General features: G+C 35.3%; 1 long non-coding RNA gene and 1 pseudogene across 2 annotated transcripts; one reads left to right on the top strand and one right to left on the bottom strand.

The window, feature by feature from the left end:
- Window positions 1–30,764: 30,764 nt before the first annotated feature.
- LOC102009829 lies at window positions 30,765–58,525 on the bottom strand. Of its 2 annotated transcripts, XR_260260.2 has the most exons (5): window positions 58,477–58,525; window positions 57,149–57,217; window positions 35,626–35,706; window positions 31,694–31,823; window positions 30,765–31,243 (listed from the first exon to the last, which is right to left on the bottom strand). It is a non-coding gene; the product is annotated as an uncharacterized LOC102009829 (long non-coding RNA). The 2 variants fall into 2 exon arrangements; XR_260261.2 differs by lacking the exon at window positions 57,149–57,217 and having other exon boundaries at window positions 58,477–58,519.
- A 6,038-nt stretch (window positions 58,526–64,563) lies between these two features.
- On the top strand, window positions 64,564–65,456 carry LOC102009492 (annotated as a pseudogene).
- The last annotated feature ends 5,412 nt before the right edge of the window (window positions 65,457–70,868 follow it).

The raw sequence follows: 70,868 nt of genomic DNA, 5'->3' as shown, positions 1-70,868 counted from the left end.
TGAACTTCTTGCATCATAATTCTGTGGTATTCTATAAGTGTCATTTTTGATTTTACAATCTTTCTTATATTTGGGAAATTTTCTTGTACAATCTGTAAGCATGTTAGTGAATCCATCTGTACAATCTTCCAGATTTTCTCTGACTCCAGTTACCTTTGGATTGATCTTCTTTTTGTCATCTAGTCACTGCTGGATAGTCTTCTCTTGTTCTTATTTTCTTTTTAGCTCCTTTGTGCTCTTTACCATGGCTTACTATTTTGTTCTTCATATCAGACACGCTATTTCACATTGGTCATTCCTGCAATGTATGACTTTTATACTGTTTTTTATTTCAGATATTTCTGTCTGACATCTTTTCAAAGATTTCATATCCTTGGTAAATCTTTCATTCAAATTTTGAACTCTTTTGGTTAGCTCATCCAGGGTTATATCTATTTCCCTGAAATTCACTGTGCACATACTGAGTGTGATTGCTATAAACTTTTGATTCATTTTCTGTTTGAACACATCTATTTTCTTCATCCCTTCTAGGAACTTTTCATAGGTTTCTACTGTATGGTATTTGTTTTCTTGTCCCTTTGTGGCCCCTTGCTCTACCTTGGGGGAGTTGAAAGGGTTTGGAGAATATATGTTTTTTAGAGTTACATGTGGCTCCCTCTTCTTTCCCCTCTTTTAAAAAAAAATTATATGTGGTCCCCCCTTTTTTGTTCTCCTTCCATGTTGGAGGGTATTACTGTAGTTTTGGGGCTAGAGAAGTGAGAAGAGTTTGTGGTTTACATGGAGTTTTTGTAGAATGTTGCCTCCCTGTGAATAATTTTCAGCTTTCTATGTCAAGTGTTAGTGTTTCTCCTTCTGTTTTTTAAGTGATTTTGACTCTGTCCTTATGTTTTGCCAAAAGAATCAGTTCTATTTATATCAGCATCAACAGATTCAATCTTACAACACCTGCATATGACAGTCCTTGCAGTTACTCTTCCTCTTTTTGTCCATTCTCTATGCACACTACCACTTGATTATTTGTGGTTGTTCTGCAGTGAGGTAGGTGATGTGGGGTGGGAAGAATGGGAGGTGGTTGGGTGAGTAGTGTTAGGCTCTAAGGGGGAGGTTTGAATAGGAGACTAGCAGTAGATGAGAAGAAAAGTTTGATGTGGGTTCTGATTTCATTGGAGTACTTTTAGTTGAGTTGAAGGTTTAGTATCAAGAGTTTTCAGAGGATATTTTGTGAGGGCAAGTGTGAGACATTGTGACTGAGGAGAGCTATGTGGTTGTAAGCACTTCCCTGTAGGCAGGGAAATAAGCTAGGTAAGGCGTGGAGGAGCCAAAGGCTTAGGATGGGGAGGATTACAGAATTATACCAGTGAAGATAGGAGTGACCATGAGGGTCTAAGTATAACAAGTGTAATAAATTTTAAAACTTTGGAGGTGAAGTTTATGTGTTTGGAAAAAGCATAAAGATATATGTTAATAATATTGTCTTGGAGGTTTGTGCTGGATAAACTGGATAAAGAGCTGGAATGAAGGAGAGAATCTGGACACCTATTAAATCAGAGCCAATGAAAGAAGAAATATACAAGAGTAACAACTTAGTAATATACACATGAAACCATGAAAGACCATAACTTCATGTTACTAAATAACTCAAAAACACACAAAATGTAAACCATTAAGATGTTGGATGGAAACACAGTGTAGCTATTACAAGGAGACTTTGCATATTTGATTCCCAACTAGCTTCTTGCCAGAGAGTCTGCGTCCTCAACCCCAATAAATCCTCTGAGTCTTCTGCTACAGTACTGAAGTTAAGCCAGACCTTGGCCTCTTTCTGCCAGGTTGCAGGCGTTTTTGCAGTTTGATCCAGTCCAAGTTAATTTGTTAGGAGCTTTTGCTGTCCCTCTCCCTGGGTGTGATGGTGGATTTGGCAGACAAGTTCACTGGCACTGAATTGTCTGTGGAGTCAGGATTCGTCCTATGCAATCAATTCAGCTACAGCAGTAACAGGCTGATCCATTACAGTGATGTCTATCAGGGCTAATTGAGAAATAACAAACCAGAAGACCCTGTTTTGCGTCTCCCTCTAACAAGGGGAACACAGCACCAATGTGAGCCTCCAATCCTGTGTGACAGGCTGAAACTGGTGTCTGAGCTCAGGAACCAAGTCTGTGATCACCAGCTCTGCCATTCAATTTGTCTCTCAGGCCAAAATTCTTAGCACAATCTTTATTTCTTTTTAAAAATTCCCTTTTATTCATCTCTAAAACCAGATCCATCAGTATCCCCTGTTGCCACATCTTTTAAAATATATTCAGAACCCAACCTCTTCTCAGCACCTTGACTCTTTACCAACCCTAGCACATTATACCTCTATTATGGGATACTGCAATGGCCTCCTCTCTCCTTTCTCTGCTTCCTTTATCATTTATTCTCTCCCAAGAGTAGCCAGAGATCCTTTGTAATGACAAGTCAGATCACCTTAACCTTGCATGAAGCCCTCTGTTGGCTTTCAGCCTAAGGCCAACAGCATTCTATGTGATCTGACCCAACTACCTCTCTAAATTCAGGCCAGCACTTACCCTTTCTTTATTATATTCTGCTCACAACCAGTTTGACTCCCTGGATGCCTCTTGAACTACCTAATGATTTAGGGCCTTTATTCTTGTTCTTTCTGCTTAGACTCTCTCTCCCTGATCTTTGCATGGCTTGCTTCCTCATCTACTCCAGGCCTTTGTACAAATTTTGCCTTTTCAGAGGGTTCACCTTGCCTGTTTTGTACAAAATGGCACCCACCCCAGCACTCTTTCCCCTTCCTACTCAGTAGTTCTTATCCTGGACCTATCACATGAATAGAAAACATTTTTCTGCCTTCTTGCTAGAAGGGAAGCACAAGAGGGAGTCATTATTCTCTCCTGTTTATTGTTTTATCCAAAGTGCTGACTCAATGCAGTACTTGGCACATGTAAGCTTATAATAAGTATAAGTGAAATAAATTATTGAAAAAGTCTTACCTAATTGTTATCAGTGAGGACCAAAATCAGCAAGTATGACCATTGCAATGCATGCATTAACTCTGATATCAATGAAATAATTGACCTGTCATCAATTAGTCATCTTCTTTTTAATTTTTATTCTCTTAATATCTAATTGCTGAGTTTATTCAGAACTATGGGTTGTACCTGTATCATTCTGATAGTCTCTTTAATTACAATGACATTCTTGGATAATAAAGTTTTTAATATTGCTTTGCAAATATGCACATTATCTTTGTTTTTGTCTTTTGAGTTTCTAAATAATAGTCTCTTTTCTGCTATAAAATCAATCTTGAGGGGCTGGGGGTTTAGCTCAGTGGCAAAAGCGCCTGCCTGGCAAGCGCAACGTCGTGAGTTCGGTTCCCGGTACCGGAGAAAAACAAAAAAAAAAAAAAAATAAAATCAATCTTGAAGTAGTGTTTACCTTCCCGCATCTGTAAAGTATTAATCTGTCATCATAATTTTAAAAAGTAAAGCACTATATTTTTTTAATTTTACAGAAATCAGGAAATGTTAAAGCAGTTCAATAAGTCTCCATGTGCTTTTTTAAAAGTTTCTAAATCTGGGAAGAAGCTAAAGATTTTCTTATAAGGTTACATTTTTAGAAAGATTCTAGTTTTAACTCATTTCCTTATTGAAGTGTGTGTGTGTGTGTGTGTGTGTGTGTGTGTGTGTGTGTGTGTGTGTGTGTGAATTCTGGAGAAACAAAGAATGAGCAATGGAGGGGATATTAGATTTTGTTAAATTAATTTAATGTCTTAGATCTCAAGCAGCGGATGTAACTCACAGATCAATGCTTTACCTTATCAACAGGTGCATATGTTTAACTCCCAATGTTTGATGTTTACATTTCCATCTACAGAACTATTGACTTATGATAATAATTGTAAATATTGATTGGGATTGACTGAACATGGATTAGAATGCTATAAAAAGGTCTTTGGATTTGGTCATTCTGGATTTTTATTGCATACTCTACCTTAGTGTCTTTGTAATAAATGACAAATTGTTAATTTTTGAGCTATAATTTCAACGTCTATAAAATATGAGTAACAACTGATATTTCACACAGTTATTGTGACAGTCAAAAAAAAGTATGTTTGTTAAGCACTTGGTTAGCAAGGAATATGACGGATATTTATTGAGTGAAAAGTGAAATGAATGGTAGCATTTCCTGCTTATTAACATGGCACAATAGGGCAGTGCTCATGCCTGATATAGAACCCTTGGAACCAACGCTTGAGATCACAGTCCCACCCAGTGTTCCAGCCCTCTCAAATGCATAATAGTTTTGACTGCATGAGGAGTCCAGGAAAGTATACTGCAATAGTATGTCTTTGGGAGACATGAACTTTCCTTAAAATATGTTTGATTCTTTTCATCTCGATTTCATTTACAATATAAAGAAGTCTTCTAAATTTCCCTGTAGACAGTTACTTGTGGTCCAGGGCCAGACTCAGTGGTAAATACAGCTAGTCATGTGCTAAGCTTCCTTTCCAATTTTGATCTATGGTAATGTTCTAACTTGATACACACCACTTTATTTTTACATTATATTGTAGCACTGCTATACAATGGTCCATTTTTCAGATGACTTAGTAACTTTCTTCAATTTATGAAACAATGTTCAAGTCTGGATAATATACAAGTGAATGTTTTTGCAATATTTTGAGATTTGAATGGTAGAGTTCTTCTCTGGAGATGCTAAGCATTTCTGCTTATGTCAACAACTTCCTTTATGAATAGACTATTCATGCACATATTTGGTCAGTCATCTACCATGTAGATCTACCATCTACATGTAGTGTAAGCTATGTGCATTGTTCTAGATGTGCATTGTTCTTACACCTTAACCTCCATCAGAATATTTTCTCTAAACTCAAATGTGATTATTTAATTCATAACTTAAATTTTTTCCCTATAAATTCACTGTTACCATCATGAAAAATTTCAAATACATTTAATACAAATATGTATTTGCCAGAATTCTATGTGTTAGTCTTCACTAGTTCCAGCATGAAACACATCCCTTCACCTATATCTGTGTAAACATTGCTTTTGCCTAGAAAATTTCTTCCCTTTTCTAATTTTTCTTAAGACAAATCTCACATCTCATCTCCTCTATCTCCTGTGCAGGAAATAATCTCCTTGTTCACAACGTTTTGAGGCATCATGGTCATGTTTCTATTGGAGGTCTTTGCAAGCTGTATTGCAGTTTATTTTAAAGTGCTAAAAGTAAAATTCGGAAATGGAAGAAGGAAAGGGAGACTAAAATAGTCAGATAGAGTGCAGTGGAGAAGAAAGAAATAGTGGGATGGAAAAGAAAATAAGGGGATAATGAATAATGACTTCATGTGAATTTTGATGTCCAAAAGGATTATAGTTCTGAATTGTCCATCTCAAAGTAGGTTACACATAGGGAGGATTACGTTGATGTTTGTAGGGAAATTGCGAATCCACAGGATTGTTTTCTTACTACTTCCTGGGAGATCAAATTTCTCTAAAAATTAGATTTAAAATATTATACATAAACATCCCACTATCTATCAGTCAGATGCCTATTAAATATAAAGGAATGTTTATGATAGCCAAGTTTGTTTTGTCCTTACTTAGGATTTTTCAGGCTAAGTTCACCTGTCCTATGTATTTAATTATTTCCAAACCCTGCCCTATGTGTTTAAAAATAATGTTAAAAAATAAAATTTTTTTAAATTTTATTTTTAGAGACAAAAGAACCAAAACATATTAACAAGCACACAGACATAAATGAAACAACATAAAAACAATAAAAATGATACAGAATTTCAGACAAGTGAAAAGAAATTAACAATACTCATAAGTGAAATAAATAAGACTCATATATTATAAAGTAGTACAACGATACAATGCGTCAGAGGAAAAGAAACAGGCATCACGAGATAATTAATTGGAGAATCTCTAAGGAATTGGATTTGAATTTGATCTTGCAGGATAAGTAGAAATGGCTAAGTGGAGGTGGGAAGTTTATGTCATTTGGCTCCTCTGAGACAGAAATCAATGTGGGATTACTCATACCAGAAATTTTTATTAGGGAGGAATTATGATGAATAAACTTGGAAGGTGCAGAAATAGGGGATGTCTCAGGGCACGGTGCAGGATTTTCTGTTTTCCAAGGAAAGAGGCAAGAAAGAGTCCCGAATTATACCATTGTCTGAAAAAGTCACAGGCAGGGTGATGGGGGTTCCTTGAATCAAAGTTGCCTGTTTGAGAAGTACCACATAAGGGAGGAGTGAGCCAAGATACTAAAACTCTACAGCACTCAGTCACTAGCTGGGAGTAGCCTGGGGAAAATGTGGTCACAGGAGTCACAGAGCTGGCTGCGACAAGCTGTCAGTTGTCTCTGCTTTTGGTAGTGGGTTATCTTAAAAAGATGTGGATAGTATGCACTCATGGATGCCCTAGGGAGTAAAGTCAACCAGGCACAGAGGGAGAGAAATTGCAAGAAAATTATGACAAATGACAGCATCAGATTGTGTGAGGTATGTATAATAAAATGGGAAGTTCAGACTGAACAATCCTTCCCTATAACAGTTTCTCACAAATTAACTTTTTAAGCAGAAGGGTTCTGCTTTAAGATTATTTTATAGAATAATATTACAGAAATCCACAACACTGCTTTTAGGTAGGAGGGAGACTGCCATTCTAGCTTTATGCATAGATATCAGGGACTGGTGGGGATATTTACTGATTACAAAGTGAGTTCAAGTTGTAAAACTTCAGGACACTGCTTTGAGTGAGCTCAGTGACAAGGAAATGGCCAAAGAAGTACCATTGGAGCACATGAGTTTAATTACAAGAAATCATATTATGAGCTGAGGAATCTTATTTCTTATTCTATTTATAAAGATTGTTATTGAATTATTTTTTAAATCAATAAGACATTTTCCTTGTGACTATATAAGGTAAATTTTTTTTTGTTTTTGAATTTTTCCTAAAGTGAGACACATAGGGAAAATGATATTTAGCATAGTTTAAAATAATAAAATGACAATTATGCAAATACATTTTTTCTATTTTGTTCCTACTCTTGAAGATGATAATGCCATTATGAACCCCACTGAAAAGACCATTCAGGACAACTTTACAGTGAAAGTGAAAGATAGTAAAATGGTATATACATATATCTTTAGTCAAGTAAATCATGAATTATTGCCATTCCATAAGTGCACACCAAGTATATACAATACTAAAAGAGTACTCATAAGGTATATAGAATACTAAAATATTTACACACTCAGTACATGGATGTATTTCCTCTACCTCTCTAAATATAATCTTTTCTTTATGCCTTCCTTTGTTTATTAATTTTAAACTAATCCTGATTTTACAGTCATTGAGTAATTCACTTCTACAAAGATATACATTTTTTCCTTCCATCTAAAGCTGTCACTGAGGCATATTTTTAGGACAAATTCATGTTGGGGAGTCTTATTTTTATCTAATAAATACACAAGTTCTTCACTGACTTTACCTGACATTACCAAATGTAGCAGGTAAATCAAATAGTCAAAAGAGTTGTGGTCTACCGTGAGGTCTGTGAGCTTGAGAACTGGATGATGAAAGCTGGATTGGCCAAGCTCCAGATGAACAGTTGAGGTCTAAAGTAAATAATCCTCATCTGGCACTAGAATGCACTTTCACCAGCTGAAAGGAATATTGAGGCACCATGTGAAGCTATAGCAGCCTTATTTGTTGCTAAAGGGTTGAGCTACTTAGAAAAATCCATGTTGCCTCCAAAGGAAATCAAATATAGTGCTTTCACCTGCAGAGAGAAAGGGTTTCAGGAATATTTGAAGTGAGTTCTTAGTTTGTATAACAGGAACCTGATCTTTACTTCCCCACCCTACGTGAAGTGAGCAGCACAAACCTATTCAGTAGATCCACAGCCACAAAACATGAAACTGCTGACCCTGGAAGCATTGTTACATTGAGACGATTGCTGAGATGGTTTTAAAAATATTCTTCAGCCAGAATGTTAAAAAGTTCTTTGCTCTTGGTCCAACTGAGCTGTGCAATTTAGATGACGTTCTCCAAGTCCCGGCACAGAATAATTTCATATTACAGGTCTGAGAACAGCATCCTGCTGCTTCAGGCTTTCATTCAGTTGTCCATGTTCCCTGTTATGTGATGTGTTTACTACAGGTGAGCTGCCAGTTTACTGTAACGATGAGGGCCAAAAGACAATCACATGCCTTGTTTTTCCCTTGCTTTAGGAATTTTAGTACTGTGAATGATTAGAAACAGTGCATTTTTCTCCACTCAGGCACTTTTTGAAAATGAAGACCTGTAAAAAGGAGGATGAAAACTTGATTAGGCAATGTACTCAGCCAAAGAAAAACAAGAAGTGAAACACATTAAAGATTACTAAGATTTTTCACTTTGGCAAATTACTTTAGCCAGAAGTGTAGAAGAGAAATCAGATGGACTAATGAAAAAGTATTAGTAGATTCCATTGTGCAGAGGTCTCTTCCTATGCAAACAGAACGCAGTGAAGTTATTGAATAAGAACAGAAGGAAATCAGTAGAAATCTTGTTGGAAAACCTATTTGGAAATACAGTGTTTCATGGGAAGTGAAAACAATGTGATATGTACAAGTTACTTATATCTTCAATTCTGTGATAATTGTCCTCTGAGTTTAGACTGTTGCTGTTTCTTATACACAGACTGAGAGAAGCAGATGGATCATTCTTGAACTCTTGTTTTCCTTCCCACCTCATACTCAATCTATCACCAGGTACTATTTTCTTTACTTTCAAACAGATTCTGAATCTGCACTTCTCCCCACCCCATCATTAACACTAAGGAGTCCAGCCTGGATATCCGCAGTGGCTTCTTGCCCCCTCACCTGTACTCTGCAGTTTTGTCTTTACACAGAAGCCTTATGCAAAACTAATCAAATTTCAGTTCTGCCTGAAGCTCTTCAGTAACACATCTAGGGTGAAGCTCATATCTCTACCGTATCTCCAAGTCCCCACACCTGGACCTCGCTCATCACCCACCATTGCTCATCTCTCACTATCTACCACTGAGCTGCCTTCGAGCTGCCCTAGGTGAGTTGACTAGTCCAGAGCATTCAATTTCACTTGTTTTTCTGCCAGACCATGAGAAGTCTTACTCCTCATCCTTTCGATTTTCACTTGATGCCCCTTTCTCAGAGCTTTCCCTAGAGCAATTCCTTCTCTATAGCTTTATCCTGCTTTAATTTTCTTTCTGATAGTTATCTGTATTTTACACTATCTTGCCTATCTTATTTCTTTGCTATCTGTCTCTGCCAGTAGAATGTAAACTCCATTTAAAAGGGACCTTGCTCTTAGCTGTACTGATACCTACTGCAAGATCAGAAAGAGTGGATATCCAATATGTAGCAATTCAATGAAAGAGAGAATGAATAAAGAAGGACAAACTGCTTTTAATTTTTCTGTCTTTCCAACCAGTGAAATGTCATTTGTCTGTATGAATTTTCAGAATCCATATTTTTAAGTCAGCACAAGAATAATGGTAATGTAGTAAGAGGTATAATCTGTAACATGAAATATAGGAATATCAGTATGATATATAAGGATTATAGGAAAATAAAATAACAGAATTGTATTAATGGAGATAATTTCTTAACCTATGTCATCTTGCTTACTGTGGCCTTAAAAATCGGATTCTGATATATTGTCCAGCAGTCTAGGCAGTTTTTTTTTCTTTTCTCCTTTTTCTGTGATGTTACTAAGTATTTATGATGTGCAGTTTTATTTCTGATGTGTTGATGTTTTTATTAAAGATATTTCACAGATTAAAAATTAATGCAAAGGAAACTTTTAAAAACTTTTAAACATTGATAAATCTCTTCATTATTTCTACAAAGGTAGTGTAATATAGTGATAGAAGTATACACTCTTTCAAGACAGACTGCCAGATTTGACTCCTCATTCAAATTATTTGCCAAGGGAAGATTTTATGATTTCACTTGCAAACATGAATAGTGATAATAATATATACTTACATATGCCTCTCATGTTATAGGTTAATAAATATAAAGTACTTACAACAATTGTTGGTGCAATATAAACATCCAAAATTAATTGCTAATTTTATATTTCTTGTTGTATAAACTTCCCAACATAGAAAATACTAACATGTTCCATGAGAAGAAAAAGACTTATTATTAGTGCTTACATCAGAGAGTTTACGTTTGCAAAACTTGGGCTTGCTGTCTATAAGGGGTGATAATAATCAGTCCCAATTTCTGCAAATTTCAGGAAGGCTGCCCAATTGTCACACCTTCAAAGCATACTCAGTGTTGTCGTCACAGTTTGCAAGGGAATATATTTAGTACAGTAAACATAATTTATAATATTATTATTAAAATTATGTAATATTATAATATTATTTTGTAACATTCACCCAAAGAGTCAAATGCAGAAGAGATCTGTCCACGCACTACAGATGTGCAGAATCCAGCTGAGGGTCTGGTTCCCATGCCAATGTCCTACACGAGTGCAGCTGAAGACCCAGAGTCATTGGCAATGTCCTCCATGAGTCCAGCAGGAGGCTTAGAGCCCACGACAATGTCTCATGCAAGCTTATATCAAGATTCTGCACTGGGAAGGCCCAAACACCAGTGGTGGAAGCTAGAAAGTCTGTGTCACTGGGATGAAGGACCTGTACCAGCAGGCTGAGGGATCTGCACCACAGCCAGGAAGCAGTGCTCAAGGTAAGGACCAGAGCTGCCCTGAAAAGAACCACAGCCATACTCAGAGACAGACAGCACCTGAGCACCTCTATTGGTGAGAACAGCTGAGTTCACATCAGGAAAATCAGCATGATAAGCTTCTCCAGAAGAATAAACCACACACCATCTTTCCCTCCAGTGTTCCTTTTATGCTATTGGCAACACTCCTCAGGTGGGCCAGCCACACCCAGCACTACCCTGATTCAGGTCAGCTGGATGTTACAAGTTGATCATTAGTTAATCCACCACACTCAGACTTTCCAGACTTTCCAGCGAGGGCGTATCTCTGGGCTGAAGTGATAATGCTTTCATTTTATGGCATTTTGGTGTAGGAGTCAATGATTTCTAGAAAGCCTCAACACGGTAGCTGAATAATCAGTTTTCCTGAGGTGATCTGAAGTTTCAGTCCAACAACTTCTCATTCGGTAAAAATTATAGCAAACTAATTATGTGCACAGTTAGGACCCCTACCACCTCTCCCTTTGTTTCTTTTGTCCTGTACACATCGATCTTGTGATAATCAAAGTAAACTTCAGGGACATCTGAAGAAATGAGTGAGATGGGCAAAAGAAAGGGTGGAGGTAAACAAGAAGAGAAAGGTAGGAATCATTTTTCGTTGTGATGAACTTGTATCTCTAGAAAATCTAAGTGACTTTTAATATTCTTCTAGTATTTGTAATGTCGTTCAATAATGCAGCTGAATTTAATGCAAATTTATAAAAGTTAATAATTTTTTATATTTAATAACTATTACCCTACACATACTAATGAGAAAAATCAATTCACAAGCCTGGCTTAAAATATAAGAAAATTTGGAAAACATTAAATGTTCTTGTATCATTAAACGTAAGGTGTCAGATCTCTCTAAAGAAAATTATACATTATAAATGATTTAGACAAGGATACATATCATGTTCACCACAAGAAAGAAATGAGGGTGGTTTTCCAGTCTGAAGACTCAATTCTCTGGGTTTCAGACATTTTTCTCTGACTCCTGCTGTTTTCTCTGATCTACTTTTCATTTGCAGAGCTATACACTCGCAATAGGATTTTTAGGTAAACATTTGTATCATATCAAACAGAAAGACTTGAGATGTCCAGCAGACAGTGCTGAAACAGTTGAATAGATAGGACACTAAAAAATAAAAGCTATCATTATATGCAACTAGGCTATGTTGCTCTCCGGGGGAGGGTCACAGTTTGACCTTACAAAATGTTTCAAAACATTCTTCCTGTGTTTAAAAATATCATTCCAGACATTAAATCATGTTCTTGTCTATACCAGCACATAAGGAATGAGAAAAAACAAATTCAAGTTGGAAATACTTGGTTCATGTGCACACTGTATTGACAAGATAAAATCTTCAAAACAGAAGCAAAATTAAATAGATATTATTTGGCTATTTGTTATAAATAATGATTCAGAGTCAAAAATCAGAATACTTATTTGCTATGCAGATTCAGGGCCAACTCTATGTCCTAAGTATAGACAAATGTTTGAAGTGTCTTATATGACCATTTGTTTTACATAATTAGTAATGTTGCTAAATCTATATATGTCATTTTTTTTCATCTATAAACTGTGTCTAGTAATAAAATACCTGTCATACTTGTGGTGAGAGTGTGCCCAGTGTTAGATGGAACTGCAGAATGTAGAGGTGGGCTGTGTGGGTTGGATTTCATGTTCTTTCCCCCAGGAACTATATAAACATAGACATTCATCTTAATTGTCTTATACATGAATATTCTCATTTGGAAGTTACAGATAATGGTTCAATCTCATACAGTTAGCGTATGGATTAAATAAGTTGAAATAAGTGAAGCATTTGATGGTGCTCCCTGATACCACATGCATGTTAGTTATTGTGTGACTATTTTATGAAAATTTACACCAAGCACTAATGAAAGGGACACAGCCGATGTACAAAAAGTTTATATTCTCCTGTAGATGGGGACAAGAACAGAGCAATGGCAATTATCTTTGCACCTTTCAAAGCCCTCCTTAGTGATAGTTTTCACTCCTCTTCAGCTTTGTTATGCTCAGTACAAAGATGGTGAACATCTGCTTATACCGTGCCACCAGTCTTGCACTGGGTGTCCCACTGGGAGCCATACCCATTCTGGTAATGCGTCTATGCCTCTCTCTCCTGTTTTTTCATATGCTGTCATCTATTTCCTTCTTTTCTGTGAGGATAAAAAACAGAGATAGATGGGGTATCTATCTATCTATCTATCTATCTATCTATCTATCTATCTATCTATCTATCTATCATCTATCTATCTATCATCTATCTATCTATCATCTATCTATCTATATCCTACAGATAACTCAAATTCATCCTTCACAAAAACATTCTTCGACACACTTTTGGTACTTCCTACTTAAGAAAGCAAAGTAGAAATCACAACCAGCTACCAAATTACTAATGTTGGGTACAAGTCTCTGCTAACATTTCTGTGTCTCAAATTCAGTCTGTTTGTACCTTTCACAGCTACTGTCTTAGCACCACTTTCTCATTAAAACTCATTAGCATTTAGCAGTGCTACCCATGTGGACAGCTAGTTAACTACCCAGAGTTGCATTCTCTCTCTGTTATAGCAGTGAGCCTCTGCACTGTTGAGTGTAGCAGTGTATAACAGTTTCTCTTCCATTTTGGGGCAGTCAGTACAACCTCAAGTGTTGCCTAGAGGTAAACTTGAGGATTGTAGTCGTGAACTTAAAAAAGACAGAGAAAGATTCCAGATCCCTGATGATGATGTGGGAGCCTCCGTATGGTCTCATTTCTGCTACCTTTTTACTTAGCCACTGCTATTTTGTCATTAAGGCAAACTTAATTAAGCTGATAGAATTTCATCTTCAATTCAATTTCCATTCTTGGAAGGATACTCTAAGTGTACAGTACATATGAACTGTGTCTACTTCATGGTTAAAATACCTTGCTGAATCCCTGTTGTTTCAGGACAAAATAGATATTCTTTACTCACTCTTCTCCATGGTGGTCTGCTTTTGAGACAGGGTCTCGCTATGCAGTTTAGGCTGGCCTTGAGTTCACTCTGTAGCCCAGGCTGGCCTGGAACATGCAATGATCCTCCTACCTCAGCCTCCTGAGTGTTGGGATTACAGGTGTGAGCCACCACTCCTGGCTTCTTCTTCATTATGTAGTCCCTTCTTAGATCTTCATCTTCATCTCTAGTTTCTCTTCTCAGGATCCTTTCCCAGTTACATCAAACAAATGTATGAGATGGGTATTAAGGTAAGAGCTGTGAAAGTGCACCAAAGAGGGTGAATTCCAGAGATCTCTGAAAAGCCATGTGTGGTCCTCCAAGTACCACTAGAGGTACTCTCTTGGCTTTTTTAGGAGGTTGTGGGTTCTTTTATTTGCAGATTCATGTAATTTATTTAGAATGTTTTGTTTATTATTTGCTTTGATTCCAACCACAAAGAGATGATAGTGTCTCATTTTTATATCCCCAGTTCTCTGTACAGTAGCAAACATTCCATAAATATGTTTCATTATTGATTAAAATTTATGTTGGCTAAATTCTCAAGGAAAGAATTTATTTGATGGGTTTCTTTATTCTATCCATCAATATATCCTCAGACAGATCCGATGAATCCTTCCCAATATGATATCTCATTCTATGCCCAGTGAAATAAATAATTTATGGAAGACTTTGTGTCCAAAATTGTACCAAATAATTTCCACAATTTTTTTCATACAACTTTAAAACAATACATTGAGATAGTTAATATTACTATTCTACTAGTTTTGCATTTGGAAAATCTCTGGAGTTAGAGCAACACATGAATTGCTAAAAATTACACAGATAATAATCCATGAAGCTGAGTTTTAGTCGTAGGCAGAGAGACTTCCAAGCTCCATGCATAGTGTGCTTCCCTGGCATAGTTGCTAATTGCTGGGCACTGGAACCTACTGAAATCTGGATGCAGATTTTGTCTCTACCATTTATTACCCGTGTGATCTCAGGGAGGTGCCTGAGATTCTTCACATCAATTTCCTTGGAAATAAAGTGAAAATAGTTATTACCTATCTCAGTGATTTGTGGTGAGCATTAAATAAATTCTTGCTTAAATTGTTTTAAGTAATCTCTTAGAATATGGAACTCCTTTGCTTTCTTGTATTTTAAGGTGTTCATTTATACAAAGTTGAGATAATACATAACATATTTTTTAAATGAAAATATTAATTTTATGTGAGTTCAACCCTAAAGGATTAAAAAAAATTAGGAGGTCAAATGACATTCTCAATTTTTTTTTGTGTCTCAGTAGTAGGAACTTGGAGTTAACCACAATGAATCATTCCATCTGCTCCAGTTCTTAAGGGGATTAATCAAATCTCCTCATAATTAAATGGGTCAGTTAATTATGCATGTTGAATGAGATGATGGAAACACTCACGCATTCAAGGATTTGACTTTAGTTCGTTCTGACTGGTGAACACACATTTCATATTTTGTCAGAGGTGGTTAACAAAAATAGGTTTATTCTTTCATCTGAAATTTTAAATTTGCACAAACCCTTTGAGAAATATTGAGAACAATTTTTGAGAAAAATATTTAAATTTTTTCTCTGAGTCAAAGTGAGTTGAGGAAGGAAAATGGAACACCCAAGACTAAGAATATTGATTCCTAGTAATAGCCGGAATGCTCAAGAGTGCTAGTACCTTTCTATGAATATGGGTGTGGTCAAGAAAGGACACATATACAGATCTCAAATGAATAACCTACCATTACACCTTAAGGACCTGGGGAAAGGAGAAACAAAACAAGCCCAAATTTGGCAGAAGGAAGAAGATGGTAAAAAGTAAAGATAGAGTAGAAATAAATAAAGTAAGGACTAGAAAAATGATGGAAAATGTGAACTAAACTAATATCCATACATGATTACATATTTTGAAACATCATATTGTATGTAATAAATACATGCAATTTTACTTGTCAATTAAAATAAAATTTCAAAAATAGAATTCAGCTTTGCACATATGACACTTGCCATGAACACAAAGCATTTTAGAAATGTTGAAGCATCTACTTTAAGAGATGCCCTTAAGATTAATGGGATGTAGTAGCGCTGAAATCCAGCAGCCTTCAAAACAGTATCACAATGCACTGTCCAAGTTTTCTAAAGGAAAGCTACAGGAATTTTTTTGTTGTAGTCCTAAGGTGGGGTATTGTTTAGGAATATAAGTGGCACTTGTATACAGTAATTTGTGGCAATTATTACAAATTTTCAACTCTCAGAATTTTCAGCTGTAATCCTTTTTTAGTTTCTATGCCTAAAACTGAGTGACTGAATCTCAAAACTCCAAAACACAAATAATTTACTTGCAGGAGTCCCTGTGTAATTATGCCATGACTCCTTTAGTAGAGGAACCAAGAAATTAACCATGATTAGTCTCTACAGGGAGGAACATTTGTTAAAATACAAAAAACTGTCTGCTCACTTTTTATCTTCTGTTCTCATTACCTAGAATAACAGTTTTAGAAAATAATGCCTTAATTGCTATTGTTCCAGACACGTGCTCGTGGGCCCCAGCCATGCAGGACTTTCAGAATTGTTTTGTCACTTACATTCCTTAATTGCTATTGTTCCAGACACGTGCTCGTGGGCCCCAGCCATGCAGGACTTTCAGAATTGTTTTGTCACTTACATTTGTTTTGTCACTTACATTTGTTTTGTCTTATAACATAGCATCATTTCCGTTACTTCATTTTACAACCACCCAACTCAGCAGTGCCCCCCACTTCAGGCTTCTAGCCTCTGCTAAGTTTGTAAGATAAGGAAATGGTTAAATATCAGTGTTCCAGAATTATCTGTGAATCCATCATACACACATTCACTACTGCTATTTTCTAGACTTCCTCTTTTTAGCATCAATTGAAAGATGTGATTTTATTTGTCCATTGGCTAAGTACTTCTAATAGATATTTCAAAATAGTCTCCTATAATTTTAAAATACTTATTAAGTAAAAAAAGCCTTTTCTGGTTGATCAAAAATGCAAAACATTTATATTTCATTTTTCCAAAATAGTTCTCTTTTAAAGTAAATCTCATATGTGGAGCTATGTGATACATTTACTAAGTCTACAGTATTAAATCATAGCATGACAGCTTTAGAGACTGAACATTGCTCAGTATTTCTGGAAGATTAATATTATCTGTCTTTAAATTTTTTTCCCATTTTCTGCTGTAGACTGATGAGATAGATGAATTGAGATTATAATAATATATTGCTACACTATAGACAAACACACTGTATAAATGGCTACAGAAAGTAATTTTGATGAAAAGAAAATGCTATCAAATCTTATTTCTACTAAGATATTTTTCTCATTATGGAAGAATTCAAATATACTTAAGACAGCCGTATAAGGAAATACAATCAATTCAAGAAATGTTACTTAGCACCTACTTTGTGTGAGATTGTTTTAGGTACTGAATGTTGCTGTGAGATGGGCCAAGTCCCTAATTCTGCTCTCATGGGGAACATATACAGGACACAAAAACGTATGAGTAAATATAGTTTAAAATATGATTAAATCATATGAAAAAATGCATACGAAGCAAGCTAAGTGTGTAGATAGGGGGCAATCACTGGTGCCTATTAATGCAATCAGAGAATGTATCTTGGAGGAGGTGATGGAGCAGAAGCTGAAAGGAATCCGTGAACTAAAAACTCTTTAGGGGAGTCTCATAGGCAGAAAAAGAAGTAACAACAAAGATCATAGAAAGATCATTTGTCGCTCATTTAGGGGAACAGGTATTGAGCTGTTCAAAGTGGTTAGAGGCTGGGTCATGGTGACCTGGTAAACTCTAGGAGGAAATGAAGACATCGAAAGTCACTGTACAGCAATGGAGTTTCCAGGACCTTGACACTACTCAGGCTTTTGACAGTTCTGGGAGAGTTTACAGTCATGTTTCTCTTCCTGATGCTTGAAACTGCAAGATTACACACTTTTGAATTAAAGTCTGGAGTACCAAATTCTTCTTTTAAAATGTATTCTATGCATATTTCCATGTGTCTGCAGCAGAATGAGGATCCATCTCCACCGGCTTAGTCTGCTTTGTATGTAAAAGCAGCATGTTTTATTGCATTTACATTGAATTTTGCATTTACCTAAGTCTTTATCTCTTATTACACTCTCAGATATTTTTCTATCTCCATGTTCTTTCTTTCTTTTTTTTTTTGCCATGTTCTTTCTTATTATTAAATTTGCTGTACGTTTGTGGTATATTTCACTTTCAGGAGTAAGCCTCCTGTTTTCATACCCTGGATCAAACTGGAAAACAGCTCTTGGAGGATCATATTTCTTAAACCTGTCTTGGAAGTGTTATGAGTTGGACAGTTTATGAATGGTTGGTATTTTCAGACCTAAATCAAAACATTTGGCAAGATTATGTGTTGGAACTGTGGCCAAATTTTGAAGCAAAGAAAAATTTAGCACTTAAACTTCTGAGTGACTTGCTATTCAGAGGAGTAACCCTAAGTATTTATTAACTTTTATAAATTAAAGTTGAATTTATTCTATTTCCTTGGTGAGTCCTTAAGTCTAGCAATGCTAAACTTATATGCCTGTACTAATTTCACTGCTCCTCTTCTCTAGTGCCTCAACCCTGGGTTGCTGAGTGCTGATTATAGGTCTTATGTATCCAGAATTGACCAACTGTCATAGAGGTTACAGAATGTGTGCCCCCAGCATCCAGGCTTCGTTCCATTGGGAAAAGATGTCACACTTGTGGCAGAACTGCGACATAAGATCTGGGGCTTTCATGAGGAGGGAGAAAAGAAGAAAATGATATTTTCTTGACTTGGTTAATAATGAAAAGGAATCTCCAAAAGCCGTATGTGAGGAGAAAGTAGTGCAAGGGAGTTACTGTTGTTAGATTTCTACTTTTTTTTTTATTTTAAAAATAAAAGGAGGAAAACATTGACAGACAGACAACCTTTTACAAAATAGCAAAAGAACAGTATAGACAATACAGAGTTACAAACAAAGTGGTAGGAAATTAACAATGCTTCTTGTATTACATATTGATATCTTCAAAGTGGTTTCTCATGAAAACAGATAGAGAAATGCAATATTGATCAATCAAGGACTCATTGACAGTTTCTTTCAGCAAAGTAATAGAAGACAATAGAACAACCATGTTAACTATCCTGTATATACACATACAAAATTTCTCCTTCTTTAACCAATAACTATTAAACACAAGGAAGTGGCTCAAAGCCCCGGATATCCACTTTCCTGAGTATTCCCTCTGTTGATTTCAATTTTTCAATTCAGTGTAAATGGAAAAAAAATCACTTAAATGTTTTGGTTAAATAGTAACTTTCTGGTGCCCATTCTGTGGTACTTCACCTTGAATTTTGCACTTTCAAAGGCATTTTCTCGGTGCCAAAAATGCTTCTAGTTTTTTGTTAACCAAGTCCAAGCAAATCTGTGAAAAATACACTGCAGGTTTCTACGGTTCTCTAAGGAGTGTTTCAAGGCCAAAGAAGAGAGAAGATTGATATGGCATTCCTGTGCAACATCCAAGAGTGACTCAGAGCCAGGACTTAACGCCTTCATAAGCACTCAGGATGAGTGATGCTGTCCATGAAGAAATTTTACTGAAATAATTAATTGGGTACATAGAGCAGTTCCTCTCCCATACAGCGTCACTCTGTGATTTCTGAAGGAAAAACACAGCAAGAATCAGACAAGCAGATAATTTGCTAAAACAAAATAAATAGACATGACTAATTTCCAGAAAAATAGTGTACAGGTAGTTATTTCAGGAGTAAAATAAGTACATAATAAACAGTCTAACAAATTGACTTCTTTACTTGTTTTTTCCATTTATGCCCTCAATTATGTTGTGTTTCTGTTAGAGTTTATGTTAACCTTCAGGACTATCATCAAAGTTTTGGCCTAACCAAAAGCACAAAAATAAACGGAAAGTATAAATCAAGGGTACTACTTCTTCTCAGATGGTGAGAGAAAAAGTAGTATAAGTAATTTGCCCTTTTCTTGTAATTCTTACTACTGTCTGATTGGGGAAAACAAGTAAGAAGTACTCGTGAATGGCACATGAGTGTTTGATCTGTAATAATCTCTCATGACCTATCAGGAGTATACTCACTTGTAAATTTCCACCAAGAACTGAGCTAAACAAATGTTTGTCGCACAAACATGGTATAGCCTCTGCCATGAAACTAGTTTCCTAAGTGATGACAGCAAAACTCTCTCTGTGGGGGAGGATAAATAAAGCAGATTCTAAATTCAGACCCTTCAAAATTAAGAAAAAGGGACCAGTTAATTAGATGATGCTATATCGTGGAGTACCACGATAATTACGGCATATGTAAAATCTAATGCACATAAAGGAATATATCAACAATTCCAATATGAGGTATGTAATGATTTGCTTATAACTTATTTCAGTGGCAGTTATAGAGACTACTATATGTTCAATGTATTCCTAGAGAAAATGCCCCTCAGGAAATGTTAGAAAATTGCCTGATAATATGTCATATAACATGAATATTCAATATTCCATCATGTATTAGGTATAATGTTGATATTATGTTTCTACAATGATTTTTTTTGTCTGAACTACTTTTTCATCCATTTTATCTTAGGATCTATGTGTAATTGAGTGCTGTACACAACCAAGAGTTCAAAATAAGATCTGAGAGAAAATTGAAAGGACATCACTATTAACTTTTATCCATATCCTGACCTTCTAGACCAGAATGTGTGGGCAAAGCTCTGGAAGGGATGAACGGCATCAGGAAGGGCAGGACTGAATCTCACAAGCCTCACATGGAGGAGGGAACGGGACACTCGTAAATAGAAGAGGTTGAGTGTGGAAAACTGTCTAGGGTGAAATTCTAAAGGAAGCAAAAATTATCTCCTAAAATCAGCTCCCTCTCAAAGGCACAAACTCTGAGGTCTCTGCCCATCCTCTCAACATTTCTCTAAAATTCATTCTGAGTACTTGTTTTGGTCTTTTTTTGTGACAGATCTTGCTATGCAGTTCAGACTGGCCTTGAACTGACTTTGTAGCCCAGGCTGGTACGAAGAACTTGCAGTAATCCTCCTGCCTCAGCCTCTCCTGTGCTAGGAGTACAGGTGTGGTGCCATCATGCCAGGTGTATTCTAAATAGTTTTCTGGGCACAATAATGCCCCTCTCCCAGAAGCTGTCCACATACTAATCTTTAGGCCCTGTGCCTCTGTTAGGCAGTGTGACAAAAGGGGTTTTGCAGATCAGACTGAGGTTATAAGCTGTGAGCTAGGGAGATGAAGGTGGGTGCCCTGGGCTGCCAATGTAATCACACATGCCCTTAAAAATTAACAGTGTTTCCCAGTGGTGATCAGAGAGAAGACAGGAGAAGGACCAGAGAGATGTAGTGTTGCTATTTTTGAAGATGAAGACGAGGACTTGAGCTAAAGAATGGGTGTGCTCTCCAGAATCTCGAGAGGAGGACAGTACCTCCCCCTATGAAGTCCTCCAGGAGGGAATGCTGCCCTTAGTTCAGTAAGACCTGTGTCAGACCTCCAGCCTGCAGAACTATCTGGTAATAAATTTATACTGTTTTAAACCACTAAGTTTGTAGTAAATTTTTATGGCAGCAAAACAAACTTATACAAATGCTAAAATGTGTTTGTAAAAAAAGAAAGATTTATAACTGCAAACATTTGAATTGATTTTACTTTATAACATTACTTAAAACTGTCTCATTGTTTATAAATGTGTTTTATGCTGTCCTGTGAAGGAAAGAGTGGCCTCACTCAAATAAACTTATTTTATAGAAATAATCAACATTTCAGAGTTTAGTAAGTGGATGAATAAAATTTCATCAAATACTGATAAAAGAACTTAAGAGGCCAATTGATTTACATAAACTTATTGTCACAAACTTTTTTCCTTTAAAATGGGAGGAAATTAACAAAATCTTTTTTAAGAATCCTATTTCTTCTTTTTTTTATTTTAAAGAGAAAAGAACAAAAACAACAAAAACAAAAAGAGCCCTATTTCTTTTCCACCTCAGAACTCTGCAATAAAGATTGAGAGGAAGTATAAAAAGTGCTGAGATTGTAGGTCTGTTATTTGATTTCTTCTCTTATTCACTCTTCCATTCATCCCATTAACATTTGTGGACCTCTTCCTCTTTGCCAAGTATTATGTAAAAAGTAAAAGCACAAATGAAACATGTCATAATAGTTCTTTTGCAGAACCTAAATTTAATTTATCGAGAGGTTTCCCCAGGTGAGGAAAAAATAGGCTGAAGCACCCAACTAGGGTCTTTGTTAAAGCCGAGTTTGGAGAAAAGCAGTTAATACCAGGTGACGAATAATGAACTTGGTTGAAATAACTGATGGCTAAAGTTCCTTCTACCTCTGAAGGGTGCAGTGAGAGTGCACATACTTAGGCTTGGCATCCAAATTTTGTAAAAGAAGTCAAATCTTTCTGCTAGGCAGGAATTTACATGAGCACTGCAGTTAGCAGTTGAATATAAGGGAGAAGCGAGTCTCACTAACTGGTCTTAGGTAGTCATTCCTTTAAATCTTTTTAATTATTGCATTTATTTGTTTATACTTTATAAGTGCATTGTGGGTTCAGACATGGAATGTGCCAATGTAATAAAATACTGCCTAGGAAGATCTTATACTTCTTTGAGGTTCTTACCTCGAAATAGCAGCTCCACAAGTCTTATCTATTACTAAGATACCAGAGCTGGAAGGGGCTGGGGGTTCAGCTCAGCAGCACAGCGCCTGCCTGGCTAGCTCAAGATCCTGAGTTTGATCCCTGGTACTGGAAAAAACAAAACAAAACAAAACAAAAACAGAGCTGCAGGCACCAAATCTCTGAGGGGGTGATTGAGTCCAGGGGCTTCCTGAGGCAGTGCTGGGGACGAGTCAAAACAACAGGGTCCAGAAGAAGCAAGTGTATAATCTTCAAACAGGAGGTCATCGATCCTAATTAATTTTGCAGCTGAGATTGAAAAAAAATAACAATTTCTGATTCTTCTGAGTCATAAAAAAACACTATTTACTTCTTTGGAATTTAAAATAATACAGTTATGTTTTGAGATAATAGATGGAGAGAATATGCACTTATGTCCATATCTAGGGAATCAAAGTTGGGCAAAAAAAAAATGTAAAATGGAATGTTCCTAAGAAGTTACCCTGCTTTTCAAAATGCTTTTTTGTTTTTCTGAGAAAGATTAATTTTCTACACCTATATTTTTCATTTTATTCTAACATAAACTAAGTAAATCTATTGGGTTCTATGTGTCTTCTTCCATTTTTGCTTTTTCCTTTATCTTTTTATGCCAGTAAGAGTAAATAAGAAATGGTATGTAACATTTTTAATACTCAAAATTTACATTTTATTTTATAAAAACAATATCTAACTACATATACATTAAAATAGCAAGAGATTTTATGTGTTTGTTTCCTCTGTGTATCTGTCCCATTCTTTCACATAGAAAACTTTTTTCTTATTTTTCTAATTGACCAAGTTATTTCCCTTCTTGGTATCTTCCCAAAAGAGTTTAAAGCATTGTACGACAGTGATATCTGCACACCCATGTTTATAACAGCACAGTTTGTAGTAGCTAAATCTTGGAAACAGTCCTTATTCAAATCTTGTGTGTCCCTTAAATGTAAGGAAATTATGATTCCAAACCATTGTTATGTAATTTCTCTTGTTTATTTTCAAACTCACAAATAATTAACAAGTTTTATTTGATTTTATTAACTTTGTAATCCATTTACTTTTAAATTGCAAAAAAGTAACATTATTGCACACATTTTTTCTCTGTCCTCCATTTGTGAGCTTTGTGTTTTAATTTAATTTCTATTAATCATGTTTTCTTGAACATGAACATTTTTTAGATAATTTGGCCAGGAAGCCTGCTCTATACTTCCATACTCAAAATGTTTCTGATGTACTTGACAGATAAATTATATCTTAGCTGGATCCAGTATTCTTAAAATTGCAATCTTTCAATCTCTGTAGATGATTATCAGTATTTGGCTTCCATTGCAGCAGATGCAAATCTGTAGCTTAAATGGATTTTTAAAGGTTTTTTTTGGCCTGAATGAATATAAAATTTCCTTTTTATTCCTAAAATTGAGACAGTTAGCCTGTATCTAAGAGCACGCTGCTTCCTTTTCCTCCCTTCTCCCACTTCCCCCTGCTGTTGCTGTTCTTACTCCGCTCTCCACCTACCTCCTCCTCCTCATCCTGTGTATCACTGGCAAGCCAGTAAGTCCCTTCATGCCATGTCTGTCTTTCTAAATGTGACCCCCCCTTTGCTATTTCTTCTCATTCTTTATTCTCTAGAGCTATCTTCCATGCTGCTTTACCCCCCAGTAGTGGGGATAGAACTGAACCCTGGGCTTTTAGTTAATTACATTAGCAGTCCCTTTTAATTGTTTATTTTGAGACAGTGTCCAACTAACTCAGTAAATTGCCTACACTGGGCTTGAACTTGGGATCCTGAAATGTAAAAGGGGCAATTCAGTTGTTCCTTGCATGTGTATTAGGAAGAAGATAATACAGTAGTACTAGAAAAGCAGTAGTACTAGAAAAAGTTGTTACACCTTTAACACCAAGTACACCCTTACATTACTTTTCTAAGTACGTTTTAACCTTGGTAGTTGGCCAGACAATGGTTGCTTTATACTCCGAGACATTAACCCCAATGTAAAGTAAGTGACATATCCTATTTTAAAAACAGCAAAAAGATAAAATGACATCATAAGATAGGCCTAGAAATTTCCATTTTTATGAGCTAAATCATCTATAGAAAACTAAAGGAGGAAAGGTGCCCTATTTATGACTCCAGGACAGTTCCAAATTAAATGGAAATGGTGCATTGTAGGAATTGACCTCTTCTGCTGCAGTTTTATCCTGTGTTTAGGAAAACTTGATTTAATCAGAAGTGAAACTCTGTCTCTCTCTCTCTCTTTCTCCCTCCCTCCCTCTCTCCTTCCCTCCATTTCTCCGATACTAACTACTCCTTCACATTTCGGCATGGCCTGGCTTTGCTTCTCAGTGATATTTTCCCCCACCATTCTACTTCAGATGGAACTGTTTCATTTGCTGGTTCTCCCCCCAGCACGCCCTCTCCACATTCCAAGCCCTGTTTTTCTCCTTAGCACTCACCATCTCTGACATCACGTTTATTGTCTGTTTTCCTCCCAAGAATGAGAAAGCTCACGAGAGCAGGAACCGTCTCTATTTTGTTCACCTGTAACACTGCTTTCCTACAACACTGCCTGGCATATAAAAGTATCAAATAGAATAAGGACATTCACACATATTTTAAATATTCTTTTAAATTTAAATTTATTTTACATTTTTCTATGACATAGAATTTATTTGGCCCTTTACATTTCAAAATATAAGGAAGAAAATATCATTTTGCTATTAATTTCCATCTTCATTTATAATAACGAGTGTTTATACGAGTGTTTATACTACTCCAAAATGATTTGTCACTCTACTTAAGGACTAATATTTAGTAAATTTTGTCCACATCTGTTTGAAACAATCTTTATTTTTGTTATTTAGTTCATAGTTTTATACACCAATTTAGGTAGACTTTTTCAGATCTTCTGTATACTTCCTGACTATTGTGTTTACTTCATTTATTAGTTGCCAAGAGCAATGTGCTTAAAATTTCCCTGCAAGTATCTAATGATGGGTTTTTCCATTTCCTCTTATAGTTATGTCAGTGGTTTTATTTATGTCTTGATGGATTTTGCCTCATCATGTATTCTGTTGAACTACATCTTTAAAATGTTATCATGATACTTAATTTCTAGTTACTAATTTTTGTTTTACAACCAGCTCTGATCATAATAGCTGAGATATCAAAACAACGTACATATCCACCAATGGATGAATGGATAAAGGAAATGTAGCATTTATATACAAAATAAAATGCAACTCAGCAAAGAAGAAAATGTGTCATTTGTGACAGTGTTAATGACTCTCTACGACTTTATGCTAAGTGAAATAAGACAAAGAAAATACTTACCTGTAATCTCATAGTTTGAAAAGTTGCACACAAATGAACAGAACAGTAGTTATCAGGGACAAGGAGAGGGAGAAAATAGAGAAAAAAAACTCAAAGTACACAAACGTGCAGTTAGGGAGAACAAATAGGTCTAGAGCTTTAATGTACAGCATGATGACTATGGTTAATATTACATTGTGCAATACATCCCCCTGAGGTTGTGGTTCACAGTTTGCGGATTTTTCCTCAGAATCTAATAACTGTTTGCAGAAATCCCTGCAATTTTATGGAGACTTCAAATAGCCTCTTTTTTTTTTGCAGGAGGTTTGTAGGTAGCCAATCTAAGAGAGCTATTCAGTCTTCCTTGCTGCGGATTGGTTGCTGCCGTGCAAGTCATCTCTGGCAGATGCACCAGCATTCCTGCACCATGACAGATCACTGCACTGGGTGTAGTGCTCTCCAGTGTTATCGGTTTTCTTTTTAAAGCCCTAAGACCCCGAAGATGCCTCCAAAATGCCCGGCAACGTTTAAGATTTCTGGCAATGAGCCTGAGCACCAGAGGAAGCTTGGAACACCTCAAAAGGTTGAACTACTGTATACTGTGTTTAATGATTACAGTACTGTATACAGTATTTTATTAAGTTAAATCACATGACTGTGGGAGATATAGCATATTTAGGATTTAAACTGTAAAACTAGGCATTTATAGGCAAATTTCTGACTATGTCTGAAATGTTTGCTTTTTCAGAATTTTCTGGTACTCTAGGGGTGTAACCCCCACGAATTTTGGGAGTCTATTGTATTATTAAAATTTTGCTTGCTAAGACAGTAGATTTTAGGTGTTTTTATAACACACAAAAATAGTAACTATAGAAGGTGATGAATACGTTTTTGTAGTAGTCACTTCACTATGTATATATAAAAGAAAATATCATGCTGTACAACTTATATATACAATAATCTTATTGATAATAAAAGTTAAAGGCAAGCTTTCCTTGTTTTTACTTATGTCATTTTAAAATATATATATTTTGGTTATATTAGTGTAGGAGACCGTGACTGACCTCCATTGTATATTAGTAGCCATCTTACGTGCCTTTCCCTGTAAGTCAGGACTGCCTACCTACCGTTGCCTAGCTACTCCCGCCTCAAAAACTAGGACTACCCACCCTTACCTAGTTACTCCCACCTTTGTCGGGTTATTTGGTTATTCCCGCCTTAGAACTTCCGCGTTTCTCCGTGCCGTATATAAGCACGGCACTTCCCGCTAATAAACGAGACTTGATCAGAGCACTGTCTTCTCTCCATTCTTCGTGTCTCTTGTCCCTTTATAATCTCCACTCCCCCTCTAGGGTCCTAGTTGGCTGTACCCGCGGGCCCGGACATATTAGCATTATTTTTCTTGTATGCCATACTGAGTGCCAGATTTCATGGCAGGTACAGATGAATAAGTATTTGCAAAAATGAATGCATCTGATTCTTACAACTTTGCAGCGCAGTTAAAATGTTATCTCTGCATTACAGGTGGGGAACCATGAACTCGGATAATTTTTAAATAATGTCTCAGACTTAGGTAGTAGAAGAACTAGAATCAATATCTTTCATTTTCAGGTTTGGTTTGTTTCATTTCATGAAAGGACTCTCGGTCTTTACTTGTCAAATAAGAACTAAGGGACATGGAAGATAGATGTGGAGAACTTATTCAGAACATCAAGTTCTTAGGTGCAATCTTCATCTCAGACCTACCCAGACTGAAATCATCTTTAAATGCATTTTCACAGGAGACAATGTAAATGATTAAACCAAGTCATATCAATAAAGGAAAGGAAGAGAGAATAACAATGTAGAAAAAAGCATGTTTGCCCTGATAAGACTGAATCTATTCTTGGTTGATAATTTTTATGCAATCTTCCACGAATCTATGCACAGATATCACTTAAGTAACCAAAATGAAATGTTAGATTGCTGAAAGAAATCAGTTTTACTATGAAAATAATTGTTTTTATTCCTAGCATGTACACTCTATTTTTATTTTATAAGCTGTAGGTATTTAAATATTATCTCTTCTCAAAGAGTAGAAACAGTTCTATTAAGTAAGCTTAACTTATGCTCCAAAGTACAAAAATAGCCTTGGAGAGCTGGGTATTTAGAGTAATCATTTGCATGTCTAGTTAAGGAAGTACGCCATAATCATTAAACACATGAATGGTAACAAGCCATTTCCTTAATGAATCCTCATTAAGGTATATTAAAGCCAGCTTTATAAATAGCCTTTAAAAATCATTTGGATTTACAAAATTTATGTAGCCTGCCAGATTAGCAGAGTTCTCAACTAGATTCTAGCTTTCTCAGTGTTCTGAGAAAATCACTCTCCTCATTAGCACTTTCTTTTCCATTGCTGCATCTGATAACCCCTTTCTTGAGAGCTTGTTTGGATTTTCTAGCAGGGGAGCACAGCTACTCCCATACCCTTGACCAAGGAAGGGCTGTCTATGCGGGTGTGGTCATCCTCTTTGACTGAGCATGCACCTTCAGGAGGGACGCACATGAAGCATTGAGGGATGAAGGGGACACCCGCCTAGCCCGCCAGATCTGCCGAATCAACCCTGACCATCAGTGGGGTGACAGATGCCGCAGCCAGATCGCCCTCACATCCCCGATAACCCCTTTCTAAAATCCTCAGTTTTCTTCTCAAGTTCTGTTCATTATTCATTTCCTCTCTGTCCACTATTGAGATGGGACAATGATGAGTGTGCTTTTCTTAATAATACTTGTGTTTAGGGAATATTATCTTGGATTATAAGTGTGTAATTGTATCAAAAAAACTATGGACTAGCTAGATTGACACAATTCCAGCACCCTCATTTATTAATACAGGCATTCCCGTAATCATAACTTTTGGTCCTTGAGGCTCTTGATTTTCACTCTGAACTTTCCTTGGACAGCTTTTTAGCCACATCTAGGTGCTGCTTTGTCTCTGGCAGCTCAGCATGCTGAGGTTGTGGAGGTAGAGAGGGAAGGCATGAGATCAATAGATATTATATTTATTGAGACTCTAACACAATGCTTAGGGTTTATTTGCTGTATGTGAGTAACTGGAAATTCTGAATGAAATTAGTGATGTAAGAAATAATTTAGTTAAAAAATCATGCATATGTTATATTTGAACAGAACAGCGGTGGGAAACCTATGGTGCACATGCCGCAGTGGACATGTAGAACCCTCTCTGTCAACAGGTGAGCCAAGTTGCCCTAGCACCCAAGCATCACATAATAGTTGTTTTCCTAAAGTAAAACCTCAGTATTCAGATCTGGGTGCAGTGTTGCCACACTATATTAAATAAGTAGGTTTTGGGTTAAGTCTGGGCACTCAGTCTCTAAAAGTTTTACCATCACTGGAATAGAATCTTCAAGACATCTAAGGGAAACCTAGGAAATTGAAAGAATAAAAGTAGATTTCGAGATTACTAGTGTCTAAAACCTTAATTCAACTGTACAGCAGTGATAGTAAAGATGCTAGAAGTCTATATGATATTTAAAAGAAAAATATATAAATAATAAAACTGTAGCTGAACTAGTTGAACATATACCGCCAGATGAAGAAGTTATAATGTAAGAGATTAAGAATAGACCCATGATAAATGTATCTGCTTGGGTACAGTAGATCCTGGGCCTTATTAGTGTTTTTGGAAAGAGAACTAGGGTCTGGAGACATATCATCTCTTTGAACTTTCTCTGAAAGCAAATCAAATCTGTGAAGCTGCATTGTGTCTGTTATGTCTCACCACACGGGAAACAAGGCCCACAGAATTAGAGGACTTTTACCAAGACACTGGAAATTTATGGAAGAGCTTGAATGATATTCTCTGTGTCCTATTTTTCAATATCTATGTTTTCTAATTAAGTTTACTCACTTTGAGACCAAGAGGAAGATGGAGGACGCTGGTCCTCACAAAATAAGGATTAGGGACAAGGATAATTGGTTTATCAAAAACAGTTGTGGGAAGTCAGAGCATCTTGGATGGTTGGGGCTAAAGCCTCACTTATTCGGTAAAATGAGTTATCAGATTGTGTTCAATGTCCATTGAAAGTGCATTTTTCCAGGCCAATCTCTTGTATAAATTACATGTTAAAAACAGATCAAAATCTAAAGTTTTAAAATAATTTTGGCATATTAAACTGTTTTTAAATGTCACTCCTTGTGAAATATGCGTTGAGGCAGCCTGAAACAATATTAAGAGAAAAGAAAATGTTTATTGCATATATTCATATTTTTTGAGAAATACAAAAGCAATTTAGATAATATGGCTGCAGAAGGGTTTTCTTAAAGCTTTATTGTGGCATAATTTACATACAAAGAGCTACATATAAAGAGAGAATATAAATTGAAAAATTGTGTTATGTGCATAAACCTGTGACTCCACCACCACAAACAGGGTAATGAACATACTACTTTTTAGAATTTTCTGTACCTCTTTGACATCCTCTTACTCTTTTATCCACGTCTAAGCACTGATTTCCTCTCTGTCACTGCTCATTAAATTGGATTCCCTAGAATTTAATTAAAAGGAAACGTATAATATGTCTTTTTATAGACATATCCTTTCATTTTAATGGACACATTCTTCCAAACAGTTTTCCAAACTGGTTGGACCATTTTAAATTCCTATAATCATTATAAAAATTACATTTAGGTGACAAACTTTATACATGGAAAGAATTTGCACTGAACAAATATTATAAAATCATATAATAGATTAGTCACAAAGTTTTATTTTACTGAAGCTACCTTTATTTTGAATGAATGTTAAAGTACAATGCGCTTAATATGAAATTATATATGACTTGAGCACCACTGATTGCTGATAACTTCGAGTTTTGAAAAATATCTCAACATCTTTGCTCTGTTACATGGAATGTCCATGTATGAAAAGATCGTGCATATAACTTGTCACCAGGGAGATGGTAATTAAACAATGAGATACCACAAAATGACCATTAAAAAGGGAGAGCAGTGACCACGCCAAATCCTGCCAATGAAGGAATCTTATTCATTGCTGGTGGGAATGCAAAATGATAGAGCCACCTTGGAAGATAGCTTATTAGTCAATCACAACACTAAATATACTCTTAGCATATTATCCAGCAGTTGCTCTCATGGTAGTAATACAAAGGACATGAACACCTATTATCAACATATCTTAGTTACTTCCCTTGTGGTTGAGACACAGTACCTGACACACACATATTGAAGGAGAAAAGTCCCATTTTCTGTTCTGTAGTTGTGAGTGATGGGTGGTCTTTGGAGTTGGAGGAGCTGTGTTTGGAGGATTGTGCAGAAGACCTTCTTCTCAAATCATTTTCATGCTGAGTGAATTTACTTGTTTAGGCTAAAGATCCCCAGTCCCAGGATTTCAGGTCCCTACATTCAGAAATTTAACAGCCTATTAACCCATAAGAGTAGTCAGTTACTGGTGTAGCTGGCAATTGTCAGAAGGTGATGGTGATTTGAGGTTCTTTTATAGCTAGCTTATTACCATGGCACTGTTTTATATATTTTCTGGTTATACTTTCTGCTGGATGTTCAAAACCAAGTTAAAATAAGACCTGTATTAATTAAAATTATTTCTTGCTATCTTTCAAGGGCAGTTAATTCTCTTCAGGATTGACCCTGGAACCACGTATAGCACCTCTCAGTTCTCCTGTCAGTGTCAGCTATTTGGATGAGTCACAGCCATTGCTTGACTGAGGTGCATTCTGTGAAAGCTTGGGAGATTTTTCTTTCCTCGTGACTCTCCTTAGGCACACTATACATTGTTGACCATTCCTCTATGGTTCAACAATTTACTTGGTCAGAAGATCCGGAACTCACCAAGTTATGGGATGTCACAGCAGAGGTTCTCTGATGTCCTGGGTCCTCATAGACCTCAGAGGGCTGGGGCTAAAATATTGGATGCACTCCTAGCCCATCTATATTTCCAGTTTTGGTCTCAAAACCTCAGCTGTTGAACATTCAGAAGAGAAGGTTTATGACATTACATTGTAATGGGAGAAGTGAGCCTAATGTTACAATTTTATCTAAATACCAGGCACCTTGAAGTACAAAGTAGAACCAACCATGGATGTTCTAGTAGTTGAATCCCTGCAGAATGTTAACAGACAACAGTTATATAGTTTTACACAGAAAATTAGAGATCAAATGCCGTACATAATATTGTGTGATAATCATGATGACACTTTGTAAAACACTTACATTTTCCATCTTTGTATAGTCAATATTTCTATCTAACACATAGGAAGCTTTTACCTAACTTGCTGACTTTTAATGGCATATCACTGAAGGAATCTGTGACATTGTCTGGACTGCTTAATGTATAGTGGCATATACATCACAGAAGTTTTGTTATTATTATTAACTGTTGAGCTCATGTTAGTTTGATTCAAACCTCCTATTACAAGTAGCTGGAGCACAAAAGACATGCAAGTGTCTGAATCTGAAAGAAAAAGTCTATCACTATAAACAATCCCTGTTTTACATTTTGGAAGACCTGAACATCTGAAGGCATGACTACATTTAATGCAACAAGAGATTAATAACAATTGTCATAGCCCTATGAAAACTTTGGTTTTCAATTTAATTTTATACCATTTCCAGGTCAGAAAACTTTATTGTCTCCTTTCTAGGAAATATAACCTCTTGATGATTACCACTGTAATCATATCACTGTAGTATATTTTTAATAAAATGTATTGGGATGTCTTCCACAAAGCTGGGGAGATCATTTATGATCTCCCTGTCATTAATGAACAAGGGCTTGGATATAATTTTTCCCAAGCAACTGCTTCTTTATTTACCAAAGGGAGCCCTGACCAATAATTCTCCAAGCTTGAAGGATCCCCATTTAGTTACTTTAACAAATTTCTGATGACTTATGAGAAAACCAATTTTGACCAGCTGGCAACCCAGATGGAAGATGCTTTTTAAAACTGCAAGCCAAATTAAGTTATAAACAAAATGATCCAAAAATGCAAAAGAAAAAGGAAAGAAAAAAATTGTTGAGTGCATATAAAAACAGTTGTGAACAGATTGGACAAACAGATAAACAAATACATACACAATCTTACAAAATTAGAGTGCACTCAAATTTTTTTTTGCCAAATTCAATTATAATAATTCTTTTATAATTTTAGAGATTTGTAATTATAAGTAGCCTAATAAGAACATTTTGTAGGTGAATTAGCAGAGATCTCTTATAAGAAGAATTTTATGAATTTTGTAGGGATGAATTTCCCTTTTTGTTTTTGTAGTTGAACTTTTGAGTGTACAGTCAGCACTTTCAACAATTCCTTGACCTTGAGGGTTATAAGGAATTCCCATAGTAAGGGAAAGTGAAAAGTAACAGTGACAGTCACCAGCAATTTGTCTATTGCAGCATTTCCCTTAGTGAGAGGTCCCAGAAATTGGGAGTGGGAACCCAAATGACAGATAAAACAGAGGACATGGCATGACCAAATGGCAAATTGGAGAGTCTGAAATAAGTGAAAAAGATCACCTATGTTTATAACAGCACAATTTGTAATAGCTAAATCTTGGGAACAACCTAAATGTCCATCAACAAAGGAATAGATAGAAAAGATGTGGTATTTTTATACAATGGAGTACTACTTAGCTATAAAGAAAGATAAACTTGAGGCTTTTATGGGTAAATGGATGCAACTAGAGACAGTACTCATAAGTGAAATAAGTCAGAATCACATGTGCAAACATTGTGTTGTCTAATTAATGTAAGAAACTGAAAGAGTAAATAAGATCCAAAAGGTAAAATAGATATAGTGAAAGGGAAAGAAACTGTTCAAAAGGAAAGAGCAACTGGGATGGAGAAAAGAAAGAAGGAAAAAAAGATGGGTATATACATAAGATAGCTAACATAATTGTACTACTACATTGAAAGGCACTATTAGTGCTTATATTGTTTGATCAATTTTGCATGCCTGTACCTGGTAATCTGAGCAATTACTTTGAAGATAACAATATGCAATATAATAACCTTTGTTAGTTTCCTATCATCTTGTTTTGAAATTCTGTATTGTTTTAAAGTGAGATGGCTGCAGCGTAGCAGGAGTCCTAATGTTCTTTGGGAAAAAAGTACATATACTCCAGTAGGAAGAGCTTGGAGTCCAATTTCAGGAATTCATGCAAATCAAGCCAAAGGAAGGACTGTGATCTAAGCCTTTGTTGTCTTTTCTGGTCTCTTTTTCTGTGTCTTTAAAATAAAAATTTTTTAAAAAAGATCTTTCTAGCCAGTGTGTATGGCCAATGGCAGTTTCAGTGTGGCACATCACACCACAAACATAAGAGCTATCTGAAAAGAGGTTATTGGGAATGGATGAATGATCTTGCAAAGCCTACATAGCAACGTGTAAGTCAGTCTTTTGTGTAGAAGGAAAATGTGTAAGTCAGTCTTTTGTGTATTCTGTATTCAGAAAGAGGAGGCCATTATAAAACTGCCCCTGCCTAAAGATGACCCATCTGTAAAATAGAGACACCTCCTGCTATAGGAACCAAGCTTATTTTTGAAGGGAAGACAAAGGGCATGAGGAAAGCAAACTGAATTAATTTGTCCGGTAGATAATGACAATCAATAACATCAGGGAAGTTAGCCAATGCAGATTGTCAAGAGAACAAAAATTGCTATGCTCACTGTTGTTGAGCATGTTGAACCATAATTTTGATCTCCCCTGTATAATCAGCATCAATGACACCAGCCAAAACATGGAGACCTTTCAAAGAGAGATGGCTCCAGCCTCATAGAAGTTCTACTGTTCCTTGGGGCAAAAGTCCATAACCTCCACTAGGAATAGATAGGGGTTCCATTTCGGGAGTTAGTGCAAATCAAGAGGAGAGACTGTGGTCTAAGCCTTTGCTATCTTTTGTAATGGCCATGTTGTGAATGGCCTCATGAGCAGCCTGCTCCATGCACAATGCAAAAAACTTTCTCTTTCACAGTAAACAATTCCCCATTCTTAAACATGCTCCAGCTATTCCCTTCTAATCATTTGGGGCTATAACCTGTTGTTCTGTGAGCTCTACAAAACTCAAGGCAAAAGAGACCACTAGGCCATAGGTAGTGCTCACTTGTTTTAAGTCTTCCAAGGTACTAAATGGTACAGCTTCATGAAGATACACAACCTGTCCTAGATTATTGGGGTCTTGGAGATCAGCAAAGGGTACACATGGTGAAAACTCTCCAGGATTCTCCCACCCGCTGCTTTTCCTCAGCACCAATTGCAAGGAAGAAAGAAAGGACAACTCTATTTTATGAAAGGTGGAAATAGCCCCTTGTGGTGCAGTTAAGGTTACCAGTTTTACTTTGGGTGGCTGTGAGATGGAAGTCACAGAGAAGCATTCCCCTAGTGGAGAAGGGTCTTCTTTGCACCTCCCCCAGCTCTTTCCATATCTGACTGAGGAAGAATACAGGGTTCAAGCTCTATTAGGATTGCTGTTGCTCCACTGTCCTTTTTCTGCTTGGGACTTAGTTTTAAGAGAGTCATCTGAGCCAAATCCTCTGTGATTGTCTCAGTAGGCATGCAATCATCGAGACACCCACTCATCCAGGTCCACACACAAAGAAAAGTAAATATGGGAATCAATAATATAACAAGCATTTGTATATACATCTGTTGTTCGTGAGAACCTGTTTGCCCCATGTTTTACACCTGATGAAATGCTCCTCATGAGCCAGTTTTGCTTCTTTGCTCTTTTGCTCTCTTTGTTTGTGTGTGCACTTGGGGGTGTCCTCTCACCTGCTGTATGACAAGTTTCCTCATGCTCCAGGTACTTGTTCTGGTGCTAAAATGCCACATCCAGCACAGCTCTTGAAATTCCTGGGAAAGGATAAAGGAATGAAGACAAAAGTCAGAATGCAGAAAGCTGAGGTCAGGTGGAGCCTCCTCTCCTGCTGGGAGAAAATCAGCTGCCCAATAACTGCAGCACATTTACTTATACACTTGGGACATTGATGAGAGGTGAAACCCCTCTGCCTAACAATTTGTTTGCCGGGCTCTCCTTGGACACCTCATGTTCTCTGAGCCAGCTTGGAAACGTAGCTCACCTCAGGCACTCTGTGTTCTCAGAGCTAGCCTTGCTCCAGCCCCACACATGTAATCAATCTCCAGCTTCAGTTGCTCCTCACAAGAAAGGTTTATTTTGACTCACAGATTGTAGAGTTTTCACTCCAAGGTGGAGCTGCGTGGCAGAACAGAAACAGCTCATGGCATGGAGGTAGGAAGCAGAGAGAGACCAAGGGAAGAGGGAGAGAGCTATATCCTTGCAGGCCATGCCTCCAGTAACCTGCCTCCTCTTACCAGACCTCACCTCCCAACATCACATTTAGCTATAAAGTCATCACTAAACCCACAGATGAGTATTATGCCCCCATGTCTGGATATAAACTATAACATTACACAGAGATATGGACAAAGATGTCTAAAGCAGCTTTAAAAGAAATGCTTACCACAATGTGAAGCAACAAGTTTTCCTTTAGTAGATGAATAGATAATTCCACTATGATATATTCAGAGAATAGAATATCATTTGGTGCTAAACACAAATGAGATATCAAGTCATGAAAAACCATGAAGGAAACCTAAATTCATGTTATTAAGCTGAAAAGGTATATACTATATAATTTCAATTATATAATCCTTTTAAAAAGGAAAAAGTATGGATACAGTAGAGATATCAGTGTTTGCCAAGGGTTAGGGAGGGGCAGATGAATAGGTGGAGGATAGAGAATTTTTAGAGAGAGTGCAATATCATATATGTTCTATAATGATTGATGCATATTTTTATACATTTGCAAAACCCATGTAATGAATATACAAACCAATACTAGTCCCTAATTTAAACTATCAACCTTGGATGATAATGATGTGGCAACATAGATCCAGCAGGTATAAAAATGTTCCACTCAGGTTGATAAAGGGAATGTGTGGGATTGGAATTTATATGGGATATCAATATGTCTTTCTCTCAATTTTATTGTGAACCTGAAATTTTTTAAAGGAGTAAAGTCTAAACAGTGTAGTGCAGATGAGTGGCAGAAGATGATCAATAATCATAATTTATAAAATATTTTGTATTTTCTGTCTTCTTGTAATATCTGCCTGGTCAACTTTTTAAAATATATAGTATATTTTGGGTCCTCATTCAAAATAAATATATTCATTTTTATAAAAGAAAAATACATATCTAAAGGATATAGAACAGGGAGAATAACCTTTATATTAGAAATAACTGCAATCACCCCTTTGAAATTTCCTATTTTTTTCTAATGTGTATAAAATATTCTCAGATTTGCTCTAGGGTTCCAGTTTACATACATATTTCTACAGACTGGACAGGACTTCTAAGGGTGTTGGAGATATTCCATTTCCTTAAGAGAATGATGATTTTCATGATTGTATTCACAGTATGAAAATTCACTTGACTGCACTTAAAATTTATGTACTCTTTTGCATGTATATTTTACATTGACAAAATAATTATTTAGACTAGAAATTAAATTTATATGCAATTTTAATTTGGACCCATGCTTTCCAAGAAGTTTTCTGGTTTGAAAAAAACACAGGAACTCAAGCAATAAACATGACTGTATGAAAATGAAAATTGTTTGGAAAATAATTTTCAGAATACTAACTCCAATTTGAACAGTGAAAGCATAGCAAATTAAATTCATTGTGTGTTTTAAAGTAAAAGAAAGTATGCTGATCCCTAATGATGTATACAAATATTAAAATAATATGCAAACCTACAGGGAGATATATGGAAAGAAATCAGGAATTATTCAGTGAAAAAGTAATTGGCAAGAAGGTATATATAATATGATGTATTTTTGAAATTAAATTTTAGTTTTCAGAACTTAGTTCTTGTCTGTTTTGAACTTTATATTTATGGAATTATAAAGTACTCCATTTTCAATACTATGGATCTAATTGAAGGCATTGTGCCTACTGAGGCAATTCTGCAGCCCAAAGCACGCATTCTTGAAATGTTACCAGATACATATAAGAGTAAGTCAAATGAAGTATTCCCAAATCTACCATCAGGATTTATAGCAATTAGGGATAATAGCAGATTTTCAATCAGTATATATAAATGATTTCAAATTTTCTTAAAATATCTGCACATTGATTTGGTGATCAAAAGAAATCTGTCTTAGTTGCTTTTCTCTCATTGCTGAGACAAAAATACCTGACACCCAAAGTTAAAGGGGAGAAGGTTTATTTAGCTCACAGTTTATAGAGGTTTCAGTCCATAGTTGGCTGGTTCCAAGGCACAGTGGCTTAGCAGAGGGACAAGGCAGAAGAGAACCAGCCCATGCAAGTAGAAGATAGCAAAAGCAAACAAACAAGGGAAAAAGGCAAGCCTCTTACTGTTGCTTACATATCCGGGTACCGGGATTAGGGCTGTGCCAAATCAATCAGTGGACTGAGTTAGTAATCACTCATTCCTAATCCTAGGACCCTTAATCTTAGCATTGCACCATGAATCAATCACACACTCTGTAGCCAACCATCTCTGAAATAGTCCCATCTATGACTGCATGAGGCTTTGCGGGGATATCTAGACACAAGCCTTAACAACAAGCATCTCTTTGTTACTAACTGTTTGGTCTTTTATTCTAGCCCTAGATCCATGACTTTTATTTCTTTTTTGACCTGACCATGGAGATATATGTTTTACAATATTTTAAGCACCTCTTCTACATGTTTTTATGGTAAGATGGCCTGCACTAACATAGTAAATCATTTTTTTAGATAGAAAATGTTCTATCAATTTTCTATACTTGTAGTCTATAATACTCAAATTCTCTATGATTACTCTTTTTTTTTTTCTAGTGAAATTACAGATTTGTGGTCTTTTTCTCATCCTCTAAAAGAACCTGTACTGGGGAAAAATAAAATATGCACTGAGTTTATTACTTTGATCTGATGTTATAATATTTATCCTATTCATTGATTCTGTTCCCAATCTTATGTTGAGCTTTGGGGGAATATGATTGATTAACTTACGCAATTATAAGGATGAAGAAAAGAAAAGCATAAAAACTACATTCCTTGATCATATTTATTACAGAAGATACTAAGAAATGACAGAGTATTTTTCTAATATCACGTTGGGAGTATCTAAGTCATTTAAAAATGGCAATTAACAATACTTGCTGATAATATGGAGCTAATGCAAGGATCTAGACTCTCCTGGTGAATGTTTTAGAGATGAGGGCCCAAATTGCAACCCTAAACCCACTTACATATTGCAAAATGCCAGCACTACAGTTGAACCCGATACTGAGATTTTAGTTTAGAAAAAAATGACTCATAAACTAACATTTTTGCCTTAAAAGAAAAACAAGTAACATGCATGCCATAGGTTTGCAACCACTGATCTAGAGGAACTAGAGGACTGGTCAAACAGAAAACACTGATAGTAGTCCACAGATCCCACAGCAATGAGTAACAAACGTGTGTACAGAGGAATATGTAAGACCTGTCAGAGAAAATTTTGGTGTCAGAATCTTTAAGCATGGTTATTTTTAATAATTGGCTACAATTTTTCAAATGTACATTTTAAAATAACCTATAAGGCTCATATGACACATTGGACAGGTTATTTTTAAGTAGTTATTCTTTCAATAAATTTTAAAACTGAACTTTGCTCATGCATTTATTTTCTACCATGTAATAAACAACAGCAAAAAAGCTCATCCGATTAAAAAATGAGTTCTATAAAAATGACAGAAAATTTGGCAGAAAGTATCAGTAGCCCAGAGGATTGTTATACTTTGTGATTGTAATTTCCATTATTATTGAAAACTATTCATACTTGCAATTCAGTTTCATGCCTGACCTGATGTTTTCATGTTTTGAGTCTGCAGGGCTATGCTAATTTATGAATTGTGAAGAATTTACTGAAAATTAATTTCCACTTATTGTAAGTGGCCACCTTGGGTGCCTTTGAATTTCTTCTGCCTAGAACTGGTACCAATAATTGATAATGATGAACAGTTGCCAAATCTCCATGGACTAGTTATGAACGTATTGTCTGGGATTTTTAATCCATTTAAGGAAGAATAAACTTTAGACTTTCTCTTTTGTCATTTTCTTATGTATTAGTTAAGATAATCAATTGTTTGATATTAACCATTTCCTTTTTTCCTCAGATTAATGTTACCTAAACATGATGTTTGTTAAGCTATACGTCAAACATCAGCCACGACATACATGCAACATGTGTTACAATGTCAAGAATAACTAATAAAACTGATAAAATCTACATTTTGCCTTACTTCAGCTGAATATTAATCTTGAGTTGGGAAGGTTATTATTCTTGGCTCATCTCTATGAACCAACTCTACTGCTTTGGACAAGATGTAACTTTCTGCAATTCATTATCAATATTTATAGAATCATTCAGTAGCATAACTCTACTGTGATTCTTATTTAATAACCTAAGAATTGTTTGATAAATATTATGTATTTTCTCTGTGTATAATATAGTTTGAATCATTTTGAAAATTGGAAACAATTTGTACTTATATTTGCCCCAGAAGAATTTGTGCAAAAGGATATGATGCAATCTAATAAAGAAAAAGTTGTTTCAATATATTATTTCACAAATAAAAACATAGTATCAATTATTTTTTAAGATAATAGAGCTGAAAACATCATGGAAAGGCAAGGAAGTATTTTAACAGAAAAACTTCAATTGGATGATTCATTTATACACTTACGCATCAATTAATTAAATATTTTCTAAGCCTATGGCAGGTGCTAGAGACACAGGACTTAATTGGCCTTAATCTCTATCCTCAAGAATCTTAGAATTTAATAGGAATAAAGAAATGTGGAAAAAATAAAATTTAACTTTTAAGTAAATATTATAATGCATTTGTATAGGAACTGCCATCATAGAGAAAAATGATAGTTCATTATATTTGGAATATGGTGTAGGTTGGATTATTTCATTGTGAATAGTGGGAATCAAACTTAACTAGGATTTCTTCCACTGAAGAGGCAGCTTGGATGATAGAAGAAATGGGAGCTAAAAGTTAAAAAGACAGTATCAGGACATTTTCTAGTGGTACCTGTTTCTGGCTATACATTTAAAAAACTAGTAATAAAAAGAAGAAATAGTGAAGACTAACTATTAGCGGGATAATATTGGAAAGACAGAGTGAGTTTAGATTCAGTCTTCACATCTCTCATTTGTGGAGTTATTTGCATTTTGTTCTTGTGTACCTAGAGATTATAGGATTGGACAAGTCTAAGTGAAAATGCAATCAGTTCATTTTGGAATTTATTTGAACCTAAAGTCAATGTGCAGCTTCTGGGTAAAGACGGTCTAGGAAGAGGTGGCAATGCTCATAAGTCAATTTATTGCGCTCAGCACTTCAGAGGTTATGCTGTGATACTTTTCAGAAATGGAAATGTGAACACTATATACAAGTATAGAGATAGGAATGACTACAGCACACTTCTAGGGCCCCGGTTAAAGGTTTCTGTATAATAATGAAATGAGAAACCAGTATGAGGTGATTTAAACAATGATTTGTAGGTTTATCATGTATACAAAGTTTATGTATTGTACATGAATTTTAACTTCTCAGCCAGACTACAAAGAGCAAACACATTTTATTATATGACACAGGGCTAAGACTGATGTAAAGGCTCAGTAAATATTTCTTGAATATGTGAATGAAATAACATTTCAAGGCGGGGAATATGAGAAATGTTGCACTTGCAACAAAGTTGTTTTGCTCCTGTGGCTTTGTCTCATTTATCATTTTAATAGCTAATAAAACTGGTAAGAGACATGGCATTATATATAATATTGCTGATGGTGGTAGAAAAATGGGGCCTGTAATACTTCAGAGAAAGCTTGATGTGATCAGACAGCAGATTATGCAATCATGGTGTCGTTTATAAGTAAACATTTTGAGCTGCACTAATGTCTTTAACATTTAAAATTAGTATGGGCAAAAGTACTGTGTTAATGCAGGTCTGAAACTCTCTAGATTTAACACACTAAAATGATGGATATTGTAACTGAATGTTTACCCCTCTAAATTTGCTTAAGAACAAAATTATATTTCCCATTGGAGGCTGGAAACATTGAACTTTGGATTTGATATATCTAGTCTTAACCATGTGAACAAATATCTGTGATAAGAAAATGTTTAGTATACAGCGTAGAGGAGTATGATTGCCAGAAATTTAGCCACAGTGTCATTTTGGGGCTTTACCTAGCAGACTACTTTTTTTCATGAATTGAAAGATTTACTGTCATAAATCTCTCAAAATTAATCCACGAATTTAATGCAATTGACTTAGAAATCTTAGAAGATTTCTTTGTGGTAACTAACTTAAAATTTCTAAAATGTATATAGACATGCCAAGAGCTAAGGGCAATTAAGGTGGTCTTGAAGGAAAATAAAATTAGAGATGTGTGTTTCTGGGTGGCAAGCCAATGTAAAGCCATGTTTTTCAAAATTAATTATTAAAGTCTTGTGGTATTTTTGTAAGTATAGTCACATTGTCAAATGAAATCAAACAGATTTTGGTAATAAGCCAGCATGTTTATAGAAGTTGATTTATTATAAATATGATACTGAAAATAGGTAGAACAAGTAAAGATTTGAAAAATAAAATCTGGGCCAATTAGATATCTATGTAGAAAAAAACATGAAATGTTGCCTATGATTCATAAAAAGGTACATTACAGGATACAAAGGTAAATTACAGGATAATTATGAATATAAATATAAAACTAATGGAACGATTTCCCTGGCAAACAGTACATACAAGTCCCTTCACGACTTGAAATATACAAGTATTTCTTAAGTAGGTTATAGGAAGCATAAAACAACCATGATTAGTAAACTGAACTGCACTAAACTTATGTAAAATTATTTATTAGGAGCCACACTTAAGGAAAGAAAATGTCAAGTTACAAAAACGACAAAATAAATTTTTTAAAGACTCTATTAAGAACTTTTACAGATAAATGTAAAAAAAGACAACAGGTTGTGTGATGTTTGCAAAGTGGACCTATGGTTCTACTTCAAAATTTGGTTTGCAGTTTCATGGATGTATTCATTTAGTGATAGTTCTGGTAATTTACCAAGGATTTGACATTTGATGAAATTGATCAAATGTTTGTAAACCTATGTGGCCAGCAGAACACAGAGGTTATGTTTATTGGTTATTTTCTCTTGGTGTCAAAAATCTTTTGTGTCTCGCAATATTCTTAGGCTATGAAGAGTATAAAATAAACAAACCACAAGAATATATTTCATGCTTGAAAACATGGAGTGTGATCTGTTAATATCATCACCATTTCCACTGTGATGGGTTCAGAATATGAAAGATTTAGAGCAATTAATTTCTGAAAGATTATTGAATCAAAATGACCGGAGAATAAATTGAATGCATGTGTTTTGAGTGGCTCTCACTCGCAGGAGGATTTATAAGATGAATTTTGAAATATCTTTTCAGTAAGTATTGTCACAATGTGGTTTAAAAATGTTTTATGTTCTCTCATTGACAACTTTTTTTTACATGGAAATCACAATTTTCCTGAAATAACAAAAGGAGGAAAAAGAAGGATAAAGGAAAAAATGACTTTATGATGAGTATTTGAAATTATGTTATATAAAACATAAAAAATATTATTTTAGTTTGTTCAAGCTGTTATAACAAAATATAATAAATTGGGTATCTTCTAAACAGCAGATGTTTATTTCTTATATTCTGGGTGCTAGGAAGTCTAAGATCCAGGTTTTGTCATAATGGCAGATTTGGTATCTTCTGAGGGGCCGTTTTTGGTTGATTGACAGATAGCACTTTCTCATTCTCTCTTCACATAGAGAGATGCCTTTAGGGTCTTTTCTACAGGGCATTCATGATCTAATCCTCTGGCAAAAGTCCTACCTATAAGATCTTAAGGGTAAGGATTTTAGCACATGCCTTTTGGGAGCACATAAACTTTCAGTCTACTGCAAATATACACTAGAATGATAGCTTCATTTGGTAATGGTATGTGTGTTTTTTCACTTTGCATATAGTATAGTTTCTAAATTTACATGTACTGTTGATTAGTGACATAGTCAGGGAGCAAATAACTATAGATTTATATGCACAAGTGGTTATTGATTTGTACTTGATTCAATATTTTAAAACATTGTATGTATTGAAGAAAAAAATCTTACACTACTATCTCAGTTTAATGACTGGTCTGGCAGTCTCAATGCTTTTATTTGTTCATTTATTTAGTTATTTATTTTTTATCCACAGAAATCATATTATTTTTTGGAGGGCTTAACTGAATAAAGCAGGGTAGGGAAAAAATAAGTTAGAATTTATACAACCTACTTTTACATACTTGCAAGTAGTGACCTAGCAAAAGATTGACTGTACATTATTCCCCTAAAATGACAGAGTTTTCAGTTATCTTGTCTCTTTCAGTGAGTGTTTTGATATGCAGTTATTTTGTTTTCTAAAATAGGGGAATTTGAAGAGATAATAACATGAAAATAAATAACAAATCAGTTTTTTCTGCAGGCACACATTTGCCTGTCATAATGCAAGATTTTCTGAAAAGATGAGAAAGCTCTAGGCAAGAGTGATTAACAAATTAATTTTCAAAATATCATTTAATGTACTAATTAAATTTATTTTTTCCTTCATAGTGGGAAACATGACAATTTCTAAATGCCTATTATTTATCTGCCAACAATAGGTAAACTACTTTATTTCACTGAAATTTGTCCTTATGATTAAAAATCCCTAGAAATAAGCTAGAAACATAAGCCGAGAACATAATATACAGCACAACCAAGCAAAAAATGTAACATAGCCATCAAGATTTTATACCAAATCTCCCAAGCTATGAAAGAGTGAATTTACCTAATGCTTATGATAGAGAAGGCATAATTGTCTCAGTGTCCATAAAAATTAATATTTCCCCTTTTAAAACATAAAGATGTTTATTTTTCAAAGAATTTTTTATAATGCTAATGAATAGGAAAAATTCACTGTGATTTTGTGTTTAATGTGCACACCTCTTTGTGGCACAGCTATCTCCATGGATATTTAATAAATATACTGTGATGATATGAAAAATGAAGGAGTTGCCATTTAAGAGATGTCATTAATAATTTTAATTTTTGATCTTTTTTACTAAAAACCACACATGTACATCTTAATTTAAAGACTATAACAATTCAAAATTTCTTCATATGTTTTTCTAGTCTTTTAGTTATTAAATGCTGTTTCATTTCTTTGCCTAGGACATTGCTATGCTGCACAACATTTATACAGTTTTGAAGTAACTAACTGCATTTAAATTTGTCTACAAGCAAATGAATAAGAACCCAGAGTAGGTTTGGAGAGCCCAAACATGAAGTTTAAGTACAAACTTTGTTCATCTAGGAATTTACCAACCACCACCTCATCGTGCTGTGTGTTGGAGAGAATGTGTCACACGGTATTGGAAGACCAGGCCTAAGCACTGGGTTAGGGTCTGACTGGACCCCTGGAGGTTGCAATGCATAGAAGCTTCAGACTAGAGCTTCTGCTATGAACCTTCCATGCCAGAACATGAGAAGAACCACTGAATACTGCAAGGGTAATTTGGGACATTCAGAAGCACCTATGTCCACTTTCTTTTTTAAATGAAGTTTTAATATACAAGTTTGGAGAGATTTTATAAAAAGAACAAGTAGGAGAGAAATGAAGAAACCCAAAGTCACTGCCAAGAAGCTGATTAATGATGTAACAATGGAGAAAAAACAAGTGGAAATACTATTTAAGCTATATAATTACTCACTGAATGGAATAATAAATCTGGGCATTTAGAAAGGAAAAATAGCAACAAGTACCCAGTACAAACTTAAGACAGGCAAATGGGTATGCATAAAGCAAGTGAATCCTAAAACCCATGAAGCAAAGGTGGAGTTCTACTGTTATTGAGTCTGTGTTATGGACTTGGAAATACATGTAGAACTATGGTAGTTTTTATTCTTATCATCTGCAACTTTATTATCGATAACTCTCCCAGGATTTTTCAAGTCTGTTATCTTTAGCTGATGCTGGAGTAAAGATATCTTTCATCGATTTAAAATCATAGAGAAGAAACAAAGTGGAACAAGGACAATAATGTTTTCCTTTTGTTCCAGGTGAGTTCTGCTTAGCTGTCACATCTCTGTCTGTGGTGAAGCTTTCTGTTTTGCAGCCCTTCTCCTTACAACACCTGCTGCATGTCCTTGGATGCTGGGGTCATGTTCTACTGCCACAGCACACGATTAGTCACTTACTGTCTCCCTCCCTCACAGGAGTGTGGCATCCACGATAGCAATAATCCCTCTAGTGGTCACACCGCTTAGCCCCAGCACCCACTGCCTGCTTATTAAATTAATAGTTTAAATAATACATACCTGATGTTATAGGAAATATTATTTCATCGATGATGGTTAGAATATGGAATGGTGGTTTCTTTAGGAAATTAGTAAGACTATTTTTGATAGGCAGTATATTGAGTTGATCAAAATATTAAAGTGAAATCTGAAGACAAGAGAACACAGTTCTAATTGGACAAGTACCTGTCACGTAGGGTAACATTGTGCTGTTAAAAGAAAGAAAAAAATTTAATACTTATTAAGAGAAACTAAATGTGATGGACAGAAACAATATGCATATGTTGTACATAGGCCTAAATGTACACACATGTATTATAGATGTATGACTTTCTATGTTTCATTGAATAGAACATACATGATGAAATAGGCTTAGATTTACAATAATAAAATTTGAATGTTTTATAAGTATTCTTGAGATTTGTATTAACACAACTTAATGATTGAATATGAAAGCTAGAAATTGGTTTGCTCTAGAGGTAAAAGTTGATGTCATTTATCTGTAAAAAAAATTAAAGAGGCACTTTACAGTGAGAAAGAAACAATATTAATAGAGAAATAAATATGCTATGAATATTCTGTTTTGGAAATATTGATAATTATAGCAGCAGATCAATTCAGTGATTTGAAAAAAGTCAACTATCTAGACATCTAATAGCAGTCTTATACAAAATTTATTTCACAATGTGGATAAAATAAGCATGGTTAATCACAATTTGCTTCTGGAGTTAAAGTGGCTGATGATGTAGAAGTAATAGAAAATTTAAAAACAATATAGAATTTTGATGATTCTAATCATAAAAGATTAGAGTAATTAACAGTCAGATAGGTCACATGTGCAGTAGGCTTTAGAAAAATTAGATTAATTTTTAATATGAAAAAGCTTTTATTTTTCTGATAACAAAATATATCATAGCACAAGATGGGGAACTCTTTAAATGAAGTTCTCTAAAACACATATGACAATAGGAAGCAGCCAATTAATTAAAAAATTGCCCAAAAAAAATTACTGACAAATGATTTTAAATTAAAAATAGGAGGAACATCGTCAAAGAGCATCATTAGACTAAAGGCCAGAGTACACATTACCAATGGTACCAATGCATTGAATTTGGAAAAAACTGAGAGGAATAAGGAAGATTCCATATTACTGAACAGAATGAACAAAAGATGGGATCAATTCAATGTTTAATAAAGTCAGTGAAGGTCAATAAGGAAAAAAAAGGAATAATACTACACAATGTGTGTGTGCTTCTATTTTCTCTATCTAGCAGAATTAGCTTCACACTGAAAGGGGTAGAGCAAGTATTACAAATATTATAGAGTGATTAAAACTTGAGATACAAAATAAGACACAGAGATAGCACACCTTTGTAAATGAATTTCAAGCACCAGTATTCAAATAATGTAAGATATAGCATACTGAGTAAATATAGTCGTCATACTGAAGAGTAAGTATTTTCAGTAACTTTTAAGAATCCACTGGGCACAGGAAATCTGCCAGATTTCTAAACACTAGCACATGTTGTTCCAGATTTGCTGCTTCGAAGAGAGAATTTCATACGCTTCTGTTAAATTACATTTAAAGTATAGTGTAGCAAAATTCTAGAGGAGATTTTTGTACATATGGCTTATGAACGTTTAAATAAAGATATATTTTCTAGGAATGAGGGTGTAATTTGGAACATTCAGGAACACCTATCTCTGTCTACTTGTTTAAATAGTAGAATGTCACGGAAAATTAAAATTGCTTTGTGAGGGCGGCAGTTGCTATATTGGCAGATCAGATAAACACCATATACAAAATTGTTTTGTCTGACATTTCAGTACATCTTTACTAAAGACATGAACAGTGGAAGTTCACACCGTACAGAGTTTGGGGATTCATAACAGATCTAATAAATGCAAGGATAGTTTCTTTATAGGCTGGTGTCTGTGGATTGCTAAACGTATATGTAAAAATGTTGAAATAGAGCTTTTGTAAATCAAGGGGAAGAAGGGTTGGAGAGAGAGAAGGGGAGGGGCCCAAAAAGAAGTAAGATGTGTTATGTACACGAGCAAATCCCCCATGATGAATGTGATCGCTGTGTACTGCAAACATGTGCTAATAAAAAAACTTCTAAAAATCAACCAAGAGTACATATAATAATCTTCCTATTAACTGGATAAAAAGACTAGAAAACTGACTTTTAGATTTTCTATTGGTGCATCTTGAAAAAACCTGTCAAATCAAGATGGAAAATATTCTGACAGATCAGATTACAGATGGAAAGTGTACGATGTAACTTAGAATAAAAACCAAACAACAAACATGCTAATGTTCTTTGCATAGTTATAATTATGGAATGCCAGAATCTTTAATTAAAAGAAATTAATATAGAATTCTCATGAGCATTTTGAAAAAGTTTGAGTTCATTATGTGCTAAATTGTATTTGGTAGCTAGAAGTCTGGAGAAAGTGTATAGTATTAGCAGTATGTAGCTAAATAATGGAAGTTACTGAATTCTTCAGTGTTCAGAGCTATGTTTCATAGAATGGTAACTGGAAAACTGGTGTGATGAAAGAAGTCATCCTAATGGTGAAAAGCTGTGAAACCCCATCGTAAAAGGAAACTGCAAGGAAGAGAAGTACTTGATAAATAGGATTTGAAGTCTGTGATAGGAGAAAGAAGAGCAGCAAAGAAGAGTGAGGGACTGAGGAGATGAGAAAGAATAAGTGGAAGGATACATATTTGAAATAGAAGAAAGTTAAGGAAGGAGAACTGTATGTTAAGTACTGCTTAAAAATACTTGATACTTTTATTTGTAGAGGATGTGACATGTTTCTATTTTGTCAAGATGCTGAGGTGTGTACACTATTTAGGAGACAGAACAAAATACAATGGACAGAAGCTCTAAGGAGAATTATTTTTGATTTGTCATAAGATACAACTTCACATAAAAATTGTAACTCTCTAGCAACAATAGGATAGGCTACCTTAAATGCTGTATTATTCCTGTTGTTTGAGGTATGATGGCAGTTTTGAAGTTGAAGAAGTGTTTTTCACAGGTGTTCTAAAAGCATTATTTATATGTGGGATAGCAGCCAATGACACCTCAAATCCAAAAACATGTTTCCTCTTTTTAAAAATGAAGTTTATTATAAATAATTTCTGCTATTTTTAAGACTTGAATTTAGTAGGTGTCATGACATTTTCTTAGGTCCAAAACAATTTGTCTTTATAATTTTTGCAGTTTATTCTAATACTTGGATTGATTAACATTCATATAATATAATCAAGGCACTTAAACAATATTTATGTAAATTTTAAATGCTAAATGTTATAGGTTATACAACAGTGAAATTCTCTCCCTTTGAAATGGTAGTAGTACATATTGCAGCAAGTGGTTTACAAGGAGAAACAATACAATACAGGACACATATCTTATAAGATTATTTTATAATAGTCACCCAAAGAGTCATATACAAAAAGAGTGCAGGAAATCTTTACACACACTAGACCAAAGACTCCAGCTGAGGGCCTGAATCCCATGGTATAGTCCTGCATGAGTCCAGGTGAAGACCTAGAGCCCAAAACAATGCCTCATGCAGGCCTGTTTCACTGATCTGAGCTGGGAAGGCCCAAGGGTCAGTGGTGGAAGCTAGGTCTGTGCCAGTGGGATGAAGGAACTGTGTTAGCAGGCTGAGGGATCTGCACTGGAACCAGGAAGTGACATTCAAATTAAGAACCAGAGCTCCCCCAAAAGGTACCAGAGCTACCCCAAAAGTTGCCACAGCCATCTTCAGCAACAGTGAGGTTCTCAAGCTCCTCAGATGATAACAGCCAAGCTCCTATTGGGAAAGCTAGCGCAAGCTTTTACAGGAGGCTGAGCAGTGCATGATCTTCCCCTTCGGAGCCAGGAAGTGACACACAAAGCAGAAACCAGAGCTCCCCTGAAGTGAACCGTAGCCATTCTCAGTGACATCAAAGTTCTCAGCTCCTTCAACAATAAGCACACTGAGTTCATCAGGAAAGCCAGCACAACAAGGTCCTCCAAGAGAACCAACAGCAGCCCCAGGAAAACCAACATCTGCAACAGCTCCCAACAGCTTCTAAACTTCTTCCTCTCCAGTTTTATCTCTTATAGTACTGGCAACAATCCTCAGGTGGGCCTCCCACACCCAGCACCATGCTGGTTTAGTTCAGCTGGGTGTTACAAGTTGATCACCAGTTGTCAATTCACCACAGCATGCATTTAATTATTCTTTTACACATACAACTTAAGAATTGTTTGAAGAACTTTTACTAAAATTATGATTTATAGCATAAAAGGAGGACACTATCTGCCCAACAAAAATCACTGATATTTAAGAAGTATTGTATATTTTATTCCTTGTTTACTTTTGGCTTCTTAAAAATTTGTTAGTGCATGTTGAATATTTCTTCTGTATCTTTATGTCATTGACCATGGAAGAGCCTACAAACAAATGCAAGTTACTTACAGTAGGTAGCCTCTTCTTATTGTTGTTACTTGGTAAGGGAGCCATGAGTAATAAAATTTAAAGATAACCCCCAGACATCCCTCAAATTATAGTTTACATTTTTCTGTTTTTTTATGACTTAGGGAGTTTAAAACCTTTCATTTATATTTACATGCCACTTACTCTATGTCTAGTAGAAAATCATTTTTGTCTTCACTGTTGTTGTTTTGTTATTGATTTTTTCTCTTTAAAATAAAAAACATAGTATGGCTAAAGCTATATCTGAAGTAAGAATGGAAAATTTGCACCTCAAAATTGCCTGTCTTAAGACAAGATTATTCTGACACTTGTCAGAATGGAATGAGAGTCTTTATTCAGAGCTATCATAATTATAGTAAATATTGAAATGGGTTTTGCAATAGAAAAGAATGGGCTCAACTCAAAGTTGAGAAAAAAGTGGAAATAAGTAACCAAGGAAGTGTGTGTGTGTGTGTGTGTGTGTGTGTGTGTGTGTGTGCATATGTGTAAAATTTATAATAAAAAGATAAGAGTCAGGAAAGATTTTGCTAAGTGTATCTGAAAAAAATTCTCAGTAAAGGCAAGCCAGGGCAATCACACCTGAATGATGGTGGGGTATGGAATTATGTTTGGATATTATAGTTGATCAAATACCAAGGATGGAGAATTCTGGTTAAAGCACTTTACTAGGACTCTTCCTAAACTTGTATTCTGGAGGATATGCCTACAACGGAATGTGGCTGGCAAAGAGCTAGAGACTGTGAACAGGGAAAGAATACTTTTTCATTATTGTTGTTTAGATCTTTAGTGTTCCCACAGTGTCACATGCTCAGAGGTGGGCCTTTTGGCAGTGATTAGACATGACTGGTTTTAGAAGAGCTAAGATCCTTACTTTACTCCGCAAGGACAGAATCATTGTCTGCGGCTGTGTATTGAGTGCTGTCCAATGCTCTCACGGAATAGTTTTTCGAGAAGAATGAGAGAAATGGAGCACAGGTAATATTTGAAGAAACAACATTTCTCTGAATCTAAAGAAGAAACTAAATCATGTTAAGTTGGAAAAATAAAAATAAAATTGTCCCTATGCACATCATGGTAAGTCTACAAAATTTCTAACATAAAGCTATTAAAATATAACTTCAGATAGATTACTGTAAAATTATTATTTGGAAGGTAACCATCAGTGGAATGGCACCCTCAATATGCTGAGAATGCTAGAACTCAATAAAATATCTTTTGGCATTTTGCATGACATCAGTAACAACTATCAAGATAAAACTATAACTTTTCTTTCAAATCATTGAACATGTCCTAGATAAACATGCAAAGCTGGTACATTTTATGATTAATGATTTGGTGTATTCAATGCAGGAGTATCAATTCTTCCCAATTAATTAAATATCAACTGATCTGTACAGGCTTAATGTCAGTTCAACCAAAATCTGAAGAGAATATTTTAATTGAAGCTAGAAGTGGAATAAGAAACTTGATAAGCTGATTTTAAAGTTCATAAGAAAGAGTTTATGAATATTATGAAGAAAGGATAAGAATAGTAAAGGCATTCTTGAGGGTGAGTAATAAGGTAGAGGTAAATAAGTAATTTGCTCTGTCTGACCTTAAAAAATCATAAAGTTATATTAGTTGAGAGAATGTGAAAAATGGTTAATTGTATAGGGAAAAAATAAAATCAGGTCTGATGCTACATAGGATACAGGAAAGTCTATTAAAGATCTAAACATGAAGGTGTATTTTTATAATCTTTAAACATTATTAAAAGTATTTTCAAGAGCTTGGAAAAGGGAGGATATTTCAAATACTACATAAGCATTAAAAACATCTCAGAAAATCTGTAGAGAAGAGTTAGATCTGGGATGGATGTATAGAACTCGAAGATCTATGGTAATTTTTTTTGCAAAAATAGGGATGGTATGGGTATTCTTTACATTGTGTTTCTTTATACTTCACATATTTTTTATAAATACTAGATTACATGAATGACTATGTAATTCAAAATATTGAAAATAGGTCATTTATTCTGATTGTATTGTGATATTTTCCAGGAAAAAATATTTAATTCTCCAGAAAAAAATGGATCACATTAGAAAATGTTAAGGAAACTAAGGTTGTGTCAAATTTATAAAAAGAAGATAAAAAAATGAAAAGTAGCTGGCATCCATATAAAAATAAGAATGCATCCACTGATCAGTGAGAAATTAAGAGGATAAAATCCCTACCTTTAAGGAATCTCAGTATGCTGTATACAGCCAGAAAATATCAGAGAAAATATCAGTATATCTCTGTTTTATGTTTACTTTAATGAAAGTAGACAACTGGAGACGTGAACCACGTCATCTCCTGAGATTTTATACCTCTCATCTGTAACATTGGTTGTTTTCCTCAAATGGCTTCATGAGTACTACTTGAATAGTGAGAGAAAAGTGAAAATTATTTGTGATTTGGGAAGATTCTAAGATAGTGCTTAACATGCAGTAAATTTTAACAGAAATTACATGTAAAGCTTTTTTTGTTTTTATACTTTCCTTTGAAATTTTTTATATGCAGGCATTAAATATAATGAAATGACCACCATATCAAAATAATGCAGAACATGTTTTTGTGTACACCACCCAATCTCAGCTATAAAAATTACTATAAGTAAAATTAAAAGCCCTTGTATATTTTGTAAATAAGAGCTTTATTACAATATTAACTAACATAATTTACCATTTCAAGGCATGTACTCAATGTCCTTTTTTTTTTTTTACCACATTTACAGAGCTGGGAAATCATCATCAGTATCTAATTGTAGAGTGTTTTCATCTTCCTCAAAAGAAACTCTGTACCCATTAAAGTTATAACCCACTTTTACCTTCCCCATCCCTTATTAGGTTCCAGTTTTCTCTGGAAATTTTCAGATAAATGGAGTTACACATTACATGGACTTTTTGACTGATTCCTTTCACTTGACATAATATTTTCATTGTATATTCATGTTATGGCAAGAATTACTAGTTCATTCTTGTTGTGACAAAGTAGCATTCCACTGTAGGGCTATACAACATTTATCACTTGATAGACACTTAGGTTATTTCCATGAGTAATTCTTCTATAACTATTTATGCTGAGAATTTACTATGGACATATATTTGCAGTTCTCTTGACTGTATTCCTAGGAGTGGAATTGCTGGATCATATGGTAGTTCTGTTTTTACCTTTTGAAGAACTACCAGATACTTTTCAAAAGCAGATACATATTTCCACCAGAAGTGCCTGAAGTCTTCAATTCCTCTATATCACTGTCAATATATATATATTTATTATAGTCATTTTTGCATTTCTCTAAAGACTGATTGTATTGGGCATCTTTGCACATGTATATTGACAATTTGCAAATATTTTCTGGAGAAATGTCAGCGTTCACATGGAGCATTTTTAAAATGAGTGCTTTTTCCTTTTATTGTTGAGTTGCAAGAATTACTTATGTATTCTAGATACAAGTTCTTTATAACATATATTTCTCAATATTTTGCTTCTTTTGGTTGTCTTTTCACTGTTACCGGTATCCTTTCATGAAAGAAAAAGTTTAATTTTGATGAAGTCCAATTTATCTGTTCTATTTCTTTGTCATATGTGCTATGCCATATATAAAATAAAAACTAAAACAAAAACCTAATGATTCTCAAAGTAATAAAATTTGATCCCAATGTTTTTGTTGAATCTGGAAATGTGGAACTTACAGATACAGAGGGACATGAGCTTGTTGAATGACATTATCATTTATAAATTTAGGCTTATTTTTATATTTATGTTTATATATAACAGTATTATTTGAAGATTTCTTAGGATTTTCTGTTAACAAAATAATGCCACATATGAGTATTGATAGCATTATTTCTACCCAATGTGGGTTCCTTTTTATTTCATTTTCTTAACCAATTGTTTTGGCTATAACCTCTGGAAATTCAATAGAAGTAGTTCCTGAGTTTTCACCAGAAGCATTCACTGTTTCACCATGAAGCACTACAGCTGTAGGTTTTCCAAACACAATATTCTCAGTTTCAGGTGGAGGAAGTTCTCTGGCTTTTTATTCATTTTGTTTTGTTTTATTTTGAACCAGTAAAGGGCACTGAATTTTGTCAAAAGCTTTGTGTGTACCCACTGAGACGATCAGGCCACTCTTTCCCTTTGTTCTGCGATGTTATTATTGCTTTTTGTACATTGAGCACACTTGCACTCTTGGGATCAAGGCAGCCTGATCTTGCAGTGAAGTTTTTATTTTATCTGATATATCTTCTGACATTTCTGATAATGGTATTTGTATCCTCTTTTTTCTCAGTTAGCCTGCCTAGAGGATTTCCTTTTATCTTTTGAAAGATTTGGCTTTTGGTTTCATTGTTTTTTCTCTATTGATTCCCTGTTTTTAATTTCTTTGATTTATGATCTAATTTAATTGTATTTTCTGCTTTTTTTTTATATTTGGTCTTCTGTTTTTAGTTTGATGAGGTGATTGACTTTAAAGCTTATGTATATATATATTAAATGTATATATCTCCATACATTTCCTTCTAAGCACTGCTTTTTGTATTTCTAACAATTTTTTATGAGTTATATTTTCACTTTTACTTAGTTAAAAATCTTTTTAAAAATCTGTGGACATTTCTCTTTGGCCTATTTTTAAATTCTCTGTATATTTTATACTTTTCCTTTATAGTGCTATTATTAATTAATTTCATTGTGGTCTTAAAGCATGGTTTCTGTTCTTTTGAATTTGTTAATTTGTGTCTTATGGCCCAGGATGTGTTATATCTTTGAGAATACTTTATGTGAGTTTGAGAAAAATGTGTATTCTATTGTTAGCGAAGTACTCTGTAGATGTTATATCCTGTTGATTGATAGTGTTGGTGAGTTCACCTATATCCTTTCTGATTTTCTGCCTGATAGATTTGCTCTTTAATTTAGTCTTGAACTTGAACACCTTGTTAAACACTGTGACTCTGTTAAGCCACTGGAACTTGGCATGTGACAGAAGATTTATTTCCTTTTTGCCTCTGTTTTTTCATGGTTTCTACAAACCTTCTTAGATGGATCAGTGTTTGTTTAATAAGACTGGCTGTTTTTTTGTATCATCCACAATTTCTCTGATTTCATTTCCAAAAGATTTTAACACCACTACCTCTTTGTGAAGTCAGATGCCTTGTGCAAACAAAGGCATTTCTCTTTTGACAAGGGAGACAAAAACTTATAAAACTGAACACTGATGGAATATAATAAGAACAGATGACAGTCTTTCTCTATAAGGCAGATTTGAACTCTGGATAGAAGATTTAAAGTTTAAATATTAAATAAATCACGGCTTTTGCTTACTTCAGGCAGCTCTTTGTAGCAGAATAATTTTTCTTTAATTTTACTAACATTTATCCATCTCACCATTGTTTGAACATAACTTATATTTGCAAGACACACCACATTTTCTGTATCTTTTTCCCTATTGATAGACATCTAGGATTTTTTTTCCCACAGCTTTGCTATGATGAATTGCACTACAGCAATCAGGGTATGCATCTATAACTATAGTAAACTGTCTTTAATTCTTTCCAAAATATAGCAAGCAATGGTATTGCTGGATCAAATGGAATTTCTAGTTTTAGTTTTTTGAAAAATATCCCTACTGATTTCCACATGAAGAAACATTACATGAGAAATTATGTTAAGACAATTATAGTAATGAAATTTTAATGTCTGAAATATAGAGAATCTAGAAGAGTTTTTATAAATCAACAGCCAACATAATTTTAATTGATGCTAGTGATAATAAAAGTGATATCATATATGTTACAATAAGCAGATCTTTGTAATGGACAATTAAATTCTCAGGTAAAATGTTCAAATCTGAGGTAGAAGAAAATATAATAAATATCACATAGCACAGAATTTTCTATTTTATAACATAATTCTAAGGAAATGTGATTTATTGTGATATATTGAACTAGTTTTGATAAGTAGTCAGGTAAATATGACTTATTTATGTTTCACTTACACATTTCTTCAAGGCTTTTCTTTATGATGAGGACACATCTATACACTGTATTCTAACACTAATTACTTACCTTGACTCAAAGACACAGCCCAACTTCATTTAGAATAAAATTTTCAGTGATACTTCTCTGCAACTCTGTGAAAAAGTTCTACAGTTACTAGTATTTGGGGCTCTAGTCTCTATTCTAGCAGTGCCATCTGTCCAAATAATGGGAAAGATATTTTCTCAGCATTGTGTCATTGTTATCTAATTTCTTTTTGTCCTACTTCTTTTCACTTCATCATTTATTTTCTGTAAAAACTTGGAATGAAAATTGAACTCTAAGCAGTAAGCCTACCTGCTTTTATTCTGGGAGTAAAGTGCAGAGAACCAAGCACTGTAAGGTAAAATCTGTCCTCTCCTTGCCCTGAAACAAGGGGAAAGCAAAGATTACTGGGCTGCTTGGGGTCAGAGTAGGGAAGAGATAAGTGGCTGCCAGAGAGAACAAACACTGATTTGCAGCCTGAGTGATGGGTCACTTTGGGTCAGAGTGACATCAGTTCTTCTGTCACTTCATTGATGCTTTAATTTTCAGTCAATACACTGAGAAACAAAGCCTATTTTTCCTATCATCTGACACATCATTTCCAAGGAGAATGATATTCACTAGGCCTGAGTGATTGTACAACACCAAGTCATTACACAGCAATAAGTATGTGTTATACAGTCTCTAGAAGACCATCTACCATGTAAATGCAAGAGTGAGTGTTTCCATGGGGCCATGGGGAGAAAACCTACAGAGTTGTGGAGGACAAAGCAAGGAGTGGCAACTAAGGATGAGGGACTACTTGTATGAGACTTAGAGGTCCTGTTCATGTTCTATTTCTGTGTCTGGTGATTATGTACATTTATTTTATGACAAACCACTTATTTATATTTACAAGCATATATACATATACTTGTATGATATATACATATATTTGTACAGGAGTTAGAATGTTTAGAAATTATGAAAAATGATTAAAACATATAATTGCTTATGGCAGTGTATATAAATATATATATGTGCATCTCTGATGTTTATGGTTCTATATGTGTATATAAGTATATTTATCTTCCATTATAGAAAATAGAAGAAATAGAAGGAGAGATCTATGCCCATCAAGTACTAAAAGAATGGAATCACTAAGAGGACAGAAAAATACGAAACAATTTCTCAGTTTTTGGAAACCAATTCTATTATGAATAACACTAATAGTCACAGAGAATGGCAGATGTAAGAGAATAAATTAAAAGTGTTCTATATATATAGAATGGATTTAGGATTTGGATCTGATTTTTTGAGTTAGAAACACCACATTCTCTTTTTCTCCTTATAGATTTTTTTTCTATGAAAGCAACTCAGGTAAATATACAGTTTGATTTAGCTGCTTTATGTTGCAATTTTCTATGGATAAAATGGTATAAGAGAGTCCTTGTGCATTTCCTATTGTTTATAAACCATCTTGATCTAATAAGAATGGAAAATAGTATTCATAGTGCCATAATGGAACAGCTAGAATGATTTAAAATTTTTATGGTACCTGGAAGCATTTATATAAGATTTAAGAAATACTTCAGTTAAGCAGTAAGAATGCAACAGTTGGGTCTTGCCGTGCACACGCCAAGCACCAGCCAAGCACATACCATCACAGCCGACAGTGCATCTGAATCCTGAAGTGGTCTCTCAGTAAAGATTCTCTCCACTCAAAAGAACCCTGAGTGTGATTACTTTGAAGTTATTACATCACAGAAGTTCCATTCTGAGGGGTTTTCTGGAGACAATTTCATGCAGCAAATCCATTTTATATATTAATTTAATTCACATTACTCTAAAAGCTTTCATTGTTAAAATCAGTTCTTTATTTTACATTGTTAAAAGACTTTACCTCCATTTATTTTTTTTTTTTTTTTTGGTTTTTCTCCGGTACCGGGAACCGAACTCACGACCTTGCGCTTGCCAGGCAGGCGCTTTTGCCGCTGAGCTAAATCCCCAGCCCTTTACCTCCATTTATATACTGCAAGGCCAGGCCTCTGTTGGAGTTTGAAGGGGTGGGAGAATTAAATTTCCTCATCAATCCCTGTCACTATTTGCCTCTCACCTAGAACTTGTCCTCTACGATCTTTCTAACAGGCCTGGTTTCAGTATTTTAAATGAATTACAAAGTGATTTGGAGTTCAATGAGAAGAAGAAATGGAGAGGCAAATTAAGTTTTTAATTAAATGATATGAGCTTAAGGAAGCAGGGTGCTGGTTCTCTTTTTATTTTCACTTTAAAGTGGTACTATGGGGAAGGAGGAGAAGTAGGTACGATGTGCAGGACTACACAGCCTTTACCTAACAGAGCTTCACGAGAGCAGTAACTTCATATGAGAAGCAGGAAGCAGAGCAAATATTCATTTATCAGCACATCGTTACACAGGATGGAAGCAAGACTTGTACACGCACGCGTGCACACGCACACACACACACACACAGTGACAGAGACAGAGAAAGACAGAGACAGAGAGAAACAGACACAGAGACAGAGACACAGAGAGACACACAGAGAGAGAAAGACAGAGAGACAGACAGACAGAGACAGACACAGAAACAGAGACAGAGAGAGAAAGAGGGAGACAACATTGATGGGTTTTGTAAAGAGAAAAATGCTGGCAATGAGGTGGTATTAGAGCAAATGACAGATAAAGGTTGCTACGCTTTGGGAAGTGAATGATTTAAATAGAAAGTATAAAATTTTGAGAGTCTCTAGGAGAGAACACTGGACCTGCACAGATCCAGCTCAGGCCTGGAGAGGTGTGCTGTGGTGGGTTTGAGCCAGTGTGCCATCTTTGTAATCACAGTTTGGGGCCATGCATAATTCTAATCAATACAAACCTCCATTGCATATAAGTGCCACATTATCTTTAACCCTTCATCTGTTCATAGACATATAGGCCTTTTTCAAGTACTACTCTACCATAAAGAAGGATATACTTAAGTGATGTGTAGGAAAATAAATACACCCTAAACCCATAATGTTAATGCAAGCTTAAATATCACACGATTTCTCTTACATGAGAAACCCAAAGTATAAATAAATTAAAGAGCAAAAGGTAGGTAATAAGAAACAGGGAGATAGATCTTTTGCAAAAGGGGTGGGGATCAAGAGATGGAGGGAGGGAGAAAGGAGGGGAGAGGAAGGGGTGACAAACAGAATGAAGATGTGTTATGTGCATGTGCCAGATGTCCACAATGAGTGCAGTCATTGTATACTGCAATCAGGTATTAACAAAAATAAAATTGAAAAAAGTACAAACTTCCAAAGAGAAATTCTGGAGTGTAAGCAGAAGTAGACATAAGAAGTCTCTCAAATACTTTTATGTTTATTCATGAGAATTTTATAAGTGTAACTTCTACTATTAACCTTTAAATTTTTTTCTCATTTACTTCTAGTAAAAAACACACAAGCATTATTCTATAAACACATATTTTAGTTCATTCTACTGCGTTTTCCAAGAGTACCAGTACTGAATAATTTCCCTGATTGACTAGCAAAATAATTTTCAACATATTGAAAAACTTTAAATTGCTGTTGATATGAAATAGTACAAGTTTAAGTGTATTAATGAATAAAAATGACTTGAATAGTAGACATTCTTTGGAGGAGAGTTTTTTTTAAGTGTATTAATGAATAAAAATGACTTGAATAGTAGACATTCTTTGGAGGAGAGTTCTTTTTCAGTTGATTGATGTCATACACTTTTTTGACATCTATTAAGAGAGCTGTAATTTTCTTCTTTGCTATATTCATATATTATAAATAACTATCTTAGTATTCAACATTCAATTTCCTGGAAAAGAAGTATCTAATCATGGTCAAATTTTATTTTAACATATTATTTCATTCAATTTATTAGTATTTCTTTTAGATTTTTATTTGTTTTTTTTTTTTCTCTTCTTTTGGTCATTCTTAAGATTGATAATTACCCAAATGAAGATTGAAAAATTATTTGGTTTATAGGCAATCTTGGTAACTTTTTCACTCTCTTTACTGATTTCAAACTTTTTTGTTTATTATTTATATTTACAGTTCTGATGGCTGAACCCCAGGCCTTCATGCCGAGCTATGTCCATAGTCCTTGTTGAACTGCTTTGAGTTAGGATCTCAGTGAAATAGGATCTCACTAGGTCACTCAGTTGTGCAGGCTGGGCTCAAACTTGTGGTCCTCCTGCTTCAGCCTTGCAGAGCGCTGAGATGACAGGCCTTTGCCACCAGGCCCAGCTGGTTTCAAGGTTTTAAATACTTCTTGAAATAATATTAGTCTTCTTGAATATATGTCTTTCTAAGAAAAAGAACTTACTTTATATGCCAACATTTCTTATTGTCAATTAATTTACTCACACTCTACTGTAATGATCAGACCCTTAGAAAGTTAATTAGCATGGTATCCTCCCAAAGCTTTGTGGCATACAACAAAGTTGATGAATCTTCAGAAACAAGGGTCTGCTTTGGTAGCATTGCCATCACAAGACTACTGATTGAGCGTGTGTGCTGGCCTCCCTTGATGCACTCCTCTTTGCAAACACTTAATGGAAGCCCTAATTCCAACTCTATATTTCTACAAGTCTATTCATTGATATAATTTAATTCAAGGATCACCAAACCTTTTTTGTTAAAGGCCAGAAGTCAAATATTTCAGACTTGTCTATTATAGTTTCTGTTGCTTTAGAGCACAATAGCAGGCATAGACAATCCCTAAACAAACTGGAATTGCTCTGTTCCAAAAAGTTTTAAATGAAAATACTATGATTTTAAAAAGTGTATAGGAAATGACTTTGAAAGCTTTCCCATGAGGAAATGCTTGAAGACCCAGTGTGTTTAACCTGACTCCAACTTTACGCAGTGTGTAAAGGTCTGGAACATTACATAGTATTCCACTAATATGTACAACTTTTATGTTTTTAGTATTAGTTAAAAATAAATTTTAAAAAGCTTCTAATAAGATATATTTTAAAAACATAAATAAACATTGAGTCATATCGTTCCATTGGATATAGTTTGCTGATTCCTGATCTAGTTTGTTGGTATCAAATAAATTCAATACAAGGACCAGAGCTTGACATTCTAGGATGAAGAGACTTATTCACTTATTCACTTATTTATTTTTTAAAAGACATATTCAGATGGTAATTTTAGTATTATTTTCAGCAGTTAATACACAAAAAATTGACTCATGATTTTATATAGCCAACAGAAGCATGCCACAAAGCTATAACAAGATTACCCAGCACTACAATTTGCTAAAATTTTGGTGACTATCTAAAGTTCAATCAACTTGAAAATGAATTAAAGGGAGATTAACTTTCAGAATGATATAGTTCTCCAAAATCTGCTTTTCAAAGAATACAGTGTCAAAAATACAGAATTGTCTTTTTTAGACTCTCATAATTTACTAAGGGATGATGACAATCAAAAGATTCCTTATTTTTAAGGTGAATAAACCTTGACAAGAATACCAAGTTTCATGTCATTTTAACCTGCCTTACTCCTGTTTATCCTTCTAGCTCTGAGATAGCCTTGAAATTCAGTAGCTTCACACAGATGGTAGCTATGAAAACCATTAGTCTAGCCACTGCTGCTGAAAACAGAACTGATTTAGATATTGACAGAAGCCCACTTGGAAGCTAGTTGAGGTGCTGCAATCTCAGGGCTTTTCTTTCTGTCTTTATTTGACCTGAATGAAAGCTCACACTGTGCAAACATCCCTATCATCAAAGTGTTTGTCAAAAAAAAATTCATGATCATTCTTTAGCACACAGCTGCCTGAGGTGGCTATCAGGAGGCTTAACCAGAAAACTTGAAAGGAAAAATAGGGCAATGAAAGCACCACAGGGGCTGTTGGAAAGCCCTGGTATATTTTAGAGAATGTAGAAGGCCATATACATATGCAGGGCAGTATACACCCCCCAGTATACCTAACAAGGCCTTATTTTTTATTTGAAGCTCTACACAAATAAGAAATTAAAGCTAAGGCAGAGGTGCCAATGCCTATCAGAATGTTGAAACCTTTTCCTAACACACACAGACCCCCAGAAAATACTGGGAGCCTTGTTGCCTCAAAGATTTAAGGAAATGTCTTTTATTTATTACACTATTCTGTTTTGTTAGAATTTATTTTAAATACTTAGCATACATATATAATACTGCCTGAGGTCAAATCCCTAAATTACTTACACTCAAGTAATGCTATCTTTCTTTCTTAGTCATGTTATTTGTAAAAGGAAGTTACTGATATTATGTGCAACTCATAAACTTCTGGTGAAGTATAACAAGCAGTGTTTGGCTCATAGCATGTACTAAAATGTTAGAAAATATTTATAAAAATATAAATTGTGTCAAATAGACTTTTTCAAGATTTGGTACTAGATCATCACTAAAACTTAAAGAGTAAAGTGGCTTAAAAATAAATACAGATATAAAGGATCAACTCAGCCTAATTTCAATTTTTAAAAAATTCAAACATATAGTTATTAAAGCTAGATATATTTGTGAGTTACAATCAAGGCTGACAAAATCTTCAATTCTTTGTTTTGATTAAGACTTACCAACTGGAATTTAAAATGCTCCTAAAATGTATAAATGATTTTTCAATGAAATATTGAAAATCCCCTAGATTTCCTATCTCTGAATTCCTTCTGGGAAAGTTAATATTGACAGTACAGGAAAAATAAAGACAAGTTATAGACCCAATGGTGCTTTCTTTCCGGTGCTTTCTCTCCAATGTAAAAAACAGCATTTAGTTTTGGTCTTGCTTACTTCTTTGATAACAGGATCCTATGATAGACCTAACAGATTCACAATCAATGGTTTAGGCACAAGACTATTTAAGTAATGATTTAAGTCTTTGGAAGCATCTTCTATAGAAAAATCCCCGACAATATTTAATGTAACTGAAAATTTTATCTGCATGTCAAACAATTTCATATTTGGTTAATGTACGATATAAAGATATTTATTTTAGAATTTGCTTTGGAGCTGAGAATTCCAGAAGATAAATTGTAGAAAACTGATATTTCCTACACCGTGCTCATCATTTCACAATAAATAGTGAATTTAATATATTTGCATGCTTTTTATAACTCCAGATACTAGAGTTTTTATATTAATTTATTCATTTAATATAAAAGTTGTTAGAATTCAAAATCATTTTTTTCCCAGCTTCTGAAACTACTAGTTTCTTCACTTCTGTCTTTTTTCTTTCTCAAAGTAAGAGAATCAGCTTTTGAGTTTGGTGTAATTGATGAACGTCAATTGGATTGAGGTGGGGAAAAACTGAATGAAATTACCACAAATATAAAAATAAAAACAATTATTAAACTTGTAGGTACTTGAGTTAAAAATTATATTGGAATTGATTTGGTAAGGATACAACTTTTCTGACTTTAGAGTAAATACAAATCCCCTGGAGACCTTGCTAAAACGCAGGCTCTAGTTCAGTAATTCTAATGCAACAGATCTGAAATTTTTCACTCCCAGGAAGTGCCCCTGTAATAGCGACGTTGCTAATCCAATAACAGTGCCAGCCTCAGCGACTGAAGAGAGAAGGGAGGAGGTGGGGGCGGCGGCAGGAAGAAGCTGCTTTTCGGCATAAATTGCAATCGATTAGGGATCGGTTCTCAGACTCAAGTTAGAAGTGAGATTTCAGATAAGTGAGGCCGGCATTGCTGCTTTGAACACCTCAGAAAGGGAGAATGAATTTACCAGGGGTGAAAAAGAAGAGCTTGCTAGGAGTTAAAGAAAATGATAAAAAGTCCGGCACTAGGGCTCCTTGTCCTATCAAACGCAAGGACCGCTTTGAGAAGAAGTCCAAGGATCACTCTGAAGACAAAGGGGCCACCAAGGAGTCAGGGAGAAGGACCGTGGCAGGGACGTTAAGACTGGACATTAAGACCCGGAAGAGGCTCAGTGCTCGGTCCAGCTCAACTTCCAGTTCAGGCTCTAGCACCACCACTGGATCGAGCAGGGGCTCCAGCTCCTCTTCAGCATCCAGCCGCTCCAGTACATCGCGCAGCTCCAGTTCCAGCAGCTCCTCTGGCTCCCCAAGCCCTTCTCGCCGCAGACAGGACAACAGGCAGCGCTCCCTCTCTAAACCCAAACCACCTAAAAGAGATGGAAAGGAGAAGACAAGGTGAAGCCTTTCCCTAAACCCTCCAAAGCGCACATTGGGAGGCTAGCCAGGAATGTGACCAAGGAATACATCATGGAGATATTTTCCACCTCTGGGAAGACTGAAATGATTGACATGCCTGTAGAAAGGACGCAGCCTTATCTGTCCAAAGGCTATGGATATGTGGAGTTTGAGAATCCAGATGAAGCTGAGAAAGCACTGAAGCACATGGGCGGAGAACAAATTGACAACCAGGAGATCACTGCTACTGCTGGGCCGGCCTCCTGACCTAGGTCGCCACCCCGACAATTCAGCCCTCCCAGGAGAATGCCACCACCACCTCCCATGTGGCACAGGTCATCCCCACGGATGAGGAGAAGGTCATACTCATTAAGACGCAGGTCCCCTGTACGCAGGCAGTCCCGTTTTCCTGGCCTCCGCTGCCACAGGAGCTGCTCTAGCTCTAATTCTTCCTGATAAGCAAGGCTACCGGAGCGCTCCCCTGTAACTCATATCCCACTCAGCTCAACTTTGTCACTTCTCTAGCCTAAGTGGAGCAGTAGAAGAGGATCCTTCACTCGGGCAGATTTCAAAGGCAGCAGTGGAGACACTCGGTCTTCAGGAGGGTTCTGGCTAACAGAAGTGCTGTTGGTTCAGGCCTGTGTCCATAAAGGTGCCCTGCAGTTTTCTGTCTAGCAATTTCACCCTTTCCCACCCATCTCCTGAGGGTCTGTTCAGTGGCAGAGCCTGTAGGAGCCAGCATCCAGTTGTCAGAGTGCCCCAACCTTTACAGATGACTGGGGGGCAGTGTGGGGACAGTGGGGGGCAGACTGGGGGACAGTGTGGCCATCGGTCATACCCTGGGGACAAGTCTACCATTCCCATTGGGCCTGGCCCTTTGATTCCTGCTTGAGTCCTCTTCCAGCCTCTATGGTCAAACCCCTGGTGTTCATCTCTCCACCCTCTGTTAGTGCCATAACGATTCTGTCTTTCTATGTTCTCATCTATATCTCCACCCCTTTTGTCTCCTTTACTCTCAAGTGCTGGTGAGCAGTTTGAGAGCCAGCTTGGCTCATCATCAATGAACACCCGCCCATTTCACCTGCTATTCATGCTGGTCTTGCAGGTTATCTTGGCAACATGTACATTGCTTTTTTTGCTTTCACTGTAAAGTCAGCGCTATAAAATTTGAGTTTTGTAGCTTTGTAGCATTTTAGATAAGGTCATGTTTGTACTTTGTTGTGTAGAATAAAAGAATTGTACTGAATAAACCTAAGACTAGAATGCAAAAACACCCAATGCTTTGATTAGCAAGAGACTAGAACGTTTGGCAAGAGACTAGAGCATTCTGTAACGTGAATAAAGAGCTAGTCTCTAACTTCAGAGCAATGAGAGAATGAACTGAAGAATTATGAAATGACAAAAGCATAAAGAGAGATGACTAATGGTCAATTTAATTCCTTATTAAAAAGAGAAAAAAGAATGTATTCCAAAAGTTAAAATTTAGACTCATAATCTATTAAACTTTGGAAAGCTAACTTTTTAAAGCTTTAAAAGGGAAGTCAATTACATGAGCTATTGGAAAAAAATCCTCAAAAACAGTTACAACATAGCTAGAAGAAGTGGCAGTATAGAATTTTGACATAATTGAAGAAGGAAGTCGAAGAAGATCAATGAAGAATACATGATGATTTATATAGTGTGTTTTATTATAGTACTTATTTTAGATAGGAAGTGTGACCAGGACATTTATAAGTCAATAGTCTAAGTGAAGATCTAGGACATATGATAACAAAATAGCAGAGAGTCAAGTAGGACCACACTGGAGCTGGGGATATAGCTCAGTGGCATAAGCACCTGCCTGGCAAGCATGAGGTCCTGAGTTCGATTCCCAGTACCAAAAAAAAAAAGTAGGACCACACTAAAGAGAATTGATGTTCAGTTTAAATGTGGACTAATTTTTCTAAACAGTAAGTTCATTTGTGATTACATTTAAAAAACTCTACTGGGTTAAATTTTGAGAATGTTAATTAATAAAGCACATGAAATTTAAAACAGAGAAATACTAGTTTTATGCTTGATATTTGAGAGTGAACAAATATTTAGAACTGTGAGGTCTGTAGTGGATTGAATGGTGTCTTAAAGGAATCAGGGCTGAATCACTGGAGCCTGTGATTACTAACTTATTTGAAAAAAGAGCTTTTGAAGATGTTGTTCAGTTAAGGATAACGAAATGGGAAAATTATTATGGATTGTTTGAATGAATTATTCTGGATTATTTGAATCCCAAACATGAAAATTTATAGGGAGGCAGATGGAGATGAACACAGATGTAGAGAAAGCTATACTGAAAAGAGACAGGTTGAAATTAAGTGACTACAAACCAAGAATCACTAGAAGCAATTAAAAGCTGAAAGGAACAAGGAATGAATTCTCCCATAGAACTCATAGAAAGAATATCGCCCTCCTGACACCTTGACTTCAGCTCAACGAAACTGGTTGCAGACGTCTAACATCCAGAGGGGAAAATAATACATTTTTATTGCTTCATGCTACCTACTGTGTGCTAATTTGTTACAACAGTCACAGGAAACTAATATAGGATCCAGAGACAAGAATGGAGGGAGAGGTACAAGCAGGAAAATCAGATATGATGATCTTGATCGGGAAATATAGCTCTTAAAATAAGAACATCAATAGATGAGATGTAGAATTAACTGGAAAATAAAAGTTATCTATTTTTATATTGCAGAGTCAAAGTCATACTGTTTAGAGATTTTCTTTCCTCCAGGAAAACTATCTATAATCCTAGAGGGACCCTCCATCTCAGGAAACCACTGAGTGCTTCAACGTAGTAAAAATTGAACTTGTGAACAGAACATCAAATGCTCTAGGTAAAGCAGTAGATAAGTACAGATTCCAGATGCTTTCTGGAAAAATTTGCACATCACAGGGTGTTTGTGGAGTATTTAAATATTTAGTTCTGAGTTCACCAATTTTAGCTTCAGAGTTAATTTCCATTTTTCATTTAGTCACCATCTGACTAGATTGTCATTTTGATCATTGCAAAATTATGTATGTATGCATGTCTGTTTAAGATCTGACTTTTCTGTCTGCTCTTAAATATAGCATGAATTAGAGTTTGTCTGCATTTTGATACTACCGCTACTATTGCAAGGAATAACACTGGCTTGTGGATGTGTAAATTGTGCTCTCACTTTGTGGAGAATTCTTCGCACTGATTTGTATCTGCATGGGTTTGCCCCTCTCCAGCATTCCTTTTGGCAAAAGGAATTCACAAATTGTGTTTTAAAAGTGTAACTGTCTTCAGTTTTCAAAAACAATGGAGTTTTCTTCTCTGTGTTAATCTTCTGCAGTCAGTTTTTTTCTCAAGCAGAAGTATGAAAAACTAACTTTTCTATCTTTAACAATAGTACAAACATTTTAATTTGCCTCATGGTTAATTATTACTTCAGCGCCTGAAATGTATTCACAGGCATCTTAGAGAGGCTGTTGTAATCTTCAAGGAACTGAAAATTAAGAGCTTTAAGTATTGGCTTCCTGGCTACTAATGAAGAATCTGATTTACTTGAGAGATAATAGCATTATTCTTATAAACTGAACAGAACCATTTTCTAAACTGTCCTTTTTATTGTACACTAAAATGAAGATTTTTCTGAGATCATTTGGGATTTTAGCATGAGTTGTAATTTTGAAATTCTGATCACATATAAATGTAGGACTGGCATCTAAGGTGCATGTAAGTCATGAAGGCTGGATCTGATTCATTATGAGGTAATTCATATCTGTCACTTGCACAGCCTTAGTGCTTTGCAATCTCCATTCTGTGGTCATTAGTAAATGAAATGTTTCATTTAGAAAGAGAAATCTGAGACAGAAGCATACACAGAGTTTACCTCCTTCCTGTCTCCTTTGCTAGGGCTGGTACAGTTACACAGCATGCTGTTATCTGTAAAGTCCTACGTGTGTGCTTATTGGCATATTAAACGTGTTTTATTATGGCTTTATCCAGGGTCAATGAGATTTCTGACTATGTGGAATCCCACAGAGGGAATTATTTCCTATTATTATACCCTTTCACTCCAAAGGAAGAAAAGTAGCAATTTTATATTTTATTGAAAAACCCAAAATAAAAACTTCTCTTAAATATATGAGAACTACAGCATCCTGGAAGGTAGAGATTCTTTCTTTATATCACCAGTACTTATAAGATCACCAGAATTATTGCAGCATTTCATAAACTCAAATATTTTTAATAAAAAAGAATGAGATATATAATAATACTTAATACCTGTGTAATATTTTGCTTCTTTCTTTTTTTTTTTTTTTTTTTTTTTTTTTTTTTTTTTGGTACCAGGAATTGAACTCAGGACCTTGAGCTTGCCATGCAGGTGCTTATACTGTTGGGCTATATCCCTGGCCCAATATTTTACTTTTTAAAGTGCACAGTTCATGAATTATTTTAAATTTGAACCACAAAAATAAATAAATAAATAAATAAATAAATAAATAAATAAATAAATAAATAAATAAATTTGAACCACATAGCAGACTTGCTTTCAACCTTTGCTATTGCCTGGTTACAAATGAGAAAACCTTGCATAAGTGTAGCAGAGCTAACTGGTCACGATTCTAGCTTGGCCACAGGGATGTGGCTTCTCAAGAGTGTGTTCTATTATGAAAGCTAGAAAGTCACATGAAAATAATGCATGACAAATAGGTAGGGTGGGAAATGCAACACAGTAGGTTAAAACTGTAATACTTGGGCCAGGGATGTAGCTCAGTGGTACAAGCGCCTGACTGGCAAGCACAAGGTTCTGAGTTTGACCCCAGGTACCTAAAAAAAAAAAAAAAAAAATTGTAATACCTGCTTCTTCTAATACCCAGGAAATGGTGCTTCTCTCTAGGGAATGTTTGCCTTTGTTTGAGAGCATATGTACCTGAGTAAGCAGACACAAGAAAATGCTTGAAAAAGAAAGAGAAAAACACAATGATAATCTAACTGTTCTCAAATAACAGGAGACTAAGACTAAAGGAGATAGACTCTAAAAATAGAAAAGAAAGTAGAACAAAGGGAACAGAATTTACAACATGAGAAGCAGAGATGGAAGGGAAGAAACCCACCATACAATGTGAGACATGTGGAATAACAAAACAACAGTAAGGCATTAGTGTGAGAAAAAATCTTAGCAATATGATTCTTGGAATTCAAAGGTGTCTTGAGAAGAACATTACTTCCCACAAATTGTGAAATGTAGTATTCAAAATTTTATTAAAATATCAGCAGATAGGTGATCCACCTGACTTCAGATTGAAGGATACATGTCATCATATTAGATAAATTCTAAGGAGCTCAGTGATCTTTACTCTGTAATGTGAAGTGGCTGATTTAATTTTTGAATTATTTGAAACTAATTTAACTGTTATCCAAAAGTGCTTTGGACAGCTTCTTAAAAACATACGGTTAGCTTGGGAATAAGATATTTACAGTTTCTTTTAGAAATACTGAAAGGTTAGACTTTTACGTTCCAATGCTACTCTTGAAGATGTAACATATGGCGTACTTCTTCTCAAGGGGAAACCGTTAGGCATTGAAACTGAGTGAGTGACAAGCAATATGTAAAAGGACCAAGAACGTGAACCATGGGATCAAACCACAAAAGTTCAAACTGGCTCTGACGCTATCACCTGTAGTAACAAGTTCCTTTCCTTTTCCCTTTCCCTTTCCTTTTCCTTTTCCCTTTCTTTTTCCTTTTCCTTTTCCTTTTCCTTTTCCCTTTCCTTTCCTTTCCTTTCCTTTCCTTTCCTTTCCTTTCCTTTCCTTTCCTTTCCTTTCCTTTCCTTTCCTTTCCTTTCCTTTCCTTTCCT

This window comes from Chinchilla lanigera, unplaced genomic scaffold, assembly GCF_000276665.1.
Source record: "Chinchilla lanigera isolate Chin_1 unplaced genomic scaffold, ChiLan1.0 scaffold00014, whole genome shotgun sequence".
NCBI classification, from domain to species: Eukaryota; Metazoa; Chordata; class Mammalia; order Rodentia; family Chinchillidae; genus Chinchilla; species Chinchilla lanigera.
This window is presented reverse-complemented; position numbering and strand designations above follow the sequence as displayed.